The sequence below is a fragment of the Vombatus ursinus genome, unplaced genomic scaffold (genome assembly GCF_900497805.2).
Source record: "Vombatus ursinus unplaced genomic scaffold, bare-nosed wombat genome assembly UNPS02014945.1, whole genome shotgun sequence".
Classification (NCBI taxonomy): Eukaryota; Metazoa; Chordata; class Mammalia; order Diprotodontia; family Vombatidae; genus Vombatus; species Vombatus ursinus.
Window position 1 is genome coordinate 28,961,416 of NW_020954723.1, and position 72,089 is coordinate 29,033,504.

The 72,089-nt window shown below is 38.4% G+C and overlaps 3 protein-coding genes across 4 annotated transcripts in view; all 3 read left to right on the plus strand.

Moving 5' to 3' along the window:
- The first annotated feature begins 21,526 nt into the window (after positions 1 to 21,526).
- LOC114029986 (mediator of RNA polymerase II transcription subunit 6-like) lies at positions 21,527 to 41,230 on the plus strand. 2 transcript variants are annotated; one of them, XM_027844642.1, is made up of 8 exons: positions 21,527 to 21,586; positions 27,159 to 27,318; positions 29,147 to 29,238; positions 33,780 to 33,862; positions 34,184 to 34,292; positions 36,392 to 36,507; positions 40,017 to 40,044; positions 40,818 to 41,230. In XM_027844642.1, the coding sequence occupies exons 1-8, from the start codon at positions 21,565 to 21,567 to the stop codon at positions 40,946 to 40,948; spliced, it is 741 nt and encodes a 246-aa protein (XP_027700443.1). In that variant the 5' UTR covers positions 21,527 to 21,564; the 3' UTR covers positions 40,949 to 41,230. The 2 variants fall into 2 exon arrangements, 1 of the variants encoding a protein (XP_027700443.1); XR_003567544.1 differs by lacking the exons at positions 40,017 to 40,044; positions 40,818 to 41,230 and adding an exon at positions 34,709 to 34,928 and having other exon boundaries at positions 36,392 to 36,477.
- Positions 41,231 to 59,383: 18,153 nt separating this feature from the next.
- LOC114030084 (disintegrin and metalloproteinase domain-containing protein 30-like) lies at positions 59,384 to 61,582 on the plus strand. The gene has a single exon (XM_027844752.1). The coding sequence runs from the start codon at positions 59,384 to 59,386 to the stop codon at positions 61,580 to 61,582; it is 2,199 nt and encodes a 732-aa protein (XP_027700553.1).
- A 10,370-nt stretch (positions 61,583 to 71,952) lies between these two features.
- LOC114030094 (disintegrin and metalloproteinase domain-containing protein 20-like) overlaps positions 71,953 to 72,089 on the plus strand; it is a 2,136-nt gene continuing 1,999 nt past the window's right edge. The window contains exon 1 of the mRNA XM_027844777.1: positions 71,953 to 72,089. This exon is cut by the window's right edge and continues 1,999 nt beyond it. Within this exon, the coding sequence (XP_027700578.1) occupies positions 71,953 to 72,089 (137 nt within the window).

Consider the following 72,089-nt stretch of genomic DNA (forward strand, 5'->3'; position numbering starts at 1 on the left):
ATCTCTCCCTGCTTTCTGCAAATTACAATAATGCCCATCTCAGCTCAAATGAATCCAAGAATCAGAATTGTAGAGCTAAAAGGGACCTCAGGCCATCAAATCCAACTCCTCTCATTTTACACATAAGGAAACTGAGGCCCAGGGAAGTTAAGGGACTTCTTTGAGGTCAGAAAACTAGTAAATGTCAGAGGTAGAATTTGAACCTTGGTCCTTCAACTCTTGGAGTAGTTTCTTATAGCACACTAGTCCCTATAAATAAGAGTTTTCTCCATAGTAAGCTAAAACAGACAAACATTTTAATTCTATGCTAATCATCTCATCTAACCATGAGTGCTGTCATCCCATCTGGAGTGCTGCCACCCTCTTCTACCCATCAGTGGTACTAATACTTTATCCAGTGCTAACACTCAATCTTTGGTGCTGAAATCTTCAGGAGCCATCAGGAACTTGTTTCCCTCTGCAAGCCTGCAAAGTACCAGAAATACATTTGGGAAAAAGGAGGAGGGAACAAAAACACCATTCCATGTCCTTAAATTGTGCCTTTAAAACTTGGCAGAAGTGTAATTCTTACTAAATAAAAGCAGGAAAAAATCTTAAGAAGTATGTGGTTTCAAGTGAATAATTATACTACTCTTTATTCATTCTTTAAAGCTTCCCTTTTTTCCAAATTCTAGCTATTTCTTATAGACATATATCTTTATCTTTGTAGTGGAAGGTGCATTCCATAGAGCATGTGCTGGTTCATCTGGTGACTTCTGGGACATGTGTCAGTGCTGGATTACTTAAGCTTTGAGAGGATGAAGCAATCCCTTTATTGGTCACCAAGCAGGGAGAGCCACTGAGTCAGTTCATCATAAACAGAGAATGGCTCCACTTTCTGTCTCTGTCTCTCTTCCTTCTAACTCACTGTGTACAAAATATCTTTCACTCCCTGGGCTTCTAGTGAGGGGAAGAGAAGGTTTGCCCATCCCCATCCCAACAGCACATATCAGCTAAAGAACACTTATTGATGAAAGCAAGCCTAAGTCTGGGTCCCTGGTTTCCTCTTCTGTTTTGAAATCTTTGTTTAAATATAGGTGACTAAGCAGCAGTCCTCTGGTGGACATTTAAGGCCTTGGGAGCAATTCTGTGAGTTAGAGAGTCTAGAGATTTATAAGCTCCTCCATCAGAGGGCTTGATGGGTATCAAGAGAACTTTTTGCACTGTAGAAGATAACCACCAACAGGATAAAGAGTGCCATCTCTGGCCTGATTTATCAGGACACATAGAATTGTAGGGAATTGTTTAGACAATTTAGAGCTGAGGTAAAATGTGAAATTTCTGCTTAGCAGTACCACAATCTGCTTCATGTTTTGATATTTTAACTTCCAGTCTCCTAGGAGAGTATAATCATAGTTATTGGTTGTTACTGCTACTTTTAAAAGTCTTTGTAAATGTGTTCCTGTGAATCTTGTGTAGAGGAAATAAACAGCTGTTTCATACCTGATTTACACTGTACACAGAGTATCTCAGGAAATCTTAGATATTGAACCAAAACCCAGATTTTAAATAATTTCTCTGGTGATTAATCTCCCTGCCTCAAGGGGGTTTAGGGTCAGGTATGAGAAAAAGAGTCTTACCCCTTGATTAGGGGCCAGGTTACCCCAGGACTGAACCTACTCCACAAGTACCTGGATCCAGGGCCCATTAGTAGAGAAAAGGGGCCAAGTGCTTTAGCTTCTCTGCACCAAGTAGCAGTTATCAGTCAAATTAAATCAATAAGCATTTATTAAGCACCTATTAAGTGCCAGGAATTGTACTAAGCACTGAAGAGGCAAAGAAAGGCAAAAGATAGTCCTGCACTCCAAAAGCTCATATTCCAATGAGAGAGACAACATGTAGATAACTATGTACAAACAAATATATACAGGATAAATTGGAGATAATTAACATAAAGAAGGCACTAGCATTAAGGGGGGTTGGGAAAGGGTTCTTGTAGAAGGTGGAGTTTTAGTTGGGACATGAAGGAAGACAGGGAATCCAGGAGGGAGAGAATTTTGATCATGGAAATGCCTGGAGTCAGGAGATGGAGTATCTTGCGTGAGAAACATCAAGGAGGCCAGTGTCAGTTCATCAATGAGTACATGGATATATGGCTGGGGTTAGACGGAGGGGAAGAAACTGTATTAAGACTGGAAAGATAGGAGGGGGCCAGATAATAAAGGGCTTTGAATACAAAACACAAGATTTTAAAATTTGATTCTGGAGGTGATAGGGAATCTTTGGAGTTTATTGAATGGGGCAGGGAGTAACACTCATATCTATGCTTTAGGAAGATCAACTTGACAGCTGAGTGGAAGATGGACTAGAGTGGAGAGAGATGCAGAGAAACCAACCACTAGGCTATTGCCGTAGTCCAAGCATGAGATGATGAGATCCTCTATCAGAAGAGAGAAGGGGACAGATAGGCAGTAAGGAAGCAGCCAGGAGACAGGGAAAGAAGGAAGACAAGAGAAAAAAAAAGGAGATGATAGTGCTAGAGAAGACAGGATGGCAAGAGATGACTTTGTGCATGTAGAGGAAGTGACCTTGGCAAGAAGAACCTTCCCTTCATATGATATAATTGTGAGAAAGGAGAGAGTGGCAGAAGGCTTCTGAGTGATAGATGAAGAGGAAGGGAGAAGTTGGAGCTCTTGGCAAATGACCTCAATTTTTACAGCAAAATATGAGGCAGGGACGGGGTGTGTGGAGAGTCAGACAAGGACTGAGGGGGGTTGAAAAGGTTTGGAAAAGGCACTGTAGTGAGTGGGATAGTGAGTCAATTAAGGAGATGTGAAAAGATTTATTGCCTTGTCACAGTGAGGGCCCAGTTATGATTATGTAATATAAATTTGTAGTTGACCAAGTCAACATAGTTTGAATTTTTCCTTCAGTTTTGTTAAGAGCACATGAATAGGAGCAAAGGCAGAGGATGGTGGGAGTAATCCAAGGCTGAGTCATGACACAGCAAGATGAACAATAGGATAAGGGAGCAAGGGACTTGAAAGAAGAGTACAAGCATACAGCTGAATTGGGTCACCAAGGGGTCCAGGTAGGATGAGAACATAGTCATTTCATGGCTGATGGCCTGGTAAAGAACTGACAGGTGGAGGGTCTGGAGGTTGTGGTGCGAATGAAGAACATGGTGTGGGATTTCAAGGCAGAAGGAAAAGTTGTTATTGTTAAATATATATCATCTGTTACTTATTATTTAGGATTTCTCACTTGTACGTGTAAATTTTATTCTATAATTACTCCTTACAAATGCTAACATGCTCAGTACCTTGCATTAGTTCTTACTTTTAAGAAGGAAAAAAACCAGAATAAATTGGCAGAATGAGAAACAGAATTCATCACAGATTCCTAACAGATTGCTTTGGCTACTTGTTCATTCTATTTTCTGATGAAGTTTTTGCTGTGGTCTGGTGACCCACAGTAGTAAGCATATTTTTAGATCAGAGCCTTGCCTTCTGATGTAATCTACTACTGTCCGCAAAGGCAGTTTCTGAATTTGCATCTAACTGAAGCAAATTCTGAGCCAATCAGAATTTTTGTAATGAGAATCAACAAGAGAGTTCAAGGGCAATATTTCAGTAAAACTCAGAAACACAGTTTGTCACAAATAAAAATCTCCCAAAGTTGCACAAAAAACTAACAATTTGCTACATTTTGAGTGAATCTGGAAGAACCCTAAAAGGTGGGAGGATTACCTACTGAAGAGGATGAACTAGATGATCCAAACATGTGTAAGTGAATTGTCCTAACCTGATCTGTCTACTTTTTAAAAGCAGCATCTTTTAAATCTGATATAGTGGGTCTTCTTTCTTATTTGCAGGTCTACAAAAGGAGATAAGTGCAAGAGCTCTAAGCATAGTTTTAAAGCCCCTATTGTATCATGGGTGATGTCTACCCCAAGCATGTGAAGACTTCCCCTCCCCCACCCCCAACATGGAATGAGCAGATGAAAACAATTTGTTCCAACTACTGAAACTTAGAAGTGCTTAGGGTTTGGTCAGACATCAAAGATGCCAAGGTTATCCACCGCATCCTGGGCTATCACCAGTTGTCCTGACTTTTGTCTTGCTGCTGGATTTTGATGACTCTAGAAGAGAGGCTGACAGCTTTGTGCAACCTTGCCTCACTTAAATCCAAGTCAAGCCATCACTCCATGATGTCACTGGTTCTCTTTGAAAATGAAGGACAAACAACAATTGCATCCTAGGGAGAGAATTTTGAAGGCTCACATTACAGTGATTAGAGGGGATTCATTTTCCAGCATAAGATGAGCCTCAAATATAAACCATCCATTGTGCTGGGATTAGTCTGAATTCAAGAGCTACAGGACTGACATTTCCTAGTAGAATGTAAACTCCTGGGGTTAGGGACTGGTTTCTTTTTGCCACCTCTTCTTATGACAAGGGCAAAGTTTTACCTTAGTAGGCTAAGGAACTAGGTGGTGCAGTGGGTAAAACTGCAAGATGTGAAGTCACGAAGACCTGAATTCAAATCCCTCCTCAGACTCTTACAAGCTGTGACCGCAAACAAGTTACTTAAACCCATTCAGCCTCAATTTCCTCATTTGGAAAATGGGGATAAGAATAGCATCTACTTCATAATGTTGTTGTGAGGATCAAATGAGATAAAATATGTATATTGCTTTGCAAACTTCAAAGCACTATGTAAATGCTAGCTATTAATAAGTGCTTAATAAATGTTTCTGGAATTAAACTAAAGTATATCACAATCTAGCCCCAACCTACCTTTCCAGCTTTATACATTAATCTCCTTTACATAGCCTTTGGTCAGCTAAGCTAGTGTTCTCTTGTATCTGTGACTCTGCACCAACTATTTGGCATGCCTGGAGTTCACTCCCTCCTCAGCTTTGCCTCTTACTATCCCTAGTTTTCCTCTGCAGCAAGTACTTTCTTGGCTCACTATCCAGAACCAAGCTGGCTACACCTTTACCTCAGGGTTCTGGGGCTATCCCTGAGGAGTTGCCATTGACGTAAGCCTTGTTCTGGTGTATTCCTGTTAGGCACCAGTCTCTGGTCCATCTGGTCTCCTGGGTCCATCTAACCAAGTGACATTTGCTTTGAAGATGTAGCTAGAGCTATACAAGGGAGTGTGTGCCCCCAACATATTCCCTAAGTTCAAACTTAACATAGTTTCTATACAGCATTGGTCTCACCAAGTTCATAGCCAAATTTGGCATCACTACCATATGAGTCTCCTCTTAGTTATTACTGAGCTGGGTCCTAAAAGTTGCTCCTTCAATAGTGAGCTGGCTGCAAAACCCAAAATGGATATAACTCCCAGAATGGACTCAAAGGGGTATGGGGGAGGCAGGACGGCCTTGTTCTCCTGTCCTTTTGAAACTTACAAGGTCATTGCCTCTAATCTCTCACCTAAAACAATAGAACAGACTTCCAGCTCATATGACCAATGAGATGGAAGACTAGACATATTCTCAGATCCTCAAATTCTCTCAAACCCCTCCAAAACTGAAATTATGTACAAGAGATAAAGTCATTTCACCTGTCTCCATGTCTCTGTGCTCTAAGATACCTACAACCCATATCATGCAAAAATCTGATGTGCTAACAGTTGAGAAGGCTATGGACACTGAGGCAAATAATGGAGGTCTGTCATCATGGGCCACATGTTGTCCTAGTATGGAGAAAGCCCAATGTCACTCTCTTTGGAGGTATTGCCTTTCTTCTCTCACTGGCACTCTGACGCAGGAAGAAGTCAGCTGAAAGAAAAGGCTAATGCTCTGGTAGCCAGCCTAGTTCTTTTAGGTGTACTCCCAGTCCTAGCTACACAGACAATCAAAAAGACCTCTACATCATTTGTAAGCAAACTGGAATGAGTTGCAGAACGTCTGTGTATGTTCCAAAGTCTTTCCAAGGCACTCCCACTACACAACATTACGACTCTTCAGAAATAGGCTCTGCAGCCCCTTCCCTGTGGGGAATTGCATCAGCATGTATCCTGTGAATAATCACAAGGACTGGACTCAGTGTCCAGTACTGCATTAGACTTCAAAGCTCTACTAATGCTCTACCTCCTACATAATTCCTTTCCTGATAACCCTAAGTGCTAGTGCCTTCCCCTCAAATTTAGCTTGCCATTTATTTTGTAAATGCTTATATTTATACAGGTCTCTTCTTTCCCAATAGAATATGAATTCCTTGAGGGCAAAGACTTTTATTAATTGGCTCAGAAGTTTGTACTGAATTGAATTGGCAATGGAAAATAATTTTGGGTGGTGGGAAGGTTTTTTTAAATATGAGTGGAGAGGCTTTAGGAAAATTTTTCCAGTGACGACAGCAAGGTATAAGAATAGATTGGAAGGGAAAAGACTGGAGGCTGTTAGAAAACTCTTGCTTATACTTCACTGTTCTGTGATTTTGTCAACATGAGTAGGAGATTTAATCCATTGATGCAGATTATAATTCCTCTACACTTGATCAGATGAGATAATTATTGTGAGTGATTATTGTCAAAAAATGTGTCATCCATACTAGGCATGTACTTAAAGCAATATACTTATAGGACTAGCTTGGCATTTTGGAAAGTAGGCTGAGTGCAAATCCTGTCTCAAATCATTCACTACTTGTGCAACCTTGAGGAAATCAACAGGCCTCAGTTTCCTTATCTGTAAAGTATGAACGTTGGACTAGATGATTTCTCAGATCCTTCTAAACTCTAAATCTATGATACCCACCCATCCTCATTAACTTCCAGAGCTTCTTCTCTATTGGCATAATCTTCAAGAACCCAGTCAATTCCATGTTATAATGAGGCATCAGAGTTTTAGTGGAAGGCCCTGCAATATAAAAAGTACTATTCTTAATTTTTTTGTTTGTTTTTTAGGCAATTGGGGCTAAGTGACTTGCTCAGGGTCACACAGCTGGTAAGTATCAAGTGTTTGGTCTGAGTTCAGAGTTGAACTCAGGTCCTCCTGACTTCAGGGCCGGTGCTCTATCCCCTGTGCCACCTAGCTGCCCCCTATTCTTAATTTTTACAGGTGATACTCTTACCACATTGTCAGTGGGCCAAGCATAGATTATAATCTTGCTGAATAACAGTTAGCATGCTGAAATTGTCCTTGAGTTTAGTTCAGGACTCCTGACTTCTTGATTTTATATAATACTACATATTTGAAGTAAAAAAATATCCACATATAAAACAGTGGTAGTGACAAAGAACCTATTTATTCTCAGAGATGTTTAAAGGCTTTAAAATGGAATCCTTGCCCAAATTCTTTGAGGGCCTTAGAGAAAAGGTGTTAGAGAAGTGCTAAGCTGAAGTATTTTTAGACCATGGTAGGAATAGTCTCACAAGAAAAATTTACTAAATATATATATACATTTTAAATATGCCAAAGACTGATAGTATATTATGGGCAAAATGTCATGAATTTGGACACCTTTCATATTTGAAAGATAATAGTACAATTCTAGTGTAGAGAGACCACTCAACTGAGCTCACAGGTACTTTAGTCCTCAAACCTTCCCTGTTCTACCAGCAACCATTACAGTTTGTGGGCCTGATGTTGGGAATTAGGGAAATTAAGCTTCCCTTTCTCACACTCATTGGCTCATTAAAAAAAAACACCCAGGGAATGATTTTACTTATGGATCATATCTAGTATCATCTCCAAAACAGGAGAGTAAAAGAGATATTTAATGACAATATGAATCACGTAGAGGATAAGCAATTTATTCCTACTCACAAAAAAAGAAGTAAACATAAAAGAATCCCAGTGTATTATAACAAAATGATTGGAGCAGAATTCAGTAACTTAACTTATGATTGTATTTAATATCAGCTAGAAGGATAATATTTAAACTCCATCAGGAAATAAAACAGTTTGCAGGACTGCCAATTAGCCATTTTGTCAGGGTTGGGCTGATCATTTTGTCAGTAGCAACTATCATCTTTATTGCAGAAGCTGGCCACCAGCCAGATCCTCACTGGACTCTAGGGTCTTAAGCACATAAAAGCTCATATAGTATCTGCCATGGTATACTCATTTTCCCAAGATTAGATAACAGAAAAGAGTCAAAGACAGCCATGTGTTCATGGTAATTGCGCCTTCCCCCACCTCTCTCTTGGTGGAACACAAAACAATTCTACTTAGAAGCAGAAAAGCAAGACAGAAATACCAATAGCTACATTTGTACAAACATTGAGTAATCAGCCCTTTCTCTTCATCATCTCCCACTGCAAATTCCTGCATCATGCATGGCTGGAAGCAAGCCTCCAATGTTCCCATATAGTCAACCAGAAGCAGGGAAAAAATATCTACTCATACTCTTTATGGTCAATGTTGTATAGTTTTTATTCAATTTGCTAGTTCTATAGTTGGCCAAAAGCATTTATAAAATTCTGTATCCAGAGATCTCTTGGATTCTTACTGAACCTTTAACTGTTTCCTGGGATAGGCATATTTTTCCTTTCTTCCTTTACCAGTAACAAGCACACATAGCATCTGGGGACTGAAAAATTCATGGGGCCAGAGCTGGTATGAAGTACCTAAGTTCCTAGTCCTCAGTTTAAATTCATTTGGTTTGAAAGTATTGGAAAAGTTATTTGAAAAGTAGCTGCTACTCTCTACTCCATACGAGGTAGGTATGGGTTTTGAGTTCAATCCCAAAGAAGATAGGAAGCTATTGTACATATCAGAGTTTCATTTATACACTTAAGAAATGGGAAACATTGCTTAGCTTAAGGACTTTTCAATTGGTATATAGTTATATACTTAGAAAAAAAAGTTAATAAATCCAAAGTGTTAGCACTGAAGTGTGGACAAGGCAGCACAAATTAGGCTAGCATTTGGATTAAGTCAGTTAAGGTTTAGTAAGTGACATTAAAAAGTAAAAATGTAAAATGTAAAAGCATTGTTATGTATAGTATTCTTTATCTGTAACTTTTTATGTTTAGGCTTAATATTTCTTAAAATTAATATGTCCTATATTCATAGAATATTCTTAGGTTGTCATCCAGACATCATTCCATTTTTTTTTGTTTTGCCTTATCAGCCTGCACTTAGAATTGAACAAGCAAGATTCCTACGGAATGGTTTCTTAGCTATAACATATTTATAGTGACTCTTAGTTTCTATTGTTATCTCATGGATGCTAAGTGCATGACTTTACACCTGTGGCATTCTATCACCTAAATACAAAGGCCAGGCATGAAGCCAAGTTGTCCTCATATTTTTAAATGTTCTTTATTTTTAGAGCTATTAAAGACTGTATTGCCCTCTGCCTAAAGTGGCATCTCAAATCCATTCTAAACAAGTTCTCTGCCAGTCAAATTTTTAAATCAGTTTGACAAACATGTATTAAGTCTGTATTGATTCTGGGGAAGATCTAAAGTTCAGATAGTTCCTGCCCTCGTGGAAAAAAAATTAATATGTTCCTACATGTATATTGTATCAATTGAGACATAAAGGTAAATTTTAAATTTAATTGTAAACCAATGATATAAGAAGTCACTAGGATAAATGGGGGAAATGATCTGTATATGGATTTAGATTCTGAAAAAAAATTGATACCTACTGCCTTGAAAATTGGTAGCTACCAATTAAGGTAAATTTCTACCCCCTACAAGAAGCCATTTCCTGTCCTCTTTAATCCTGGTGCTTGTTTCCAAGATTACCTCCAAGTTATACTGTATATATATTGTTTATACATATTTCTTTGCATGTTGTCTCCCCTAGTAGAATATGATCTCCTTAAGGATAGGGGTTGTTTTTACCTTTCTTTGTATCCCCAGCACTTAGCATTGTGCCTGGCACATAGTAAGGGTTTAATAAATGCTTGTTTATTATTATAGTGGCCTACATAGTAAGTGTTCAGTGTCAGCTCTGAAAAATAAATTACCAAAAAGTCCATAGAAGTTATAGCCAAAAAGCCTTCTTTATTCCATTGGAGGAGGGAAATTGTGCCGGGGCCTGATCTAGGACTGAGGAGACCCAAGGCAGTGAGAGCCTTGATACATACAGAGGTGGCAAAGAATCAAGCAATGAGGTATAATAGCTGCAGTGAGGTGTAACAGCAACAATGTGGCAAGTTTGCTTAGTGATTAAAAAGTCAACTCAGAGCAGGGGTTCGTGACTGGAATGTGGTTCCTGCAGGTGCTTGCTCAAGCTCAGGGACCACCTGGGGCTGGTTTGAGCCAATTCTGTGATTTAGCTGCAGCAGAGTTCATCCAGAGGGTGAGCACAAAGGAGTTTTGTTATGGCAAGCTCAGGGCACATTTTGCTCGCTGGGTCTTAGCTCTGGAAAACAAGGTGTCTCCTAATAATAAGAAAAGACAGGAGCGTTCTTGGCGTAGGGGTCCTGCCATCAGTAAGTTTTGAACGAATGGATGAAAATCAAGAGGTCCAGTAACTATGTGACTGGGAGAGAGCATAGTATAGTGGAAATAACGATACCATTACTTCCAGAAGTAACCTATTGTACACTGTGGATTTGGATATAGTTTGCTGATGAGATAAATGTTCTTTCCACTCTCTATCCCCAGCTTAGTAATCAGAAAACAAGCAGCTGAAATGTAATCACTGAAAGATAATTAGAGATTGTGTCATGCTTTGAAAGTAAAAGTGTACTGTAATGAAAATGGGGATGTAATTACAAAAAGAGCAAAAAACAAAAACTCAAACCCAAATCAGTAGAGTGGTCTGCATAGGGTGTTGGGGGAAAAATAAATGGAGAACAAGACTTGGTTGATGTTTTTCCAGTATCATGTGGTATGTCCACATGGTAGAACACCCCTATTGAACTTTATGGCCAAAAGTTCAACCCTGCTTCCCAAAGTAGAATGGTCATATGGAAAGTAGGTCTCTGAGCCATCAGGGGCTGCTTCTATCACTGGAGCAACTTGTCAATTAGGAAACTGTTTATCTACCAGTTAGAGCTTTTTTTATAACCCTCTCATGAGCAGGTGAGGAAGCAGTATCAGCTTTAATCAAGATGACATACTATAAGTGATTTTTCTAACACCTAAGTCATATGAGTATGGCTGAAATTTTAATTGATTTTTTAAAAAAGAAAAAAATAAGAAAGGATAAGTTTAGCCCCTACCTGCCTCCTTTAAATTATAGTTTTCCTGCGTGGCCAGCTGTGAGAGAAAAACCATCTCCGAGCAGCACCAGCCAAATGAAAGCAAAAGAAGTTGAGATAAAAACTATAAGAGACCAGCTCCTTCCCTCACTAGGAAATTACAACTACATATAATTTTATCCAGAGTTCAGAGGGATATATAAATTGAGAAAGTATATGGTCCTGAAAGGAAAAAAATAGGCTCACGATCCTGTATCATGGCATTATTTATAATGACAAGTCAATTACACATACAAATAGAACTGGATACACACAGTCTAATTATGTAGTTCTTTTAGTGAATGTGCAGAATACCCTCAATGATAAAGTCACACTGAGCATCTGGTCAGCTCTAGCTCTCTACCTCGCTTCCAAAGGGAGCTCAAAACTACCCTCAACTTCCTCTAAGTACCCATAATCTGTTTAAATTACAGTACTGAACATATGTAATTACTGTCCCTGATGTACCTATTCTTTTTCGCTCTTACTTAAAACAGTATTGGACAAAAGAACTTGTGAAATTTAAAAGGTCAAAGGAATCACCAGGGACCCAGTGACAGGAGTCACTACTATGGCCACCACAGCCACGTCAGATTAAGGATCAGTTTACCCCAATGAACAAACTGTAGTATCCAGCCTAGCAGTGAACAGACCCAGTAAGCTGAGATACTGTGTCCTGCAAGCAAGAGAGTGACTCTGTCCATCAGTGATTCCGCATTCAGAAGGGAACAGGATTGGGCAAAAAGTGTGTAGCAACCATTTTAGTTTGAATTCAATCTTACAGAGGGTAGTGAATGCCCTCAGTGTTGGGGGATATTTTTGTACTTTGATTCTTGCTATATCTTTTCCATAAATGCCCCTTTGTAAAGGCTAAATGGTATTGGTTAGGTGATAGTAAAGTACTAATTATTGGTACTGATGATATTGATTGCTAACTCTGGAAGTTAACTACCATAGCTATAGCTATTGAGGGGAACACACACCAGAATGTGCCAACAGCAAAAGGAAAAGTCCTCCAACCTCTCAAAGATACTCCCAGGAACCCTGATGGGGAAATATAGGCTGGTGAGCTCTGGGAATCCAATCTGCTAGTGCACATGTGAGTTGGAAGAGTAAATTCAGAATCTTGCTATACCAAATACTGCTTTTTCTTTACCATTCATATTAAAATCTATTGATCTTTGTGATAAGATACCTCCTGAACACCAAAACTAAAGACCTTGGACCTGTTATTTTGTTCTTCATCAAATGAGCTGAAACATTGTCAAGTCCATATTTTGGGACTCCTGATTAATCACTTATGGCTCCATGAGATCTAATCTATTAATCTAATCTAATCTATTAGTAAGATAGTGTAAATTTATCATGGTCTTTTAAAAACAAAACTTATCTGAAGCAATGTGTACCATTTAGAATGGTACTGTAATCAGACGAACCTTCCAAATATGTCTATGTTAAAGGAAAAGATAGAATCATTAATTAAGTCTTTCTTATCTCAGGCCAGGCATCACAGGCTTCAGACCTCTAAATAACCTTAGATATCATATACTTCAATTCCCTCATTTTACCTGTGAAGTCCACAGAAGCAAAAATGATTTGTCCAGGGGTTCACAGATAGGAAGTCAAAAAGTTGGTATTTGAATCCAGGTTCTCTGACTCTGTGGCCAGCGTTTCTTTCACCACACCCATGCTCCTAGTCAGAACCTTGGGTTTGTACCAGTCAATCTCTAACTTGGTTGTTGCTTCTATATTCCCTTCACCAGTTTGCTGGGCTCCCACGAATAGTGAAAAACTCTACTTTTTTATTGTGTTAACTGCCAGAACCTCCCCCAGGAAAGGAAGCATTAACAGAAAACCTGAATTCAAATACTGACTCAGACATATTAGCTGTGTGAATCTGAGAAAATCGATTAACCTCTCTCAGCCTCAGTTTCCTCATCCATAAAATGGGGATAATAATAGTACCTACTTCCCAAGGTTGTTGTGAGAATAAAATGAGCTATTTGCAAAGCACTTTGCAAACCTTAAAATATTATATAAACGCTAGCTATGATGATGATGATGATGATGATGATGGTAGTGGTAATGATTGAGTGGGGTTCTTAACCTTTTTTGTGTCATGTAGACCACTTTAGCAGTTTGGCAAATGAAGCCTATGGATTCCTTCTCAGAAAGATGGACTCAAATGAATAAAATAAAATACATAAGATTACAAAGGAAAATAATTGCACAGAAATAAAAATAGAATGTTTTCCCATCCAACTTCACAGACCCAATGAAATCCATTTATATAGCTGGTGTCTGTGGACCCCAGGTTAAGAACCTTTGGTGCAAAGGGAGGGGAAAATCAGTGATCTCAAATAGTTTCTCCTCACAAAAATTTTGGATACCTCTTGTTCATGGTATTTGTCTTTTCTTATGCAAAATCATGGAGTTTTCTTTTTTACCTATCTTTATAAACTTCTTGATAGGACACTGGCTACCAGAATGTCAACATAAGGGAAGATTTTTTTGTTGATTGATTTTGTAATTGTTAACACACATGTTCTAGTTGCTCTGGAATTCTCACGTATTACTGGGTTAACTGAAGGAGTAATAATATATGGCTCAAGTCCTGCCTACTCTGTTATTAGATAGGCACAATATTATTAATCAGGAAACATAAATCAAAAAGGAAAGTAATTAATTGGGACAGAATAGCAAAGTAAACAATGAAAAAATTAAATTATTTCCAGCCCCTTATGCACAAATGAGTACAGCTGCCCATAGACTCATACCTAGTTGGGAAGGGTTTATGACCTTTTCCTAGAGCAAATCCTCTGAAAACTCATGGTTTGAGGCAAGCCAGGGTTTGAGGTTTAGCGCCATCTGTGACTAGAAGACTTCTCTTGCTTATGTCCTCTTGGCTCTCATTCCTGGCAGCGTTGTTGTTTCTTGGCTCCTGCCTCCCACAGTTCCCCGGAATGGCCCAGGAACTCCCTTGCAACTGCTATTCTGATAAGCCTCAGAAAGGCTAGAAACACAGGAAAGATGAAGGGCAAAAGGTTATAACTTCTGCCAGCATTCATGCCATCATTGCAAAGCTCAAGTCTAAAACTGAGACACATTTCAAGAAATAACTTTGTGGAAATAGTTGTTAAATAATAATTATCCTATATTTCATCAGTAATTGAAACCCAGAAGTTTAGCATTAGTTATGAAGCCTGACCCTTATCTTGCTTTCTTTTTAGAGGAAATAGGTATATTGATGGATCTAATGAGTACGACATGTGTATGAATCAACATGATTATTTTTATGAAGTTAGGAAATATTTGACATGATTTATATGTATACTTAGAATATAGAAGAAAGAATGTTAGGATAAGGGGAGAATAAGAATGAGGAATGGGGTGTTAAGTATATAAATTTAAACAACATATGCTTGTGTTAGGAGAAATTATGTAGCTGGAGGTTGATTTTGTGAAGGAAGGTGAATATAGCACAGTATAAATCATCCACATGGATCATTTCCTGTAAACAGTTAAATGTCACCCTCCCATACAGAATAGCTTGTTTTTCACACAGTACTTGCTCTCTCACACATGCATACAGAATTATGTGACTCCTCAAATTCCCGAAAGTTGTAGGAAGGCTGCAATGGTAGATAGCGCAGGCATAAAGTCGACTGGTACAAATGTAGTTCAGTGTTATGTAAAAGAAAGGAAAAAGATTTAATTTTAAAGAGAATATGGATACAGAGCCCTAAAGAGATCCAAAACAACATTCATTCCTGCCATCTTTGTTGTCCATTTCATGTACTTCATTTTTTGTCTTCTTTTAGGACTGAAAGTTTTGGTGACCAAGGTCAGAAACACAAGGTGAATCTTGAGTTCACAGGGTCAGAATGGGGCCACCAATAAATGTCATGTAGAAGAATATGTTAAGGTACATATTTGTGACCAACTGATAACAATTATTTGTATATGAATGTTGATTACATTTGAACTGTACACAAGAAAGAAGCAGTTTAAAATAACTTCAGAAATAGCTTAGAAAAACATATTCTCATGCCTTTTTCAGGGAGAAAGTGAAGTATTTTGAAAACTGTCACCAAAAAAAGGAGTAGCATAAATAAACTTGAGTCCTCCTGACCTCCAGGATTAAACTCTCTCCACAGGTTTACTACTTATATAATTGCCCAAAGTTTAGAAACAAGCAAGAGGATCTAGAGGTTCTAATGTAAGGAGATTAATTTGACCTCACAAATATCACTGAGAATTGAGATGAAACTCTAGACTAGAATATGGCTATGAATGGGTGTACTTTATTCAAAAGAAAATGACATTTCCCAATTGGTACAATAATTAATGTGTAAAGCAATTTGGAACTATGCAAATAAACTGTCTAAATAGCTATATATTTTGGCCTAGAGATTCTACTGCTAGGCATATATCACAAAGTTATTGTTAAAAAACAATGACCCACAAATATACCAAAATATGTATAGCAGCACTTTTTTTGTGGGAGCAAAATATCAGGCAAAAAAGGAGATACCCATTGATTGGGGAATGGCTATACAAAATGAAGTTCACGAATGCATTGGAATGTTACTGTGCTCTGTGGAATGATAAATATGATGAATACAAAAAAGCTTGGAAAAATTTACATGAATATTGACAGAAAAGAAAGAAGAGCCAAGAACCAAGTTACATACACAATAGCTACAACAATGTAAATGGAACGAACACCAACCACAAAACAATTGAAAATGAATGTTGTAAAATTACAAAGAATAAGCCTGGCCCTAAAGGAGAGATATGAGAAGACAATATTCTTCAGCTCCTTTGCAGAGGTGGGTGGTCTACAGGTGTGGCACATGATATATACGGTTAGATTTTTTTTCAATATAGTGGTCAATTTTACTAACTTTTTTCTTTTCTCTTTAAAAATAATTCTTTGTTATGAAGGATAGCTTTCTGGAAAAGGGTAAAGGAAGGGTAAAGGGAAATTTAGGTAACATAAAAACAAAAGATATCAATAAAAATTTATTTTTAAAAAATATGTGAATTGTGGAAAGGGAGGCACAGTAATATACTGTCGGTAAAGTTGTGAATTGGCCTAATCATTCTGGAAAGCAATTTGGATTTATACTGAAAAGTATTAAAGTATCCTACCCTTTGACCCAGAGATCCTCCTGTTAGCCATATGCCTCAAAGGGAGGTGGAGTCAAGATGACAGAGTAAGGGTAGGGACTGGACTGAGTTCTCCCCCAAACCTCTCCAAATACCTTTAAAAATGACTCTAAACAAATTTTGGAGCAGGAGAACCCATAAAAAGACCAAGTGAAACAAATTTCCAGCCCAAGATAGCTTGGAAGGTCAGTAGGAAAGGTCCATTGCACCAGTGAGACGATTGCAGTCCGTGCGGGCTGCACCAACACAGACGTGGCCCCAGCAAGCCAGGAGCAGGCCTTGGGGTGACTGAATCAGTAGCAGTCGTGGTGGTTTCCAGACCTCTCATCCCACAGATGCCAAAGACAACCTAGAAGGTCAGCAGGACAGACCTGTAGTACTTGGGTCAGAGTGGAGTGTAGTCTAGCAGAGGCCATGCCAGCACAGCCCTGGCCCCAGCAAACCAGAAGCAGAGGTTGGGAGCCTCTGAATCAGCAACAGCAGCAGCTGCTTCTGGAGTTCTCAGCCCTCCAATGTAAGGGGGTCAAATAATTGGTCAGAAGGAGATTACAGGGGTCTTTTTATTAGCCTCAAGGCAGGACTCTGTTGCTTTGCTCATACTCAGATCTGGGGCACAGTTCTAGGTGGCAGTCCCAGGGTGAGGAGGAGCACTTCCATAGCAGAACTTGCAGCCACAGTGGAGGGGTGACCCTCACAGTTCCAGGGCAGAAAAGAGTGCTTGTGGTCACTCACAAACCAGAGCACAGGCCAGGAGAGTAGTAAACATCTCTCCTTAGATCATACCACCTTGGAAGAACTGAAAACTTACAGGTCCCTAGAAGAATCTCTGAAAATAGCTGCACAAAACCCTTGAAGCTTGGAACAGTGCACCCTCCACTCTGGAAGTAGAGCCCTACTTTAACAAAGGGTTAAAAGTCATAACGGGCTGGGAAAATGAGCAAACAATGGAAAAAAACTGTGACTATAGAAAGTTACTGTGGTGACAAGGAAGATCAAAACACACTCAGAAGAAGACAATAAAGTCAGAGCTCCTACAACCAAAGCTTCCAAGAAAAATATGAATTGGTCTCAGGCCATGGAAGAACTCTAAAGGGATTTTGAAAATGAAGTAAGAGAGGTAGAGGAAAAATTGGGAAAAGAAATGAGAATGATGCAAGCAAATCATGAAAAAAAAGAGTCAATAGCTTGGCTAAAGGAGAAACAAAAAATACTGAAGAAAACCACACCTTAAAAAAACAGACCTGGGGCAGCTAGGTGTGGGTAGAGCACTGGCTCTGGAGTCAGGAGGACCTGAGTTCGAATTCGGCCTCAGGCACATAACACTAACTAGCTGAGTGACTCTGGGCAAGTCATTTAACCCCAATTTCCTCACACACACAAAACAAACAAACAAAACAAAACAGACTAGGCCAAATGGTAAAAGAGGTCCAAAAAGCCAGTGAGGAGAGAAATACCTTAAAACGCAGAATTGGCCAAATGGAAAAGGAGATCCAAAAACTCACTGAAGACAGTAATTCCTTAAAAATTGAAATGGAGCAAATGGAAGCTAATGACTTTATGAGAAATCAAGACACTCTAAAAGAAAACCAAAAGAATGAAAAAATAGAAGACAATGTGAAATATCTCATCAGGAAAATAACTGCCCTGGAAAATAGAGCCAGGAGAGAGAATTTAAAAATTATTGGACTACCTGAAAGCTACAATCAAAAAAAGAACCTGGACAGCATCTTTCAAGAAATTATCAAGGAAAAGTGCCCTGATATTCTAGAACCAGAGGGTAAAATAGGAATTGAAAGAATCCACCAATCACCTCTTGAAATAGATCCCAAAATGAATACTATCAGGAATATTGTAGCCAAATTTCAGAGTTCCTAGGTCAAGGAGAAAATGTTGCCAGCAGTCAGAAAGAAACAATTCAAGTATCATGGAGCCATAGTCAGGGTAACACAAGATTTAGCAGCTTCTACATTAAAGGTTTGATGGGCTTGGAATATGATATTCTGGAAGGCAAAGGAGTTAGGATTACAATCAAGAATCACCTACCCAGCAAAACTGAGTATAATCCTTCAGGGGAAAAAGTGGACATTCAATGAGACAGAGGACTTTCAAGTGTTCTTGATGAAAAGACCAGAGCTGAATAGAAAATTTGACTTTCAAATACAAGACTCAAGAGAAGGGGAAATCATAAGGGACTTAATAAGTTTAAACTGTTTATATTCCTACATGGGAAGATGATATTTGTAACTCACAAGACCTTTCTCATTATTAGGGTAGTTAGAAGGAGCATATAGACACAGGGCACAGGTGTGAGTTGAATATGAAGGGATGATATCTGAAAAAATTAAGAGGCAAGAGAGTAATATACTGTGAGAAAGAGAAAGGGAGCGGTAGAATGGGTAAATTTCTCACATAAAACTGGCAAGAAAAAACTTTTACAATCCAGGGGAAGAGGTAGGAGGTGAGGGGATTTGAATCAACCTTACTCTCATCAGAATTAGCTCAAAGAGGGAATAACACACAATTGGGTATAGAAATTTATCTTATCCTACAGGTAAGTAGGAGGGGAAGGAGATAAGAAAAGATGAGGGGTGATAGAAGGGAGGACAGATTGGGAGAGGGGGTAGTCAGAAGCAAAATATTTTTGAGGAGAGGCAGGGTGAAAGGAGAGAGAGAATAGAATAAATGGGGGGATAGGATGGAGGGAAATACAGTTAGCAGTAGTAACTGTGGAAAAAATTTTGAAGCAAGTTTCTCTGATAAAGGCCTCATTTCTCAAATATGTAGAGAACTGAGATAAATATATAAAAACAAGAGCCATTCCCCAATTGATAAATGATTAAAAGATATGATCAGTTTTCAAATGAAGTAATCAAAGGTATCTATAGCCATATGAAAAAATACTCTAACTCACTATTGATTGGAGAAATGCAAATTAAAACAATTCTGAGGTAGTATTTCACACCTATTAGATTGGCTAATAGGACAGAAATGGTGGAGGGGATGTGGGAAAAATGAGACATTATTGCACTGTTAGAGTAGTTGTGAACTGACTCAACTATTTTGTAGAGCAATTTTGGAACTATGAACTAACTTTTTAATTACTATTGAGGGTACCATCATTTTTCTAGTCACCCAAGTTTACAACTTAGGTGTCATCCTTTACTCCTCACTTTGTCTCCCTCACATACTTAATCTATTACTAAGTTCTGCCAATTCTACATTCATAAAATATCTCATATACTCCCTGTTCTCTCCTCTGACATTTCTACCACCTTGGCATGGCTCTCATCACATTATGCCTGGATGATTGCAATAGCCTTCTGGGTGGTCTCCCTGCCTCAAATCCTTCCCTATTCCCATTCATCCTCCAATCAGTTGTCAAAGTAATCTTTTTTTTAAAATTTGCCCCAAAATTACATGCAAAAACAATTTTTAATATTCCTTTTTTTAAAGTTTTGAGTTACAAATTCTATCCCCAACTCTCTCCCCTCCCCCCCAAGCAATCTGATATAGATTATACATGTGCAATCATGTAAAACCTTTCCATATTAGTTATTTTGTGCAGTAAGATTAGAACAAAAAAAAAGAAAGTGAAAATAGTATGCTTCAGTGTGTATTCAGACAACATCAGCTCTTTCTCTGAAAGTGGATAGCATTCTTCCTCTTGAGTCCTATGGAATTATCTTGGATTGTTGTATTGCCAAGTCATTCACAGTTCTTCATCCACAATATTGCTATTACTGTATACAATATTGTCCTGGTTCTGCTCCCTTCCAAAGTAATCTTTAAAAAAGCACCAGCCATTGTTACCCTCCTCCTCTGTCCCACCCCTTTCCCTCCCCCATTCAAAAAACTCCAGTGGATCCCTATCATCTCCAGGATCAAATATAAAATACACTCTTTAGCTTTTAAAGTTCTTCATAACCTGGCTCCTTCCTACCTTTCCAATTTTCTTCTACCTTTATCCCTTCCATGTATTCAATGACCCAATGACACTGTTCTCCTTGGAATTTGTTGAACAAGACTTACCTACATCCTGACTCTGGCTATTTCCCCTGGCTGTCCCACATGCCCTGGCTTCTCTTAAGTCTCAGTTGAAATTTCACCTTCTACAGGAAGCCACTCCCAATTCTCCTTAACACTAGTATTTTCCCACTGGGATTATCTCTATTTTATCCTCTATATAACTTCTATGTACATAGTTCTTTTCATGTTAACTCCCCTTGAGAACAGGGTCTGTTTTTGCCTTTCTTTGTATCCCTAAAGTTTCTGACAAGCTTTGGCAAACAGTAGGCATTTAAATACTTGTTGTCTAGACTTGCCGATCAATTTAAACATCAAAATATGAAGTAGTTTTCAAGACTGCTGAATTGGTATTTCACATTTCCATTCAGCCCAGCCCTGTTTCCAAAACAACTTCCACTGATTTTGGCAAGCCAAGCCAAGCCAAGGCTTAAGGCACATCCTGCTGTCTTTGGTCATCTTATTCTCCAAAAGGGGTAGAAGAAAGTGATGGAGAAAATGTCAGTAATGCAGATAAAACTTTTAAAAAGCGTGCTTGGCGTTTGTTAAACCCTCCTGAGTAGTCTCCTCTCTGACATTAATGCCCGACTCTGGGCAAGTGACTTGAATTCTCTAGGCCTTAACTTTTTCCTTCGTAAAATGGGAACAAAACTTGCGTCTAAATCTCCCCAGGCTCTTGTCAAGTCAGAGCTACTAAGTGCGAATAATCATAATAATATTTCCTACTACAGGGTACAAGATTGGTGAATGCTTTTTTGGTGGAAGGAGAGGGGAAGATAATTAGGATGTAGAGCCGTCTGAGGCAAACACATTTCCAGCAAACGCGTTTTCACTTTTCTCCTCCCCCTTTCTGGCCAGTCCTTCCCCCTCACTTGGCCTTTTATTCTTCCCTGTCTCTCTTTCCCGCCTATCTCCTCTACTTCCCCATTATTCCCTTTTCCCCTTTCCTCTCAAGCCAACCCACCCCACTCCACTCCCAGGCGGCCTTTTGTTTTTCCCTGCCTCCCTCTCTCTTCCTTTCCCCGTTTCTTTCCCTTCCCTTCCTCCTCCTCCTCTTCTCCCATCCCCCCCAAGGCCCCGCCTCCCTCCCGCCCCTTCCTCTCTGGCCTGGCCCCGACCCCCCCTCCCCGCTTCGCCCAGGGCCTCTTCCGGCGCGGAACGTCGTTGTGGGGGGTTTTTTCCTCTGACGTATTATTCCGCGCCGGAAGTGGGAGGAGGCTGCGGAGAGTCTGGCGCCATGGCGGCGGTAGATATTCGAGGTAACCGAAGCTGTCTTGCGTTACTCGTCTCAGTCGTTTTGGTTGGATTTGTCATTTTTCCCGCTCTCCTCTCCCTTCTTTCCTCGCATTTCTGTTGCGTTTCTCTCGGGGACCCTTCTGGTTCCAGGAGAGGCGGGGCTCATCTCCCGTCTCCCGAAGCGGCTCATGAACCTCTGGAGGACTAGAGCGAGAGGGGAAACCGAGGTGGTGGGCCTTCCCCGTACCCCAGCTAGTCTGTCAGCAAGCATTCATTAAGCGCCTATTATGTGCCTGGAGGGGCAGCCAGGTTGTGCCGTGGGAGTCAGATCTGAGTTCAGATCCAGCTTCAGACACACTTAGCTGTGTGACCCTGCTTAAGTCACCTAACCCTGTTTCCTCTTTTGTAAATGAGCTGGAGAAGGAAATGGCAAACCACTCCAATATAAGAAAATCCCAAAAGGAGTCACGGAAAGTCAGACACGACTAAACAACAACAAATATGCTAAGTGCTGGGAATACAAGGAAATACAGAAAACAGCCTCTGCCCTCAAGGATCTCACAGTCTAATGGGGGAGACAACATGCAAACAAGATAATGTATTGCTGAGAACTTGTTAGGGATCAAGAAATAGTCTTTGAGGATGGTTGGTAAAGGGGCAGATGAAAAAGAGATTCATTCAGACCCGGGAGGCAGTATCATTTCCTGGAATTATGACGACCTCTGCCCCCTTTCTTGATCTAGCCTCAGCAGTGCTCATGAGGATGGCTTTCTCTCTCTGCTGTAAAGGGTGAATATTTGTGGTACTTCTCACCTTCAGCTCAGAGATGTTTCACACTTTTATCATCTAGGACCCTCATCCTTGTCCTCTTGTAAAAGAAGACTGGGAGGAGAGGTACCCGATGTACTATAGGCTTTCCTCTGGATCTTTTAAAATTATGTGAGTAGGGATTCAGCACTCTGGTTATCCACCTATTATCCTTTGCTCTTTATTTTCCAATCTTCAGTGTCCTGGATGATGTCTCTTATACCATGTATGGGCATATTATCTTTGGTAATGTACTATAGCCTATTTATATATACTATGAATAATTAAGACCCACGAGAAATGAGGTATGTGCTTTGAAGTATTTTTCCAGTGATTATGGTTTATGTTATTTTCTCCATTCCCACCTTACCTTCCTTGTTACCAAGAGAGCATGCATTGGCAACATGGTTGGCTATTTAGGGATGTATTCTGTGTTTATGGAACAAGCAAAGTTAATTTGCCCCCCTGGGGAGCAAACCCAGAACTTGGGCCTCTAAGTGGCTTAGCTGAGTAGCTCCATGACTACCTTATTTGATGATTTTTACACTTGACATTTGTTGAAAATAGGATCTGTATCTATATATTAACTTGTTACCATTTTTCCAGCCCTTGCCTAGATCTAGAACCATAAAATTTTAGGAGAACTGGGTGGTGAAGTGGTTAGAACACTGGATGTGCTATCAGGAAGACCTGCTTTCAACTCTTGCCTTTAACCTTTACCAGCTGTGATTGTAGATATGACTCTATGCCTTGCTTTTTATTCCCTTATGAAGGAGAATGCAAATACCTATGTTACTTACATCCCAGGGTTGTTGTGAAACTCAAATGAGATACTGTGTGTAAAGCTCTTAGCAAACCTTAAAATGCTGTATAATTGTCAGCTGTCTTTTAAATTATAGTATTATTCTCATAATCAACAGTTGGTTCTGATCTTCTTACTTAAGTGAGTTTGAAGGGTCTATGTCCACTTTTTATCAAAAAAAATTTTTAATTGATATTGAGATAAGATGATATATCCACATGCTTTTGAGTTGAGTTGCTTTCAGAGGCTATCTAATCCAATCCATAAGCAAAAGACATACCTATAATAAAATGTCGAACAAGAGGCTGGTCAACCAGTCTGTGCTTGAATACTTCTAATGAGAGGGAAGACTCTGTTTCCCAAGGCTGTTCATTCCTATTTTGGATGGCTCTAATTTTTAATTAGTTTTTCCTTACCTCAAGCCTAAATTTTGGAGCTTCTGTCCATTGCTCCTGATTTTGTTATCTTGGGCCACATAGAATAAATCTAATCTGCCATCCTTCCAGTTACCCAGGCTCACATGTTATGTTCAACTCCTCATTCTCTCTCATTCCATATTCAGTCATTTGTCAGACCCTGCCAATTTCTACCTTCATTATATCTCTCATATACACTCCCTTCTTTTCTTTGACACTGTCACCACCCTAGTGTAGGCCCTCATCACCTCATGCCTGAACTGTTGCAATAGGCTGCTGGTTGGTCTACCTGCCTCAAAGCTTCACTTCATCCAACTTCTGTTTAGCTGTCACACTGATCGCCTGAAGGACAAGTCTGTCCCCTCCTAACTTTCTAGTCTTCTTTCACCTTACTATCCTCCATCTACATGATCCAGTGACACTGGCCTCCTTGCTGTTCCTCAAACAATAAACTCCATCTCCTAACTCCTGTCATTTCACTGGCTCCACCTTCTGCCTGGAACCCTTCTTCCTGATCTCTGCTTCCCTCTAGCTTTTCTCCCAAGTCTGGGCTAAAATCCTACATCTAAGAAGCCATTCCCTGTTCCCCTTAATAATAGTGCCTTGCCTCTGAGACTGGCCCCAATTAATCCTGTATAGTATATCTTGTTTGTACATAGTTGTTTGCTTATTGTTTACTTTATTAGACTATGAGACTATGAGCAAGGATTGCCTTTTGCCTTTCATTGTATCCCAGCCTTTAGCACAGTGCTTGGCACATAGAAGGTGCTTAATGACTGACTGATTTCTCATAACAACTCTTCAGATATTTGAAGACAGCTATCATGTCCCCATTTAGTCTTCTTTTCTTGAAGCTAAGCAGCCCCAATTCCTTCAGCTGATCCTCATGTGATTGTAGACTCAAGGCCCTTTACCATCCTATTTGTACTCTTCTAGATGCTTTCAAGTTTATCAGCCTCCTTCCTAAATTGAGAGATCCAAATACAAACTCCAGATGTATAGAATATAAGAAATAGTCATCTTTTCTTTTCATCTAGATCAGAGCTCTAGAAATTTGCTTTAATTCTAAGAGTTAGTCCAAGAATTTCGGAGCACGGTAAAATTTCAGCTTTTAAAGAAACACAATAGAATGGTAGAGGAGGGGTTAGCGTGTTTGTTGCTGTTGATTTGCATCCTTTCCAGACAAATTGAACAGAACTCTGTAGTGGAGTACCCCAGGGATATGAGTTTGACCCAGTTCTTTCTCCACATTCTTATTTGTGCCTTGGATGAAAGCATAGATAGCATTAAGTTTGCAGATGCTGTGAAGCTGAAAGGATTAGCTAATCTTGATTGATTTAAAAAATGGGCCAAATCTCATTTAATGAAATTTAATAGGGATAAATGTAAAGTCCTACAGTTGGATTAAAAAAAAAAATCATGTTATATGTACAAGACAGTGTGTTAAGGTGAGAAAGACTTGAGGATTTAATAAGATGCAAGCTTATTTAAGTCATCAGTGTGATGTATAACAACCAAAAAAAGCTCATATTGGGTTGCATAGAGACAATAGTGTTCACAATAAAAGAGGTGATAGTTTGTTTTTACCCTTTTCTACTTAAGCTGCATTTAATTTATTGAGTTCAGTTATGGGCATTACATTTTAGGAGGGACATTGACAAACTGGAGTGGGTCCAAAGGAGGGTGATGAGGATGAGGGGAAAGGAGGGAGGCTGCAGACTGTGCCATGCAAGAATCAGAAGCTCCTTGAAGAAAGTGAAGCTGTTTAGCTTGGTTAAAAGAAGGACTGTCATATAGAATAGACGGCTATGGTTTTGTCTCATAGAACAGTACCAGAGTAGGAAAGCAAATTGTAGTTTAATATGGGGTAAAACCTCAGCATATTGAAAGATGATAAAATATGCGATAGTCATATATTTTCTTATTGTGACTTTAATATTAAAGATCATACTATAAAAAATTAGAATAGAAGCAGAATATACACCTCACAACTATGGGTAGGAGATATATTCTTAACTAAATGAGAGAGATAAGATAAAATAGATAACTTTTATGTGAAACTGGAAAGTAAATGCACAGACAAAATTAATACACCTAGGATAAAAAAGGGAAGTAATTGAATGCGGGAAAATCCTATTGGATTTCTTTGAAAAGGGTTTCGTATCCAAATTATATAAACAATTAGCAAAGATATATATAAAACCAGTAGCCAGTCCTTAGTAGATAAATAGTCAAAGGATATGAAAAAAAACAAACAGTTCTCAAAAGAATTTCAAAATATTTATCGTACAGGAAAGAATGTGCCAAATCACTAACAAGAGAAATGCAAATAAAACCAACTCTGACATTTCACCTTATATCCTTACAAAGTGGCAGAGATGACAAAAGATAACAATAGTCAATGTTGGAGGGGTTGTGACAAGATAAACACAATGATGAGTTTCTGTTGGAGCTGTTAATTGGTATAATTATTTTAGAAAGCAATTTGAAATTATTTCTGGAACAATTTCCCTGCTCTGACTTCTAAACTCCCTGGCTTCCTTTAACTCCCAACTAAAATCCCACCTTTTACTGGAACTTTTCCCTAACCCCTGTTAATTCCAGTGCCTTCCCTCTGTTAATTATTTCCTGTTTATCCTGTATGTAGCTTGCTTTGTATATGTTTGTTTGCATGTTGTCTCCTTCATTAGTAAATCCCTTAAGGAGAGAGACTGGATTCTTAGCACAGTGCCTGGCACATAGTAGGTGCTTAATGTTTATGGATTTCTTGAATTAAGCAAATAAAATTACTAAACTGTATATGCCTTTTGACTCAGAGATTCTGTTACTGGGCTTCTCCAAGGAAGCTATTGATTAAGTCTGCGTTTATACCAAAATTTTTATGGCAGCACTTTTTGTGGTATTAAAGATTTGGAAGCAAAATTTTTGCCTCTCAGTTCAGAAATAGCCAAATAGCAGTACCTGAATGTAATGAGATATTACTGTGCTGTAAGAAATGATGAATATTTTGAATACAGAGAAGCATGGAAAGATCTATATGACCTGATTGAAGCTGAGTGAAGTAAACAGAGCGAAGAAAAAAACAAACATGATGATTGCAACAATGTAAATGGAAAGAATAAACATATGCACACACATCAGAAGTAAATTTTGCAATATTATAAAGAACAAGTATGGCTCAAAAGAAATGTTACGAGATTAATTTTTGGAGGTGGAAGGTCCACAGGTGAGAAATATTACACCTGTTTTTGAATTTTTCACTGTATTGACCAGTTGTGCTGATTTTTATCCTTTTTTTCTGTCTTTAAAAAAGTGCTTTTTTTTATATGGGAGGGCTCCCTTGCAGGGAAGGTCTGCTTGGGAAAAATGATGATTTTTAAAAAGACATTAATAAAAACTTTAAAAAAACATATCCTTTTTTTAACTGGTCCATTTTTTTGAGGTGAGAGGACGAGTGTGACTTGATGGGAAGAGGAGAGAAGGAAAGTTGATCATTATACGTAATTAAATTAAATTAAATATTTTTCTTTCTTTTTCTCTTATTGTCCTTTCTCTGTTTCTCTTCCGTAGACAACTTGTTGGGAATTTCGTGGGTTGACAGTTCCTGGATCCCTATATTGAACAGTGGTAGTGTCTTGGACTATTTCTCTGAACGAAGCAATCCTTTTTATGATCGGACATGTAATAATGAAGTGGTCAAAATGCAGAGACTCACACTGGAGCATTTAAAGTAAGTTGCTTTAAGAACATTGCACTGTTGCCAGTTAGTAGATTACTCAGATCTGCTGTTCCATAGCTGTAGCTCATATACAAAATAAAAGTCAGGAAGGATATGAGTCTTACATCTTACTAGGACATGGATAAATTAGCTATAAAAGACAATTCCCAGTATATTTCCCTGTAGAAATCTACCCTATATGATATGACTGTTTGTTTCCATGGAAACATAACATTAAGTGAAAACAATATAGGATTTAGTTCCATGCAAACAGTATTAGAAATAGTATCTTCAATCCTGGGTGGTTAAAATTTGGACTATAAAACCTAAAATAGGAACTGAGAGATCAGTCTTTATCTGCCTGGAAACTGTTCTCTCATTGAAGTGAATAATAAAAACTCTTCCTGACCCTCCCAGCAACTGTTTTCTGATTGGCTACTCACCATTCTCCACTAAAACAAGGGTGGAAGTTGGGGAGGGAAGCATCAACTATTGGGAAATTGGGACGGTGTGTTTATGATACATTAATGTGTTGTTTGGGAAGCTACATTATGCAGGGTATGCCTATAAAACGAATTTGTTGCCATCAGTTAAAATGAGTTACTTAACATCCTCATTTGTAAATTAAGGTGGTTGGACTAGATCCCTAAGGTCCTGTCCAGCTCTAAAGCCTATAATCTGGTAGGCAGCAGGTTTGGTTAATTTGATACAAGGGAGTGTTTTAACAGTGAAACGAATATAGTATATACCAGTTGTACCTTTGCTAGTTTGAGGTCTTAAATGTGCTCATCCAAGTACTTAATGTGCAGGACAAGATTTCATTTCATTTGAGAGAAAAGACGTACATTTTAGCCTATTGAAAAAAGAGATAGGCAAGCTTTATTAGAATTCTTTTTTGAGCAGTTGGGCAGGATTGAGATGGGGAGCCAAACCTGTGATTTTTTTGGTGTAGGAAACTTCCTTTACCAATGCAGATTGGTACCAGCTCTGCACCTCATAGTCTTAGTTGCCTAGTTGTCTGGGGCACTGAAAGCTAAAGTGATTTGCCTAGTATTTCTTTATTTGCTATGCCATGCCTCCTTTCATTAGTCAATGAACAAGCATTTATTTATTGTTTACTGTATGTCAGGAGCTGGAGATAGAAATAAAACCTGTCAGGGAACTTATCATTTTGTTACTGGTCCATAAGATTTTCCTAAATCTTAAAAGATATAACATAATAATGTGTTGTTTCTTTCATTTGCCAGGTAAATATGAGAGCTATTCAAAAAGTACATTTATTTTGGTATTTTTTTTAAAACTGATTTTATAAGGTAAATAATTGTTACTTGTAATAAACAACTTACTAGTAATTTTCGACATCCATCATAATCAAACATTTGTTATAGTCTTTGGGCAAATTTTTCAGTTCCAGGTGAACAAAATATAGAATCCCTGGTTTGCATTTGTTTATATTCTACTGCTTACAGCATCTCTGATGCATTGCTTTCCTGCCTAAAACTTTGCACACCATTTTGCTGTGCTGTTTTGATTGATGCTGTTTTCCGCATAAACTTCAGTGAGGTGAAAATGAATTTCTGTAGCAGAAACTTTTTTTTCATTTTAAAGTGTTAGGATGACTTCATCAGGAAATATCATCTAGGACTGCAACCCTAGTTTTAACTATGATAGGTCCACCAAGTCACAGAAGTGTTTCCCTTTGTGCTGGTTGCCTTTCATATCTCATAAATAATGTCCTATCATTGAAATTATTGTACTCTACAATACACTGATAACCTTATGAAGTTATTTTTGAAACAACTTTTATAGATTTCTTGATTTCCAGTATTTTGTTTTTCAGTCAGATGGTTGGAGTAGAGTATATCCTTTTGCATGCCCAAGAGCCCATTCTTTTTATCATTCGGAAACAACAGAGGCAGTCCTCTACACAAGGTAAGTTATATATACTTCAGACCATTTTTTCTTTTCAAAGACCTACGTGTTCTTTATGCTCTGACTTCCAGGTTCTTTTTTTAAGCATTGTAATCTCTTTTAGATTCCTGGGAAGTTTCATCAATAATATTTTTTATTTTCCTAAAATTATATCCCATACATGTGCTTTCTTCAGAAAGAACAGAGGTTGCCCTCTAGTGGCAAAATGCTAACTGTGCAAGGAAAAAGTATTTGCTTATAGGCGCAAATGATGTTTATGTTGTGTGACATATGTCTTTCTTGTAGTGAAGGACATTATTTTTTTAAGTATTAGTTTAGTTGATAAAAAATTCTAACTTATTGTCAGATTTTGTGTTCTCAGTTTAAGAACAAACTCCAGTAAACCTAATTAGTTAGCTTGTGATATTGAGAACTACCATTATCTGCTAAATATTAGAAAAAAATTCTAATATTGCCTATAAGATATTAATTATTCTCAGAGGAATAGTTCAGCATGATTTTAGTGTTGATTGGTATTAGAAGTGTCATCTTCCATGTTGTAATAGTAGCTTTTGCAGGCTCTTTCATTATTAACATAAACATGGGAATGTGATGTTCCAGCCACTCTGAACATGCTTTATTGGATTTTATATCTGCCTTTACCCTTACTGTAATTTTTTAAAAATAAATTTTTGTTGCTATATTTTGTTATTACATTATATACATTCCTGGTGATTTCCCTCCCAGAAAATCATCCCTTATAACAAAGACTAAAAAGGAGGGAGTAAAAAAACAGTTCAGCAAAACTAACCAGTACAACAACGAAGTCTGCCATCGTATGTAGTAGTCTATACCAGTGGTGGTAGATCTTTGCAGGTGGCATATTGACTTAGAAAATCTCAAATTAACATTCTCTATGATGTATTTTTATTTATTTTGTTAAACATTTCATAATTACATTTTAATCTGGTTTGGACAGCATTCAGGAGTTTTGTCTCCTCTGATCCACACTCATAATCCTATATTTCTGCAAAGATGGAAGGATGGTAATTTCTTACATTTTGCCTTTGGGATCAGGCTTGGTTATTAGAATTTCACAACATTCAATTTTGGTTACCCTGTTCTCTTCATTTTCATTTTTGTAGTTATTGTGTATGTTGTTTTTCTGGTTCTTCTTACTTTACGTTGCATATATATTTCCCATGAATCTCTGTATTGATTATGTTCATAATTTTTTATATCACAGTACTGTTTCATTACTGTCATATACCACAACTTGTTTAGCCATTCCCTATTCAATAGGCACCTGTGTTGTTTCCAGTTCTTTGCTGCTTAGAAAAAGTACCATTTTATTTTGGTGTAGATGGAGCCTTTCTTTTTGTCATTGACCTCCTTCATGTACATGCCTGGTAAATACTGAGCTTGTCATAAGGAATTTCTGCCAAATCTCAGAAATTGATAGGTCATCTTGATACTTCTATGATTTGATTTTGTTTCCTTTTTGATTACTAATATCTTATCTCCCCATTAAGATCTTATTCTCTTCTCATTTTCTGTTAAATGAGAGTATTGTTCTAGATAATCTCTGAAGTCTCTTTCAAGCTCACAGATTCTATCTTCTTATTGAATGCCCACTTCTTATTTGAATACTAGATGATGGAGTCACCGAAATGATTATAACATCTGGCCAAATAGGGGTGGGTGGTGGAGTGAGAGACTTTATATACAAACAACTCTTAAGTGAACAGTGACATCAGTGAAAAGAGAAGATCCAGTCAGAGAGCTATGAGAAATCTGAAGAGACCAGATGACTTTCCCTGGAGAAATATGATAGGAGGCTTCCTGTAGGGGGTGGCACTTAGGTTGAGCTTTAAATATTTCAGCAGGTGGGGACCCAGATGTGCAAATCTGTTCCTGACATTCCTTGTTTCATGAACACGAGCTTAGAGAGGAATAGGTGCTTGAGCAGAGGGCAGGCCCAGTTTGTTTTCTGGAAGTGTGTGTATGTGAAAGGGGCAGTAGCAGGAGATTGGGGAGAGGGCGTGAAATACCCACATCTGGAGGCTGTGGTTGTTTGAATGAAGAGTCCCCAGCATCTGGGAGGGATCAGACTTCAAGTGTAATGTCCCCTGCAGCCTGTCTGCCAGTTTGTATTTGCCCTTGCTTAGCATGGGAGTCACTTGGAATTGTTGAAGGGCTAATTCAGAACTCATAAATCATTCTTTTGGACTTCATTAAACTTACAAATATTACTGATGCATTACACTTGTTATATGTGCTTATTGATCATAGCACCTGATTAACTGATATTAGATATTGTAGGTAGAGCATTTATTAAGTGCTTACTGTGTGCCACCAAGTGTGCTCTGTGTTGGGGATAAATATACAAGCAAATGAGAAACTCCCTGCCTTCAAGGAGCTTACATTTTAACAGGCAAAAACTATACATAAAAAGGAGCTGAAGAAGGGTGGAAGGTGCTGCTATCTAGGAGGTGTAGATGGTTATGGCTCAGTATGATAGTGGTGATGGCTAATGGGCCATCCCCTGGGTGGGAGGACTGCTGTGACGAAATGTAAAAGGTAGTGAAGAGAAGATCTAATGAGGGAAACAGTTTGCTGCAGGGAAAGGACTAGAGAAAAATAAGAATAACTGTTTACTGAGCATCAACCGGCTATGCAGTGTCTCAAAAGAGTTACAACTGCACGAAGACTTTTATACTATATTTTTCTTTATATAGCAAGATGCTCTAGCCCACTGTCACAGAAAATGATCTCTTAGAAGTACATTCTGTAAGAGCCATTCCTCAATTGATAAGTGGTCAGAAGATATGAATATGCAGTTTTCAGTCAAAGTAATCAAAGTTTTCTATAGTCATATGAAAAAAATGTTCTAAATCACTATTGATGAGAGAAATACAAATTGAAGAAATTCTGAGCTACTACCTCACACCTGTCAGATAGGCTAATATGACAGAAAAGGAAAATGACAAATGTTGGAAGGGATATGGGAAAATTAAAACACTAATGTACTATTGGAGACGTTGTATACTGATTCATCCATTCTGGAGAGCACTTGGAACTATTTCCAAACTATAAAATCATGTATATCCCTTGACCAAGCAATACCACTAGGTCTGTATCCCAAAAGAGATAAAAAACAAATTGGAAAATGACCTATGTGTACAAAAATATTGATAGCAGCTCTTTTAGTGATGGCAAAGAATTGGAAATTGAGGGGATATCCATCATTTAGGGAGTGGCCGAACAAGTTGTTGCATGTAATTGTGGTGGAATACTATTGTGCTTTAGGAAATGATGAGCAGGATGCTCTCAGAAAAACATGGAAACACTTGCATGAACAGATGCAAAGTGAAATGAGCAGAACCAGGAGAGCATTGTACAGAGTAACAGCAATATTGTAAGATGATCTAACATGAATCACTTAGCTATTCTGAGCAATACAATGATCCAAGACAATTCTGTAGGACTTATGATGAAAAGTGTTGTCCATCTCCAGAGAAAGAACTGGTCATCTCCAGAGAAAGAACTGGTCGAGCCTGAATGCAGATCAAAGATACTTTTTCTTTACTTTCTTTATTTTTCTTGTTCTTTTGGTCTGTGTTTTCTTTCACAGAATGACTTACATGAAAATGTGTTTTGCATCACTCCACATGTATAACCTATGCCAATTTTCTTGCCTTTTCCATGGGCGAGGGGAGGGGGAAGGGTGGGAGAGAATTTGGAACTCAAAATTGGGGGCGGAGGGGAGAATGTTAAAATTGGGAAAAAATAAAATATTAAATAAGATTTTTTTAAAGGTACATTCTAGCTCCTCTAAAGGGATGCCAAGTCTGACCATTTGATTCTTAATTTCTCTTTTTTTAAATTCATTTTTAGTTTTCAACAGTCTCTTCGCTTTTGAGTTTTAAATTTTTCTCCCCAGTACGGTGTGCACTGTGATGTAGGCTCTACATATACATTCCTATTAAACATATTTTCACATTAGTTATGTTGCAAGGAAGAATTAGAACTAATAGGAGGAACCACCAGAAAGAGGAAACAAAACACAACAGAAGAAAAAAATAGCAAATACTATGTTTCGATCTGCATTCAAACTCCATAGTTCTTTCTTCTTTGTGGATAGCATTTTCCATCATGAGGCCTTTGGAGATGTGTTAGAGTCTTGTATTGCTGAGAAGGATTAAGTCTATCAATGTTAGTCATCGCCCAGCGTGACTGTTACTGTGTACAGCATTCTCCTGGTTCTGCTCACTTCATTCAGCATCAGTCCATACAAGTCTTTCCAGGTTTTCCTGAAGTCTGTCTGCTCATCATTTCTTATAGCACAATAGTATTCCATTACATTCATATACCACAACTTGATTCTTAATTTCCATGTTACTGACTTGGGCAACTCCCCACATTTCATTTCTGTCAAACCAGCTATTTCTACTGTTCTAAAATTTTCTTCTCCGTTGATGAACACTGAGCCATTTGTATTTATTTCTAATGTCACACATTTACTGACTTGAAATTTCAAAAATGCTTTTTTATTGTTTCAGTCATCCCATTAGCTGATTATTATATCATTGCTGGAGTAATTTATCAGGCACCCGACTTGGGATCTGTCATAAACTCCAGAGTGGTAAGTGTCTTTTTGTAAGGGTTTGGGGTGGGGGGGTGAGTGGTCAGAAAAGGGAACCAATGAGTTGAACACTCTTTAAGTGTTAAATTAGGATTTTCCCTCTCTGACAAACTTGTCTAAGAATATTTGCTTTTGAAATCTGAACTCCATGTTGACCAGGGATAGCTATGTTCTGAGTTACTTCTAAACTTGTATACTACAAACATAGCCACATGTGAGCCACAGAAAATATTGTACTTGCAAGAAAAGCATTATTTTTTGGTTCTTTATTCTTGTAATTTTTCACCCAGTGAAAAACTCACAATTTCCTTATTTTGCAAGCTCACAGCTGTGCATGGAATTCAGTCAGCTTTTGATGAAGCTATGTCATATTGTCGTTACCACCCTTCCAAGGGCTACTGGTGGCACTTCAAAGATCAGGAAGAACAAGGTAGGACATCCAAGGCTTTTTAAGGAGAGTTTGTGCAAATGATGCAAATGCTGTGTCTTTGAGAATAATGGAGAATAAGGGATACTTTCTAACATGTCTTTCCCATCCTATGGAGAAGTATTTACAGAGTTAAAAAAAAGTAATTTCAGCTGAAACTAATGAAAGAACTAGTTTAATCCATGGGAATAGTAGTTTCTGTCATTTCAAATGTGGTTCGATTCACTCTATGAAAGGAAATCTTAAAGATACGTTTTGGAGACCTGAGCTTGTGCTTATTAGGTCCAAAGACTGGGAATGAAAGGCAAAGCGGTAGGCTATAGAGGGGTCAAGAGAAAAGCACAGAAAAAAAAAAATCAAGGAAACAAATAGGGGATCTACCCACAAACAGAATTTTTATCTCACATTTCCTCTTTCAGCCCAGAAAAAATGAGGCGGGTGAAAGATGAAATGACTGAGAAAACAAAGGTTTGATCTTCTGAGCATATTGATTTATTGAGCAGTGCATGCCAGTTGCCCACCAAACTGGGACCAGTCCTCCTCAGCCTAGGGCTGGACTCCAAATATAGGAGGAGACAGACTTTTATACATTAAAAACAATCAAATAAGGCCGGTTAATTACAAGGAAACCATATAACAGTAAGTAATCTTATTTCTAATTGGAGGGAAGATTAGGGACTTTCCAAGTTGGGAGGGGGAGAGCGAATAGGTACAATTCCCTGAATTCAGGTGTTCCATTCCCCCCAAGTGTCTGAACGGTCAAAGGAACATGGCAACAATAATGATCGGTATGGGACTAGTTTTCAGATTAAGACATATGGGTCACTTGACATGTACAATTGTGCAAAAACTCCTTGCATCAATCTTTGGATTTGACTGGGTTTCTGGTCAGCATAACTTAGGTCGGGTGGGGAACCTGTGACTTCAAAGCCACGTGTGGCTCTCTAGGTCCTTAAGTGTGGCCCTTTGACTGAATCCAAACTTCACAGAACAAATCCCCTTAATAAAAGTATTTGTTCTGTAAAACATGGACTCAGTCAAAAGGCTGTGCACCCAAGGACCTAGAAGGCCACATGTGGCCTCAAGGCCACAGGTTCCCCACCCCTGCCCTAGGTCATTGGTTAAGGATTTCCAAGCAGCAGGGAGAGGTGGTCCAGTTTCCCAGCCATGCAGGGATAGGTTAAACAATCCAATAAGGTTTTCTCCCAGTTCCCACAATTGAATAAACTTTTCTCATAAGACAGAATTTGAATTAGGCCCATAATTGAATAGAAATGGAACTGAGCTAGCTCCAAAATTGAGTCACAAGGAATCAGATGTTGTTCACTCAATTCCCACAATTAACCACTTGCTGTCCTAATCCCTTCAATTCTCTCACATACATATCATTTAATGACAGGTCCTGGTATAAACCATATTAAGAACACTTTTCACCTTTGGATGCATCCACAGAAGGGACTTGGAGTGAGTGTGTTGTGTGTGAGAAAATTGACTCAAAATTAACATTAGTGTCTTTGTTGTTAGGGGAAATTTTTTAAAAGTGAGCCCACTCTTAAAATTAAGAGAAAGGAATATGAAACTTTGTTGTAAATTCAAGAAAAAAAATATATTTCAATTCTGTGTTATGGCCAGTTAAGAGAGAGAAAGAAAAGATGGAGATTTGGGTTGGAGATAGGCAGAGAGGGGAAGAAAGATAGAGAGTTTTGAGGGGGAAGATGAATAGTAGAGGGAAGGAAAGACCATTCTTTGACAGTCTTCTCCCCCAGTTTTTTGTTCTGCCATCCACGTCCATCCTTTTCAATAGGTTAGAGTTGGTATTGAGTCTCAGATATCATTGAGTACTTCAAACTTTGCACATTAAGAGCTACTTCACTAAGCTTTTGAATTGTGTTTCGGATAATTGATGTCTATTTTTGCCTTTCCATATAGATTGATTTAAATACTGTTGCTATTAGAACTCCTTATTGTAAGAAGAAAGCTTAGAACTATGTTTGGCGTTAGACTGAGCAGCCACAAAATGGTATTTAGTTGATAAATGAAAAATACAAAGTACTGTGTCTTTTTTGATTATGGTGATGTATCTTGGACTTTTTATGTTACAGATAAAGCCAAACCTAAAGCCAAGAGAAAAGAAGAACCAAGTTCAATTTTTCAGAGGCAGCGTGTGGATGCTTTACTCCTAGATCTACGACAGAAATTTCCACCCAAATTTGTTCAGGTAATAACTTGTGCTGATAGTTAGTATTTTAAAAATGAAATCTGCAAGACCTCAGCCTCCATTGTGTCTGGTTGGTGAGCTTATTTTTAAAAATGTATGTTATATTTGTTTCACGTGATTTGTTTAGAGGAAAGGACTGAAAACAATATGCATGGTGGATCCACAAAAGAAATCCAAAGTTGATGGGAAGATTGAAAGTTTTATGGAGGAAATGGCATTTCCTATTCTCTTAGAATTATGGAAAGGATGGAGATTTTGAAATTTAGGAAGAGAACGATCCAGGTATAGGTTATTTGTAGGGAAATAGGAGTCAGGAAGTAGATGATTGTGTGATAGGAATGGTGAGCAGGTTGTCAGAGCAACAGAGTTGACAGGGAGAAGAGTAAGGGTATAGAATTCAGGGCCGCATTTGAGAACCTCAAGGGCCACGTGTGGCCTCAGGGCCAGAGGTTCCCCATCCCTAGAGATGGATATATAGTATAGAAAAGACTCTTAAAGAGGAATAATGGAATTGATAGGAATTCTGTGTTCCACTAAGAAACATTTATGAATCATATATTTTGTGCTAAGCATTATGCTAGGCATGGAAGATACAAAGTCAGAGGCAAAATAATGTCTGCCCTCAGAGAGCTTACAGTCTTCACAGTGTGCCAAATGTACTATATAAGCATATACAAGTTAAATACAATGTAATTGGATAAGGGGTGAGGTCTGGTACCAATATCAGTGTGTAGGGAAGAGGGATCAAGAAAGGTTTATGTAGACTTCATGTGTTCACCAGCCCAGTGCCAGGAAGGCACAGATAGGTTTTCAAGAAAGATAATAAGATGTGGTTGGCCCAGAACTTTTCTTCACCTCCATCATTATACTTTTTGTCTTCAGAAATACAGTTATCAGAAGCCTCCTAGTTCTTCATTTTCTGCTGCAGCTTTGAGAGTTGTAGAGAGTTCTCCTCAAGAGCTGCTCCACTTTGGAGTGGTGTACTTGAGGATCATTCCAACTTCTTCTCAAGAGTTCAATTCAAGAAACATTTATTAAGTACCTACTATGTGCATGGTACCTGGCTATGATTTAAGAATACAAAGATGAATGAGACACCATTTCTACCCTAATTTAGAACTACTTAGAAAATTAGTACATAAGTGAGGTACAGAGTTCTATGAGATCCAGTGAGGGAAAGCTTACTTCTTTCTTTTTTTCTTTTTTTTTTGGCTAGGCAGTGGGGTTAAGTGACTTGCCCAGGGTCACACAGCTAGTAAGTGTTATGTGTCTGAGGCCAGATTTGAACTCAGGTCCTCCTTAATTCAGGGCCAGTGCTCTATCCATTGTGCCACCTAGCTGCCCCTAGGGAAGACTTCCTTAACCTGGGAGAGGATCAGGGAAGACTTTGAGGAGAAGGTGGCATCTGAATGGGAATGTTTGCAACTAAGAGAGGTGGGAGACACATTCCAGGCATTAGTAGAATTGGAGGTAGAAGGAGGTGGCAAAGAGGGGAGGGAGATAGAAAACAGAACACGCCAAACGAGGGCAGGACAAATTCAGGGAGCAAGGAGTACAGTTTGGCTGGAAGAGAATTAGTATGAGGTAAGTTTGAAAAGAAAAGCTGAAATTAAATTATGGAGGGCCTTGAATGCCAAGCTGAAGACTTGGAACTTTTGTTTGGTAGGTAAAAGGAGATGGGGACCTGCATGAGCAAATTTGGGAAAGCATGAGTCATGTTCAGGGGTCTAGGAATAATCCAGTTTGACTGGAGTCTAGAGTATGTGGAGACCGATAGTGTGAGATAAGGCTGGAGAAGAGTAGGTTGGTGCCCACATGTCAGCTGAAATATTTGAATTTTATAAAATCATGAGGCCTCTTCACTGTCTTTTATTCTGTTCTCTCCTTTCCACTCCCACTGCTTAGGTCAGGCCCTCAGGACTATTGTATTGACCTCTTGTCTTTCACTCCTCCCATGTCCCTCTTACTCATACTATCCTTCATACAGCTATCAGATTGATTTTCACCAGTGCACAAGTGTAGTCGAGTTATTTCACAACCCAAACAATTTCAGTGGCTTTTTTATGTTTACCAAAGAAAACTCAAACTCTTTAATTTGTTATTCAAGGTCCACTACCTCCTTGATGTCTTCCCTAAGCTCCACCTCCAACCTCTGTCTGTCTGCCTCTCTCTCTCTCACACACACATATACACCCATATACACACAAAGTGATTTCTAATTAAGCTGATTAAATAACACTTTATGATCTTCATATGCATCCACTATCTCCTAATTTGCTTTATACTCACCAGTGCATTTTATCTTCTACTGAGTTATTAGATCTTTGGACCCAGGGACTGTTTCTTATTTATCTATGTGTCGTCTTCATAGTCTCGCACCATGTATTCTACATAGTCCTTACTAAATGTGTACTCAATGAGGGATGTCCTCAGATAGTTGTAGATGAGAGTAGACTCTCGTCTGCTTCATCACTTCTGATCAGGAATACCTTGAGGACCTTTTTGGTCTCCACTGTTCCGTTCCACTTTATTTCCTCTACTGCTTTGACAGTCTTACGACTGTTGTCAGTAGAATGAGGCTTTTATTAGGTATATTCAGGTTGGGTTGGGAGTATTTTTGGTGCAGTGAATTTGATGTTTGAAAATTCCGCTCTAATTTACCTTTTAAGTTTTTTGTCAGATATGAGAGGATGGGAAGATTTAGTATTAATGAAGAAAAGTGTGTTAGAGGAAGATGAAAATTTTGCTTTTTAGGATGAGGCATTCCAACAGTGTTCGATGAATATCATTGAGACCATTATAGCTTATTTAAATTTTGTTATAATTTGTTAAAGTTTTATAAAAGCAAAAACAAGAAGAAAAAAATAGCGTTGTATAGTAGATAGAGTACTGGACTGGGACCAGGATACATGTTCAAATCCCTGCTTTGACTCTTTCTAGCTCTGTGATTAGCTCACTTAACCTCTTTGATGCTTTATTTACTTATCTGTAAAATAAGGATAATAATATTTGTACTCTGCACCTCCTAGGATGGCTGTGAGAATCAATCAGTTTATTGTGCACCTATTCTGTGTCAGTCACTGTGCCTTACAAGCACTGGGGTTACAAAAAGAGTTAAAGACAGTCCCTGCCCTCAAAGAACTTAGAATCTAATGGGAGAAACAACAGGCAAATAAATCTATACAAACAACATATATATGCAGGATAAACAGGAAATAATTAACAGAGGGAAAGCACTAGAATTAAGAGGGGTTGAAAAAGAGTTCCTGAAAAAAGAAGTCTGATTGCCCTCTCTCCCTCTGTGTGTGTGAGGGTGGGGGGGTTGGAGGGGTGGGGGGGGGGGTGTATTTCCTTTCTGTAGTCTTGTTCGATATTTCCCACCTGGTCCAAAAAAAAAAAGCCTGAACCCTTTCCTTAGCAAAATAAAAAAAAAAAAGAGGTCTGGGTAAATCTTAAAGTGCAATGTAAATGAGTTGTTATTAATAAGCTGCCTCTTTTTCTTGCTGCAGCAAAAGCCTGGAGAAAAGCCTGTGCCAGGTATGGACATCTAACATTCTTAGAAAATTGGAAATAAAAATAATAACCTTGTTTAGGGCAAAAGTAACCACACACATTAATAGATTTTTTGATGGTAGACATGGCAGTCTGTAGGCTATATGAATAGAGTGAACTAGTTACTTTGTCCTTCTAGACTTACTGCATTTTTTTTTTTTTTTGTTTCCTACCTCTAAAGCCTTCTAAATTGTCAAGAAAGTGACACTGAAGCATTTCAAACAGTTCTTTCATGGTAGAGATATTGGTGCCTGCAAAGTGAATTATAGATATTTTGTATAAGAGATTTTTATTTGTGTGTGCATGTGTACTCACACATACACACACGTAAGAACATACACATATATAAAAATGCATTTTATATATAATGTATTATATGTGCAACACATAATGTAATGCATACATGTGCATTTGAAAGTGTCCTATTTTTCATTGAACTCTACAGGATTTATTGAAAGATCTGAGTGAAAGAATAGAACTTGAAGTCAGAAAAAAATGATACATCTTTTTGTCTTTAAAGGACATTTGGTCTCAGAAGAACATTCAAAGAATTCTTTCTTTCTGACTGTGTCATACTTAGCTTTAGATCATAAGTGCTAAAAAGTAGGAGGGCAGGATCTCAGTATTTTGGGAATTTAAATGGATCCTAAAATACCATTCCCCCCCCAAAAAAAGAATTATGTTATTTGTGATTGATATTTTTAGAAGGAATTTTAAAAAATTTAACTTCACCCTCAGCATGGTGTTTTTGTTATTAGTGGATCAGACCAAGAAGGAGCCAGAACCTACACCTGAAGCGATAAAAACAGAGGAAAAAGAGACCCCCAAAAACATACAGCAGACAACTAGCACTAAATGCCCTCCTGAGAAACGAATGAGACTGCAGTGAATGTTGGGCTGTTGTTTCCTCAGCACCAAAGAGAAACATACAAAATTCCCCTTCTCTGGATGACATCAGACTTCTGCAACAAAGACTTTATATCATTACAGGATTTAAAATTCCTTGTTACAGCTTTCTCTTTTTTATAAGAAGCTCTGGTTCTCTAGAAAAGGATTTATTTCATCTCCCTTCTTTGTATGTTAGAGTTTTTTTTCATTAATCTTTTATATGCTTCCCCACATCAGTTTTATGTGTATATATGTGTTTATCAAATAAAATAACTTTATAGAATATTGGATTTGGGATGTTTTTTGTTTGTTTGCTTTGTTCCTTCACTGGTAAATTGTGGTACTTTCTAAGTGTCTGGATCTTCATCTAGATAGCTTTCACTGCCCATCTTATGGTACATCACCTGGTAACTTTTGTACTTTGCAACCTCAAAATTCTGTACATGTCATTATCACTTTTACCCTAAAGGAAGAGATACTGTATTTCACCACATTTATGCCGAGTTTTTTGCCAAAAAGTGGAGTGCAATCATTATGTGAAGCTTTTAAAAAATTGTGCCAGTATCATTTATTACTAAACTGTCTTTGGTGCAAGATTAGGATGGATGGAATACTTGTGAATATGCATTAAAATTGAATATTAACAATTTGTGTGGGCTGAAATTCTAGGCTTGTGACTTGCAATACGTGAGAGATAAATGTGTATCCATATGCCACTGGTGAATACGTTGCTGCTCTGTTTATCTTTTAAGTGGTATGACGAACAGAATTACACCATGCGACGACTATGCGATGAAAGGTTACAAACCAATTTTTGGACTGAAAAAACAGGGTTCGATAATTATGTGATGAGATACGGTATTTGTTGTCGACTTTAGGGGTGACCTGTGTCAGGTTATATGATTCTGATAAGTTGGTGTTTGTTTTTTTCCACTCCATCTCCCACTTTGGGCAGAGAAAGGGGAAGTTAATCAGTTAAGTGATTATGTAGTAATACGAGATATAACACCAAAATATCTGCATTAAATCAGGTGTAGGATGAGCCTGGGATTTGAAGATAAATCCTGAGTGCTCAGATGAGTGAATCTAAAAATACAGAGTTCTGGGAAATTTAGACATCAGCTCATCTGGGTCCTTAACTTGTTGCAATGTAGGATTTGTGAGTATAGAGAAGGATATCAGTCAGGTGAGACATGAAGAACTTCTCCCTCCCCTTTTTTTCTTTCCTTTTTATTATAAACTTAACAAATATGAATATTTTCATGTACAAACATTAAAACATGTAAAACATTTTCATGTATAAACGTTAAAAGAGGACTGCATGTGAAGCCATGAATCTCTACTGGGTACAGCATGAATTTTTAAAATATATTTCCAATTTAATACCATAGTTCTAACTTTTACTTATCTATATCTCCTTCTGAACTTACCTGTGATCTCTCCTATTTGTTTTTTGGAGATTCACTGATGCTCTTTTATTTCTTTTTCATTTCTTTTTTAGTATCACTACCACAACCCCCACACTTCCCTTCTAACTTCTGTCTTCCTCAAACTAAAAGTCCTATCTTTGTAATAAGTGTAATGAAAAAAAAAAGATCATACATTGGTCATGTCTGAAAATGAATGTCTTGTTTTGCACCTATAGTCCACCAATTTGATGAAAGACATGATTCTTTATTAGTTTAATGGCATCATCATTGGCCATTGCATTGACCAAGTCTTGTACAGTTGATTTCCTTTACAATGTTAAAGCCATCATATTGTTCTGGTTCTGTTCATTTCATTCGGCACCCATTCATATAATTCCTAGGTTTCTGTGACTCCATCTCTTCATTTTTTATAGTATAATATTCCACTGCTTTCATATACCTTAATTTGTTGAGCCATTTACTTCAATAAATGAGCACCCAATTTGTTTCCAACTATTTACTACAACAAAAATTGCTGCAATTAATATTTTTGGGCATATGGATACTTTCCCTCTGTATTTGATAGGTGGTATAAGCCTAGTAGCAATATTGCTAAGTCAAAGGTTACACAGGTTTTCCCAGTATAGTTTCAAATTGCTTTCAAAAATTATTGGACCATTTAGTTCTATCAATAGTGTATACTAGTACATCTGTCCTCCCAGAGCCCCTTCAACAATTGTCATTTTCCTTTTTTGTCATCTTTGCCGATCCAGTGAGTGTGAGGTGAAACATAAGAGATGTTTTACTTTGCATAGCTCAGTGATTTGTAATTTTTTTCATATTATTAATAACTTTTTTCCCTTGAAAATTATCTGTTCATATTCACTGCCCATGTTTTTCATGCAAAGTAGCTCTTATTTATTTGTATCAATTTCTTAGATATCTTGGATATCATACCTTTATTATAGAAGTTTGCAGCAAAGATTTTTCCCTCAGTTAACTGTTTCCCTTCTAATGTCATTAATCTTGTTTGTAAAAAAAAAATTCAATTTTATGTAATCAGGATTGTCTACTTCAGCTTCTCTGTTCTTAACCAAACCCTTGTTTGGTTGGGAATTGTTTCCCTAATCAGTTTTGAGAATATCTCACTCCTACCCCCTCCAATTTGTTTATGATACAGCTTTTTATATTTAAGTCGTGTTTATTTGGAGTTTATTGGGTTATACGGTAAGAGATGTTAGTCTAAACTTCATTTCTGACACGCTACTATCCAGTTTTTTTACCATTTTTTGTCTGGTAGTGAGTCCTTACTGTCGAAGTTGGATCCTTGGGCTTACCAGCTTTATACTGTTCATACTCGTGTGCTTCTGGGTCTCATGTAGTTAAATTCTTCGACTGATGAACTTTTCTATTTTTTTTTTAACCAGTACAAAAGAGTAGTGATGATTATTGCTTTGTAGTATAGTTTGAGAACTGGTACTGGTGGGTCCCCATTCTCCCACCTTTTTTTCCTACTGTTTCCCTTGATATTCTCAACATTTTATTCTTTCAGATTAATGTTGTTAATAAAATTTCTAGTTCTATATAGTAACTCTTTAGTAATTTGGTATGGCACTAAATCTATAAATTAATTTAGATAACTTGCTTTTACTGTATTGACATTGTCCGATATTTCTCCAGTCATTTAGTTCTGTCTTTATTTCTGTAGAGTTTTTGTAGCTGTAATCATTAATTCCTGTTTTGATGGATGAACTTCCAGATAATTCATACATGTAACTTTTAAATTAAATTTCTTTTTCTATCTCTGCTGGATTTTGTAATGTACAGAAAGGATGATAATTCTTGTGGGTTTATTTTATATCCTACTTTGCTGAAGTTGTTGTTTCAATTAGTTTTTAATTGACTCTCTGAGGTTCTGTGAGTAAACCATTATACCATCTGCAAAAACTGATACTTTTGTTTCCTCTTTGCCTATCCTTATTCCTTCAATTTTTTTTCTTATTAATTCTAGCATTTCTATCACTCTTATCAAATAATAATGATGAAATGAACATCCTTACTTTATCCCTGATCTTACTTAAAAGACATCTAGTTTTCCTCTATTACAAATAATGCTAGCTCTTGGTTTTAGATAGGTGTTTTTTTTGCCATATTAAGGAAAGGTCCATTCATTCCTATGCTGCTTAATATTTTTAACACAAAGGAATGCTGTATTTTGTCAAAAACTTTTTCTTGCATCAATTGAAAGAGTCATGATTTTTATTGTTCTTGTTATTAATATGTGGTCTTAAGTTTATAGTTTTCATAATAGTGAATTAACCCTGTATCCCTGGCATAAATCTAATCTGGCCTAATCTTTTTAATATGTTGTAACATTTTTGCTAATATTTTCACATCAATATTCTTTAAAGATATTGATCTATAATTTTCTTTGCCTCTCCCTAGTTTAGGTATTAGGACTATTTTTGTCTTACAGAAAGAGTCTGGTACAATTCCTGCTTTTCCTTTTTTTGCAATAAGTTTGTCTAAGGGTTAATAAATTCTTCTCAAGCCTTTTGTTTTAACTCTGTGTAAATCTTTGTTTCCATCTCTCCTACTTCTCCTCTCCTTTCTCCCCTCTCCCCTTCCCCCCAAAACCCTGTCATAACCTATGTGGCTCCCTGCCTTATCAGCACAGTAGAATGGCTGTCTGCCACACCAACCCTACTTTAGCTCTGACCCCCTAATCCAGGATATTGTTACTCGAAGGTGACACTTTGCGCTTTGCTGCTAAGCTGAAAGTGAAAAAAAAAAAAAATTCCTGAGGTTCCAGAGGCTTGTGTTTGTCCAGTCAATCCCAACCCCAGTTAAACAATCCCCCAAGGATAATTGGGAAAAACCTTTGCCATAGCTCTAGGACTTCCTCTGCAATTAGCTAACTTCCTTCTTGTGGTTGATTGCTGCCTCTAACAGCAGGCTGAGTAACTGGGTCACTTATGCTGAAAGGACAGAATCAGGATAACAAATCTAGAACTTGAAGACATCTTAAAGGCAATTTATCAACCTTTCTCATTTTACAGATGAGAAAAATAAGGCCTACAGAGATGAAGTGACTTGCTCAGGGTTACTTAGGTGACAGAGCTGAGACCTGAAACTATCACCTGACTCCAAACCCAACACCCTTACCTCCAGACCGTGCTCCCTCCCAGAAGAACCCAATTTAGCCATCCACTGGTCTTTACTTAGTCTCTTTTTGATTAGTCTTCAGGGTACCAGTGATAATGAAACAAACAGCCTTCCTCAGGTAGAGATGTTGGACTGTGAGTGGGGGATTTGGCAGTGGCAGTTGCTTTATGAGTTGGTCTTTATTTTGATTATTTTTCTTTGTTAAAGTTGAGGGTTCTAGCAGTAGGAGGGTAAAATTGAAAAGTAACTGCTATTTAGGAAAAGGAAGCATCAATAAAAGTTAAAGGATGCCTTTCCTCGCTAAAGTCTGCTGCTACCCTCCAAGGTCAAGCCCAGCCCTTCTTGTCTTCCATTCGGTCGCCTAATTTCATAATGCATGTCAATCAACACTGCCAGATCTTTAAGGGAAAGTGAACTATTGAAGAGTCCTTTAAAAAAAAACAAAACAAAAACAAAAACAACACTTAGACCAGGAGTTCTTAACTGGTTTTTTTTTTTTTTTTTTGGTATCCTGGATCCCCACCTTAGAATAATTTTTTTTTTTTTAATAATTGAAGGAAATACAAAATTCCAATTTAGAAGTTAGTGAAAAATGAAGATGTACTTTCTCCCCTGACCAAGTCCATAGACCTCCTGAAATTTATCCGTGGACCTGTTGGGAAGCCGTGGACCTCAAATTAAGACTTAGACCCTTCCAAGATAGTTTTATTCGAAATAGTCAAAAGGCCAACTCCTTCCAGCTTACAATGGCTCTCTATTTGTCAAAACTTGTTTGTGTATATATCCCCCACCGAAGGCTCAGTATGGCATTCCATCTTTAAAACTACAAAATTTAGACTGCTGTCCTGTACAAATTTCTGTATGCCCATGTCCATCCTAGGTTTTAGAACCCATTTCACAGTTGAGGAAACTGAGGCAGACTCGAGATCCTTTTCAAAAGAGTAAATTTATCTAAGTCAAAGCTTTGATGTACCTATGATAAGGATAAGTAAATGTGGGAAGATTCTATACAGCCATAAATCTTCATAGCCTAGGATCAGTATGTACTTGCTATACAAAAAACCAGGCAACAGTAATTTTTTTTTTCTTTCTGGGACTAAGTACTCATTTTGCTTCAAATGGGCTTATACACAGAGAGTCAAGATTAAGAGAACCATTGCTATTACCTGGGGTATTTTGAAAAAGATGGTGGGGGTGGGGGTGGGACTAGAAAAGGAAAGCAGATCAGGACTGCTCTTTACTATTAATCCAGAGACACTTAAGGAAATATGAAAAAACAAAGATTCCACCAACACTCCTTACATTTGAATATGCTGAGCATGGCCTTCAAACTCAGCGGAGGTGCAGCTAGCATTAAACTTTAGAGCTTAAATATTGATGAAGAAAAGGCTATCAGGTGTGACTTTCAGGGAACATGCATTCATTTCCATAATGGAAAGCAAAAATCATTCAGGGTTTCTCTCTCTCTCTCTCTCTTTCTCTCTCTCTTCATACAAAGAAAATCCAATTCACACTGGGGAGAAAAAGACCCAGGAACTACCTGTTTCCAACTTCGTTCTGGACTATGGTAGGAAATGGGGTGGGGGGCGTGGTAAGAAAAGAAACATTCAGTAACTCCACCTGAAGAAAACCAGGCTAATCTCAATACTTTTCCTTGACTGAAAACTTTTTATCTGATGATAAGCACTAATCTCAATATCCTGCTGTAATGATAAACTCTCTTAACCTCTTATTTAAATATTTATTCCAACAGATCCAATACATATAGAACTGGTCTAGCACATATCCCAACTCTGGAATATATAATCAATTCCTCACTGAAAAGCACCATAGAGATATATATTAGGTTCTATTACCTCTGATCGTTGAAGGTTCAGTGATAAATGAGGTTCAGTGAAAACAAAACAAAACTCTGTACCAATACTAGCATCTATTAGAAATTGATCCAAGTCCAAGGCACCATATTGTTGAGGCAAATAAATGGAGTCATTCAGCATTGTATTTAGTAATCATCTATTACAAACAATATTTTTGTTAGTTTGCTGTTTGGGGCTCAATTGCCAGATAAAAAGATCCCTTACTAACCAACTATTTGGTTAAGAAATCTGGATATCATTTACTCTTACAGAGATACTTTCAGAAGATTCTAGAAATTACCTCTTTCTATAAGGTTTGCTTTAAGTTACAAATTAAGAACAGAGTGTTTATCAAATCCAAAGAGAAAACAAATCAAATTTATACTTTGTGATGTTAGATCATAGCAGTCAATATTACACACTTTCAAGGACTTCCAGGACGTCTTGGAAAGGAAGAGAATTTGGAGCTAAAAATAAAATTATATTTTTTAAAAATAGAAAGAGATCCAGGGAGCAAGGAGATTACAGAGAGGAATATTCTAGAAAATATTAAAGGGATTATCTGTGGGCATTTAAATAGGGGAAGCCATAATCACAATGAACCTGTATGGGTTCATCAAGAAAAGTTCATGCCAAGCAAACTTCATTTGCCTTGACAGGCTTACTAGACTCATAAATCAAGGTCATGAGATAGAAATGGTATACTTGAATAAAGGCATTTGACAGCATCTCATAATTTTTTGAACAAAGTATGTGAACTGATAGTAGAGTTTATTGTTTATTTGTGTCAGTCGTGACCAATTCTTTGTGATCCCTTTTGAGTTTTTCTTGGCAAAGATACTGGAGCAGTTTGCCATTTCCTTTTCCAGCTCATTTTCCAGATGGGGAAACTGAGGCAAACAGGGTTAAGTGGCTTGCCCAGAGTCACACTGCTGGTAAGTGTCTGAGGCCAGATTTGAACTCTGGTCTTCCTGGCTCCAGGCCCCACACTCTAGCCACTGTGCCACCTAGCTGCCTAATAGCACAGTTAGGTGCATTTAAAACAGTTTGAACATCTAGACCCAGAGAGTGATGATTAAAGGGGAGGGAGAGCAGCGTGTCAGCCTGGAGAAGAATTTTGAAGAGCTACAGGTTGTTTATAAAATTCACAAGTGTCATGCACTAGGAGAAATGACAAATACATTTGGTTACAAGAATCTGAGTTCAAAAACATTGCAACAGGCCAAAGCCAATAAGATGATTTGGGGGAAAGGAGAGTAGGGACACAAAACCTATGATTTCATGTAGTGAACTCCTGCTGAAGAAATCTCCTCTGCCAATGAAGATCAGCACTGGTTCCGCAGCTATATAGTTGCAGAGAAACTAGACACTTAGGAAAATGCCTGGATCACTGAGGTTAAGTGACTTGTCTAGGGGTCAGGGCGTGTCAGAGGAAAACACTCCAACAAGTCTTCCTCACTCTGAGGCTAGCTCTTTCTCCATTGTGCCAGGCTGCCTCTCAAATGAAATTTGGTAGGGATAAGTCCTATGCTTGAGTTAAATTTTTTTTAAAAAGTGAATGGGTACATAATTGGGGCAACCTGCCTAGATAATCCATGTGAAAAAGATCAGGAAGTTTTTATTGGACTTATAGCTCAATAAGTATGAAATGACAACCAAAAAAAGCTAATGCAATCTTAGGCTGCATTAATAGAATACAGAGGCAGCTAGATGGTGTAGTGGATAGAGCTCTGGGCCTGGAGTTGGGGAAGAACTGCGTTCAAATCTTACCTTAGACACTTACTATCTGTGGGACCCTAAACAAGTCATTTCACCTTGTTCTGCCTCAGTTTCCTCAACTGTGAAATGGGAGTAATAATAGCACTGTGAGTAGTAATTCATTTGGACCGCTACACTATTTCGATCAGTTATTAATCAGTTTAATATTCTATATAAATCATATAGGGATAAATAGGTTCCTATAGTGGGCCTCAAACTTTAATGTAATGTTCACTACTTGTTTACCAAGTTATGAGATTCACTTGTGCAACCATGAAAATGCTGACAAAGATATCTCCACTGTTTTACTCAACTTCCATGTCCAAACCTAGCATGGGTGGGATGTCTTAATGCTTTGGAAAGTCCTCTAATTTATTTTTCTACCTCTGAACCATTCTCTCTTGTCCATCATGAGTAGGTGACCATTTTATGACCATCTTTTGACCATTTAGTCAGTGGTGATGCCCCATGCTTCACTCAGCCTGTGACCCCCCTGCAATGTCATTTTTGGCCCTCACAAACAAGATCTATCAACCAGTGAGATTCTGTATTTCACCATATCTCTTTGTATATTTGAGTATCAAATCCTATAAAAACAAGGTCCTGGAAGGAGGCATCTCAGATCGTGAGGAAGATCTGAGGTCCACTTCATTAGAAGGGACCATGGACCCTTTAATAAGGTGCCATTGGCTCAGAACTCTACCTCAGTGGTTTTTCTTGCAGATTGGACAATTTTAATCCCTACAGCACCTACCTCCCAGAATTGTTGTGAGGATCAAATGAGGCATTAATAATCAATTACTGAATTAGGACCAGGATTTCTTCAGAAGTCCCTGAAGACTGGTGGTTCAGTTCAGTCTCTGAAGGGCATTTTTGAAGGATGAAATTACATATATCCACAGGTGCATACCTTTTGATCCTGGGTGGGAGATCCCATTCCAGCTAGAGAACCTTACAAAGAATTTAATCTAAGGTGAATTCTGGCTCATTGTATTCCACTCAGCCAGTTCTGAGCAGAGGTGGACCCACTTTTGTTTAGATTGCCCTAGGTGGGGATGAACTGGGTAAGAGATAAGTCTCTTTGTAGAAGACCAACTGATCAGAGTCACTGTCCCCAGCCCTTCATTAGAATAGGTCCACCTCTCATTATCATTCTTCTCATTATTAACCCATCAGAGTTGATTGCCGTCTTTAGGAACACCCACTCTTCCAAGGGCTTCCAAGTGATGAGTGGGTTCCATGAGGGGTCTTTGGCATTTGAGAGTGTCACTGACTCCTTTTATTAATTATTGCTATTATGATTAATAAAATGATTAGTTACCCAGAAACTATGTCTCTTGAACTTTTTACACATCACAAGGACAATATTTTAAAATGCTTGGCACATAATAAGCACTTAATAAATGATTGTTTCCTTCCTTCCTACTATCTAGAAAGAGGGAGATTATAGTCTTTCTATACTGTATTCTGCTCCAATGATAGCAGCAATATTATGTTCAGTTCTTGGTGCTACATTTCACGAAGGACATTGACAAATCTGAGCATATCCAGAGGGGATTGACCAGAATGGTGAAGGTACTTGAGCCCATAATTATGAGGAAGGTTTGAAGGAACTAGAAGTTATATTAACCTAGAGAGGAGAAACCTTTGGAGGTAGCTAGATGGCTCAGTAGATAGAGTGCTGGGCCTGGAGTCAGGAACATCTGAGTTCAAATCCAGCCTCAGATACTAGCTGTGTGACCTTGGGCAAGTCAACTAACCTCGTTTGCCTTAATTCACTGGAAAAGGAAATGAAAAACCACTGCAGCAACCTTACCCAAGAAACCCTGTGAACACTATTGATAGCATCCATGGGGTCATGAAGAGTTGAACATGACTGAACAATAACAATGGAAGAGAGATTAACCTTATTTTGCTTGGCCCCAAAGTGAAAAGCTAGAAAAAATAGGTTGAAGCTGCAGAAAGACAACTTTTGACTCATTATATAGAGGAATATCTTGGATGAGATGCTAATGCACTGTTGGCGGGGTGTGAACTGGTCCAACCATTCTGGAAAACAATTTGGAACTTCACCCAAAGGACTATAAAACCATGTATACCCTTTGACCAGCAATATCGCTACTATGTCTATGCCCCAAAGAGATCAAAGAAAAAGGAAAAGGACCTATATGTGCAGAAATATTTATAGCAGCTCTTTTTGTGGTGCCAAAGAACTGGAACTCAATTGGGGAAATGGCTGAACAAGTTGTAGCATATGATTGTGATGGAATACTACTGGGCTATAAGAAATGACAAGCAGGATGCTCTCAGAACAACCTGGGAAGACTTAAGTGAACTGATGCAAAGTGAAGTGAGCAGAACCAGAAGAACATTGTACAGAGTAATAGCAACATAGTACAGTGATCAACTATGGGTGACTTAGCTATTTTCAGCAATACAATGATCCCAGAGAAAGAACAGATAGAGTCTGAATGCAGATGGAAGCATACTTTTTTAAAACTTTATTTTTCTTGGATTTTTTTGTCTGTGTTTTCCTTCACAACATGACTAATATGGAAATGTTTTGCATAAGTGCCTATGTACAATGTATATCAAATTGCTTGCTTTCTCAATGAGGTGGTAGAGAGAAGGAAGGAGAGAATTTGGAACTCAAAATTTTAAAAAATAAATGTTAAAAAATTTTGCACATAATTGGAAAAATATTTTAAAGAATACATATATAGAGGGACATCGTAACAATTATAGTCGTCCAAAGGGGGAATAGGTTGCCCAGCTCTGGAATTCTTTAAGTGGAGGCTGGCTGACAGGAATGTCACAGAATAGATTCCTGCTTAAGTCCAAGTTGGACTCGATGGCATAATTTAAATGCTTTGACTTTTGATAAAGCTCAACTTGACATAGATAGCAACATGTAATACATACATGCAATGTAAAAATGCATGACTTGGTTGTTTGGAACACATAACATTTTCCCATAGAAACAATGTTATTATATATGGTGGTTAGGTTCTCAGACCAGGCCACAAAGATTTACTTAACTCATAATTTGATAGGTTTATATATGGTAAATTAGAATGTCATCCTCTTAGTCAAGGGCACTGTTACTGCATTTAAGTATCACTTTGGTTATGATATGAGAAGCTGTGTGGGGTGGTTCATAAAGTGCTGGCTCTGGCATCAGGAGGACCTGATTCAAGCCCTGCCAGTGAAACCTCCTGGCTGGGTGACCCTAGGCAAGCACTTAGCCACTAAGTACTCTAAGCAACTCTCTCAGATGATAATGCAGAGAAGGTGCTGACCTTCCCTGGTAAGAGTTTCCTCCTCAAGAAGTTTCTTATGGGAATGAAATTACATATCCTTTCCCTGCCACTATCCTCGTTTGGGATGAAATGCAATCTTTTATTGTGTCCAATTAAATTCAACAAGCACTTATTAGGTGCCTATTATGTACAAGCACTGGGGAAAAAATTGAAACAGACGTTGCCTTCAGTGAGCTTACATTCTATTCAAGTTTTGCTAAGTTCCCCAGGATATTCAAGAGTTTTTGTTGGCACCGCTAGGAAATGCACTCAGTATTTGAAGTCAGAGCATCTGTGTCAGAATCCTGGCTCTGCCAACTATTATTTGTTTGACCTTAGGCAAGTCATTTGCCCTCTCTGAGATTGTTTTCTCACTTGTAACATGCATGGGTTTGACAGATGACCTCCAAGGTCATTTCCAGCTCTAAAATCTATAAAGTTGAGAGCTGAGCTCTACTGAATTTGATTTGGTGAGAGTGCTTTTTGTAGGTTGTAGAAAAATTGACAGTGTTGGTGAGATAGGTAAATAGATGATTGATAGCTATCATGAGACAACTGCTTTGTGATCTTAAAACTTCATACAAATGCTGTAATGAAGAAAGGACCGTACTATACCTGAGTGGGCAAAGGCTTTGGAATCGGAAGACCTGAGTTTAAATTTAGACTGTGTCTCTTAACTAGTCTGATGACCTTGGTTGGCCAAGTACTCCTCTTTTCAGAACCTTATGAGGTAATGTAAATCCCTTCATTTGCAAAATGGATGTAATAATATTGTAATCCTTACCCCATGGGGTGGGATACTGGTGAATACATGACGAAATGCTTTAGGAAAGCATGCTGTGAGGGATTCTGGGAAGATGGTGGAATAGGGCAGGAAATTACCTGGCTCTCCCAAATTCTCCCCCCACCCCAAATAATTTAAAATAATGCCTCCAAGTGAACTTTAGAGAAGTAGAAATAATTAACAGTCAAGGTAAAACAGTTGACCAGCCTAAGACAACTTGGAAGGACATTAGGGGTGGTGGTCTGACCTGATTGAAGTGAAGATATCAGAATCAACAAACAACAAAACCACCTAGGGGCAGCTGTGTGGGAGGCAGTCTCAGCTTCAGGAACTTTCACCCCATGGTATGGGGATGAGACGGCTGATCAAGAGAAGATTGCAGGGTCCTCCACTGGCTGGTGCTAGACCCAGAGCCCATGTGTGCTGACCAGACTAGTCTTAGGCTGTGGTTATCAGCAATGAGGAACAAGTACATCCGGGTGGGAGTGGTTGCAAAGGGGTGGAGCCCTGCTGGCTATGGTCAGTCGCAGGAGAATGAGGTCCCTTGTTTCTGATCCAGGGCAGAGGGGTGAGCTGAAGCTTGCAGCCATTTGAGGGTCTGCAGGGAATGAGAGCTTTTGCAGTGACAGCATCGCTGGGGGCCCTGGTCCCAGCTCAGGGGTGGAGAGGAGCACCTGAGGTTACTCATAGACCAAAGTGTGAGCTGGAGGAGCAGTGACCATATCTGGCCTTGGATTATAAAACACTGAAAGAACTAAGAGGTCAAAGGCCCCAGATAAAGCTCAGAAAATAACAGCATGAAAAACTTGAAGCCTGAGACATTATCCCCCACATGTCAGGATTAGAGTCCAACTCTAACGTAAAGTTAATAGCCAAGAAATAGGCAGCTAAAAATGAGTAAGCAAAAGAGAAAGAACCCAACCATAGGTAGCTACTATGGTGACAAAGATCAGGGTTTAAACTCAGAAAAAGACAGTGAAAATCAAAACAACTACTTCTAAAGTTTCAAAGAAAAATGTAAAATAGTCACAAACCCCAAAAGAGTTCTTGGAAGAGCTTAAAAAGGACTTTAAAAATCAAGTAAGAAAGAAAAAATTAGGAAAAAAATTAGAATAATGCAAGAAAATCAAGAAAATTATGAAAAGAAAAAAAGAGAACCAAAAACTTACAGAAGAAAATAGCTCTTTAAAAATGAGAATTGGGCAAGGGGAAGCTAATGACTTTATAAGACACTAAAAAATAATTTAAAAAAAAACCAAAAGAAAAAAAATAGAAGAGGAAATGGAAAACAGATTGAGGAGAGACAAGTAAGAATTGTTGGATTACCTGAAAGTTATGATCAAAAAATGAGTCTAGACATTATACTTCAAGAAATTATTAAGGATAATTGCCCTGAAGTTTTAGGACTACAGGGTAAAATAGAAATTCAAAAAATCTAGTGATCACCTGAAAGAAATTCCAAGATGAAAACTCACAGGAACATTACGGCTAAGTTTCAAAGCTCCCAGGTCAAGGAGAAAATGCTACAGAAACCAGAAGGGAACAATTTAAATATTATGGAACTACAGTCAGGATAACACAAGATTTAGCGGCTTCTACATTAAAAGACCAAAAGGCATGGAACATAATATTCCAAAGGGCAAAGGAGCTGGGTTTGGAACCAAGAGTAACTTATCCAGCAAAGCCAAGTATAATCCTGCAAGAAAAAAAGATATTTAATTAGAATTAAAGGACTTTCAGGCATTCTTGAGGGAAAGACCAGAATTGAACAGGAAATTTGACCTACAAGAATCAGGAGAAAACATAAGAAGGTAAACATGAAAGACCAATTATAGGGGATTTAATAAGGTCAAACTGTTTATTCTTACATGGGAAAATTGTATCTGTAATGCTTAAGAATGTTATCATTACTAGGGTAGTTTGAAAGAGCATATATAGAAGGCTTGGAGTTGAGGTAAGTATGATGGGATGATCAAAATAAAATTGGGTAGGGAGAGGTAAAATGGAGCAATTATACAAATGTGGCATAAATGGAAGAACTGTTACAGTGAAGGGTGAGTGAGAGGGTGGAGGGTTGGTAGTGCTAGAACCTTATTCTCAACATAACTGAGTTAAAGAGGCAATGATTTGCATATCTAGAAGGCTATATAAAAGTTTTCTTGACTTACAGAGAAATAGGAGGGATAGGGGACATGATAAGGGAGGAATTCTTAGAAGGGTATGCAGATTAAGAAATAAGAGGGCCAAAGAAGAGGGCGAGAGGGACTATTAGGAAGGGTATGAATTAGAGAGACAGTTGTCAGAAGTAAATTGAACTTCTGAAGAGGGATAGAGTAAAAATAGAGGGAGAGAATGAATTGGGTATGCAATTAAAAAAAAAACCTAGAAAAAGAACAAATTAAAAATCCCAAATTAAATACCAAATTGGAAATCCTAAAAATTAAAGTTGAGATTACTAAAATTAAATGTAAGAAAACCTTTGAATTAATAAATAAAACTAGGAATTGGTTTTATGAAAAAACAATCAGTAAGACAGATAAACCATTGGCTAATATGATTTAAAAAAGAGAAAGAGGAAAACCAAATACTAGTATCAAAAATGAAAAGGGTGAATATATTACTAATTAAGATGAAATCAAAGTAATTATTAGGAGTTATTTTGCTCAATTATATGCTAATAAATTTAACAATTCAAATGAAATGGAAAAATACTAACAAAATATAAATTGCCTGGATTAACAGAAAAGGGAATAGAATATCTAAATAAACCTATTTTAGAAAAAGAAATTGAACAGACCACAAATGAACTTCCTAAGAAAGAAGCATCAGGACCGGATGGATTTACAAGTCAATTCTGCCAAACATTTAAAGATAAACTAATTCCAATATTAAATATTCAGAATAATAGGCAAAGAAAAAGTCATACCAACTCCTTTTATGAAACAAATATGGTGCTGATACCTAAACCAGAAAGAGTAAAAACAGAGTAAGAAAATTTTAGAACAATTTCACTAATGAATATAGATGCAAAAATCCTAAATAAAATACTAGCTAGGAAATTACAAAAATACATCACAAAGATTTTACATTATGACCAAGTGGGATTTATACCAGGAATTCAGGGATGTTTAACATAAGGAAAACTATTAACAAAATTGATTGTTAAAAACAAAAGTAACAAAAAACACTATGATCATATCAATAGATGCAGAAAAAGCTTTTGACAAAATACAATACTCATTCCTATTAAAAACATTTGAAAGCATAGGTATAAATGAATTTTTCCTTAAAATGATAAGATGCATCTACCTAAAATAATCAACAAGCATAATTTGTAGTGAGAATAAGCTGGAAGTGTTCCCAATAATATCAGGAGTGAAACAAGGATGTCCATTATCACTGTTATTCAACATTGTGTTAGAAATGTTAGTAATAGCAATGAGAAGAGAAAGAAATTGAAGGAATCAGAACGAGCAATGAATGAAGTAATAAAACTACCCCTTTTTGCAGATGATATGATATTATATGAGGAAAATAGTAGAGAATCAATTAAAAAGTTAGTTAAAATAATAATTTTAGCAAAGTAGGACATAAAATAAACTCACATAAATCATCAGCATTTCTATATATTACCAACAAAACTTCCAGATAAGAGATAGTAAGAGATAACTCATTTAAAATAACCATAGACAGCATAAAATACCTGAGACTGCCAATAAAATACACCTCTCAAGACAAACCAAGGAACTGGATAAACATAATTATAAAATACTTTTTATACAAATAAAATCAGATTTAAGTAATTGGAGAAATATTAATTGTTCATGAGTGGGCAGAGCCAATATAATAAAAATGACAATTCTACCTAAACTAATCTATTTATTCAATGCCTTCCCAGTTAAATTACAAAAATATATATATTTTATTGAGCTAAAAAAATAATAAAATTCATTTGGAAAAGCAAAAGGTCAAGAATAGCAAAGGAATTAATGAAAAAAAAAACCATAAAGGAAAGAGTTTTAGCAGTACCAGATCTTAAACTGTATTAAGGCAGTAAGTATCAAACTTATCTGGTACTGGCAAAAAAAAAAAAATAGAAAGGTGGATCAGTGGAACAGAGTAGACAAATGGTACATAGTAAAGTTGAGTTTTACAGATGTAAAATTTTAATTTGGGGGGATAAGAATTCACTATTTGGTGAAAAAAAATGTTGGGAAAACTGGAAAGCAATCTGGCAGAAACTAGGTAGATCAATATCTTACACCATTTACTAAGAAAAGGTTAAAATGTATACATGATTTAGACATAAAGGAAGATATCATACGTAAACTAGAAGAACATGGAACATATTACCTATGGATAGGACTAGAATTTATGAATAAACAATAGAGAGTGTCATGAGATGTAAAAGGGATAATTTTTATTTTGTTAAATTAAAAAGGGTTTGCACAAATACAACCAATGTAGCCAAGATTAAAAGGAAAGCAGAAAATTGGGGAAAATATTTTATTGACAGTTTATTGGATAAAGGTCTCATCTCAAATATGTAGAGAACTTTGTCAAATTTATAAGAATATAAGTCATTTCCCAAATGTTTTTGTTCATCCTTCAACAACAACAACAACAACAACAATCATATGAGTCATTCCCCAAATGATAAATGGTCAAAGAATATGAATAGGCAGTTTCTGGATGAAGAAATCAAAGCTATATATAGTCATATGGAAAAAATGCTCTAAACTTATTGATTAGAGAAATGCAAATTAAAGTAACTTTGAGATAGTAAACCTATCAGATTGGCTTAAATGATAGAAGAGGAAAATGACAAATGTTGGAGGGGATGTGAAAAAATTGGGACACTAATACAATAATTTTGGTGGAACAGTATCAGTTGGAACTGATCCAACCATTTTGGAGAGCAATCTGGAATTATGCCCAAAGAGTTATTAAACTGTATACCCTTTGACCCAACAATACCACTGTTAGGTCTGTTTCCCAAGGTGATCCCAATGTGTTTCCAGGGAAAAAGGAAAATAACCTATTCTAAAATGTTTATAGTAGCTCTCTTTGTGGCAGCAAAGAACTAGAAATTGAGGAGATGTCCATCAATTGGGAAATGACTAAACAAATTGTGGTATAAGATTGTAATGAAATACTACTCTTCTGTAAGAAATGATGAGCCGGTTGATTTTAGAAAAACATGGAAAGACGTGCACAAAATGAGTGAAATGGGAGCCAAGAGAACTGTTGTATATAGTAACAGCAATACTACTTGAAGAATAACTGTGAATGACTAAGCTATTTGAAATATTATAAATATTCATATCAACTACAAAGGACCTATGAAGATACTATCCAATTCCAGAGAAAGACATGATAAAAAGATGTATAGTATGATTTTATATATATGTATGTAAAACTACATATCTAATACATATACATGTAAAACTACATATATATCTATATTATATAGATATATGTATGTCATATCATATATTGTATCATATATTATATTATATTGTATTGTATTATATTATATTATATTATATATTATATTATATTACATTACATTCTGCGTCAAATGGTGGCCGTCTCTAAGTTCAGGGTGGGGAGGGTAGTGCGGGGTGGGGAGGAAAATTTAACAAAAATAAATAAAATTTAATTAAAAAAAAAAGCACGCTGTCCAAATGTGAACTCCCCTTCTTAAAACCTCAGGTCTTTCATCAGCAAAATGGGTAAAATATCTTTAATACTTCATGGGGTGGAATGCTAGTGCACACATGGGAATTACTCTGGTAAAACACTGTCCAAATGTGAACTCCGATTGTTATTATCGCTAGAGTCATCTAGTGACCCTTTCAGGTCATGCACAAGAGAAACTGGAATCCTTGGGGCGAGGGAGGCTGTTGCCCTGTTTTCCCTCCTCTCGCGCTCCGCCAACAACCCCTTGACCAGTATACATAACTGCTTTCATTGCACGGGTTTCACCGCGAGGCCGGAAGAGGCTTCGGAGGCTGCCCGCTGAGCCTCCCCTGCGTTCAAGGATCAGGGCAGAGGGACCGGTCTAGGTGTCTCCCCCTCAGCACTGGTCCTGCTCTCAGTCTTTCGCTCTCTTCCTTAGCTCCTTGACAGCTGCTCTGCGGACCTTCTTGTAGAGGCCCCGTCATGGGGGCAGCTGTAACAGGAGCTGCTCCCTTTCTGGACGGCCCCTTCCTATTGCTAGGGCTAGGTGCGCTGCTGACCCTCGCCAGTTGCCGCGACATGTCCCTCCAACGTCCCCCGGTGTCGGCTGAGCTAGTGATCCCCAAGGAAATAAGCCCTCCGACGTGGGGCTCGAAGACGTCCGGGCACGTCTCTTACAGCCTGCACATCACAGGCAAGAAGCACATCGTGCACCTACTACCCAAGAAAATGCTGCTACCCCGACACCTGCCCGTGTTCACCTACGTAGCCAAGGACGCCCCGCAGGAAGAGGATCCCTTCTTCCGGAATGACTGCTACTACTACGGCTACATGGAAGGGATCCCCAAGTCCTTGGCTGCCCTCAGTACCTGCTTGGGTGGGCTCTGGGGGATGCTTCAGGCAAACGGGAGACACTATCAAATCCAGCCCGTTCCGACTTCCTCCACCTTTGAGCACCATCTCTATCCAATAGCAGACGTGGGCGCTTCTAATCTGACCCGCGCTTTAGCCAGAAAGGAGATAGATGAGGACTTCTTCCAAGCCCAGGAGGCCACATCATCCCCACGCACAGCCACTTTTAATGATGTCCTTTTGCGCAGGCAGAAGGTGGAGATGGGAGTTGTGGTGAGCAAGTTGTGGTATGAATCCCGGAACAGCAATAAAACCGTGTTGCTCCAGGACATGCTGTTCACACTCAACCTGGTGGACACGCTTTTTATGCAGATCAAGGCGCACGCCTCTTTGTCCTCCCTGGAATTCTGGACCAATCCTAGCCCTATGAATATCATCAAAAAGCTGAACGGTGTTCTTCAAAATTCTGCCAAACCGCAAAGTAGGAGCCCTGGGGAGCAGCAACTTTGCGATTTAGTGCATCTCTTTCAGCAGCATAGTTTCTACCCCGTCTTCGGAATAGACTTCAGGACCGCAAAATGCAATCCTTATCCCAGTTTGGCTATTAGGGCTAACCTCGGAGTCCACCTGATTTTTTTCTCTGTTCTTGTTTCCTGCGAAATGGGGCATGACTTAGGAAAGTCCAGTGATGAGGAAAACTTGCAGGGTCAAAGGAAATCCTGCCCCGTGGGCAGTAGGGCCCAAACCTCTGGTTCCTTCAAAAGCAGCTGTACTTTTGATGGTCCTCTGGCTTCAGTGGACAGTAGGGCCAACCCTCTCAGTGGCACCTCTGAGGAGAAGATGGAAAAGCAGCAATGTGGAAACAAAGTCATGGAGGAAGGAGAGGAATGTGACTGTGGCTCCGAGACAGAATGCAGAAAAAATCCCTGTTGCCAGCAAGGCTGTACTCTTTCCAAAGGTGCCAAATGTAGCACTGGACTTTGCTGTAAAGACTGTAAGATTCTCCCAGCTGGCAGGGTCTGTCGAGTACAGGCCAATGAGTGTGACCTCCCAGAGTTCTGCAATGGGACCTCAGAGTTTTGCCCAGATGACATATACAAACAAGATGGTACGCCCTGTAGTGGGAAAGGATACTGTTACAAGAAAAAGTGCGGAAGCCATCTTCAGCAGTGCCAGGCTTTATTTGGGCAACAAGCTGAGAATGCTCCCCCTCAATGTTATAAGGAAGTGAATAGTCGAGGTGACCGTTTTGGTAACTGTGGAGTTGGGCAAATTTCCTTTTTCAAAGGCTGTAAAACCCAGAATATCTTATGTGGAAGACTGCAATGTGTCAAGATTGACATCATTCCTCAGGTACCTCACTATTACACCCTGATTCAGACTTACTTAAAAGAGCCACTTGAAAAGGAAGGTCTCTTGTGCTGGGGAACAGCTTTTAGCAAGACTGCAAAGGAGAAGGGTTTGATTGATCTTGGAGCTGTGGAGGACGGCAGCTCATGTGGGGAAAACATGATGTGTGTTAACAAGACCTGCCTCAACATCTCCAGCATCCGTCAGGAGTGTGTCCCAGAGCAGTGCAACTATCGAGGTGTGTGCAACGACCGAGGGAACTGCCATTGCGATTTTGGATGGGCCCCTCCTTTCTGTCAGGATCCTGGCTATGGAGGAAGCAGTGATAGTGGACGAACAGCAAATCTTGGGAGTGAGACAGACACAAATTTCCTATCCTGGAGGACCTATTTAATTCGCGGTAGCATTTGCTGGAGCTTTGTAATGCTTAAATGGGCTGTGATAATGCTATATAAAAAGAGAAAGTGGAAAAAACCTTAATGATAAAATGATGTAGGCAGTCAAAGCAGCCTAGTTCGAGATCTCCTGAAGGACCCAGTCCAATATATCAGAAGTCTAGCCCCTCAAGTGAAACTTCAAGGCTAGTCTACCATCCATTAGAATTCTAGCAATTCTACTTCCTGAAGGTGATGAAGATTTTAGCATTGTTGTCTTCACTGTCATGCTGGAACACCTTGTTTCTCAAAGGCTCCAAGAATGTTTAGCCATTTAGCCCATGTTGTTTTTTCCTTTTCCTGCTTTCTGCTTGAAAAATAAATGTTCTTTATATGTTGGAATCCAATGGAAATCATGTTTTTTTTTTAATTTGATGTCTTTTGTTGTAAGATTCACTTCCAAATTTATTGCCCCCAACTCAGCAACCAATAAGCCATACTTTGTAATAAAAACAGTGAAGCCTCCTGATATCACTGCTCTGATAAGTGTTAGCAGTCTTGAGTGTGGCCATGGGACACCTGATCCAGGATGCATTCCAAATCTCCAACCAGTGTCTCCGGTTTTTGTTTCAATGCACTTTTTTTTTAAAGTTATTTTTTCCAATTACATGTAAAAATGTTAACATTCATTTTTTAAAATTTTGAATTCCAAATTTTTCTTTCCTGTTTACCTTTTTATGTTTCTCTTGAGTCTTATATTTGAGAGTTAAATTTTCTATTCAGCCCTGATCTTTTCATCAGGCACGCTTGAAAGTCCTCTGTTTTGGGGGCAGCTAGGTGGCATAGTGGATAGAGCACCAGCCCTGAAGTCAGGAGGACCTGAGTTCAAATCCGGCCTCAGACCAAACACTTGACACTTAACTAGCTGTGTGACCCTGGGCCAAGTCACTTAACCCCAAATGCCTAAAAAAAAAAAAAAAGTCCTCTGTTTCATTAAATATCCATTTCCTCCCTGAAGAATTATATTAAGTTTTGCTAGGTGGGTGATTTTTGGTTGTAAACCTAGCTCCTTTGTCCTCTGGAATATCACATTCCAAGCCCTCCAGTCTTTTAATGTAGAAGCTTCCAAATCTTATATTATCCTGACTGTGGCTCCACAATATTTGAATTATTTCTTTTTGACTGCTTGCAGTATTTTCTCAACCTGGGAGCTCAAGAATTTGGTTATAATATTCCTTGGAGTTTTCATTTTTGGATCTCTTTCAGGAGGTGATGGGTGGATTCTTTCAGCTTCTATTTTAATCTCTGGTCCTAGGATATCAGGGAAGTTTTCCTTGATAGTTTCTTGAAAGATGATGTTTAGAGTGCAGGTAGGTGGTGCAGTGGATACAGCACTGGCCCTGAAGTCAGGAGGATCTGAGTTCAAATCTGGCCTCAGATACATAACACTTACTAGCTGTGTGACTCTGGGCAAGTCACTTAATCTCATTGCCTAGCCAAAAAAAAAAGATGACGTTTAAACTCTTCTTTTTTGGATCATGACTTTCAGGTAGTGCAATAATTCTTAAATGATCTCGTCTAGATCTATTTTCCAAATAAGTTATTTTTCCAAGTTGTTTCTAACATTTTCTCCAATTTTTTCATTCTTTGGATTTTGTTTGATTGTTTCTTGATGTCTCATGGAGCCATGAACTTCCACTTCCCAAATTCTAATTTTTAAGGAATGATTTTCTTGAATTAGCTTTTGTACCTCCTTTTTCCATTTGGCCAGTTCTACTTTTTAAGGAGTTGTTTTCTTCAGTGAATTTTTGCGCATCTTTTTTTTCCCTTCCATTTAGCCAGTTCTGCTTTTTAAGAAGTTCTTCTTTTCAGTACATTTTTGTGCCTCTTTTACATTCGGCCTATTCTGTTTTTTAAGGTGTTATTTTCTTCAGTATTTTTTTGTTCTTTCTTTACCAAGCTGTTGACTCTTTTTCATGTTTTTTTTCCCATTACTCTAATTTCTTTTCCCAATTTTTTTTTCTAATTCTCTTATTTGGTTTTTAAAATCCTTTTAAAGCTCTTCCAGGAATTCTTTTTGGGCCTGAGATAAATTAACATTTTTCTTTGAGGCTTTGGACATAGCAGTTTTGACTTTGTTGTCTTCCAAGTTTGTGTTTTGATCTTTCCTGTTACCATAGTAACTTTCCATATTCAGGTTCTTTTTTTTTTTTCTTCTCATTTTTCCCAGTCTATTTCTTGACTTTTAACTTTATGCTAAAATTGGGCTCTCCTCCTGGGTAAGGGGGCATGGTCCCAAGTTTGTGCTTTTTTGTGCTGCTATTTTCAGAGCTAGTTTTGGGGTCTGTAAGTTTTCAGTTCTTCCAAGGTAGTGTGCTCTAAGGAGAGATGTGGTCACTGCTTTGCTGGCCTATGTTCTGGTCTTTGAGTGACCACAAGAAATCTTTTCTACTCTGGAACTGCGACTAGGTCCTTGCTCCTTCTAGTGCTCCTTCTAGTGCTCCTTCTCCCCTTAAGACTGGGACCCAGATCTGCATAGAGGCAATGCAACAGAGTCCTGCACCCAGTGCCAGCAAAAGGTTCCTGACCAGTTATCTGACCCACTTACCATCTGTGGACTGAGAACTCTGGAAGCCTCCACCACTGCTGATTTGGTCTCTTCTCAAGGCCTGATGCTGGCTTTCTGGGGTGCAGCCTGCACTGGACTATGCTCCATTGTCACCTTAGTGAGAAAGACCTTTATTGCTGACCTTCTAAGTTGTCTTGGGCTTGAAAAATTTTCACCCTGTTGTTGGTTCTGCTGTTCCAGAATTTATTCTGAAGCATCTTTTTAATGTTGTTTGCTTTTGACCACTGCCTCCCTCAATCTGCCTTCCCGTCTACCCACCCCCTCCCTTTTCTTTCCCTTTCCCTTCCTACTGCCTATAAGGCAAATTAGATTTCTACACCTAACTGAATATATTATTTCCTCCTTGAGCCAAATCTGATGAGAGTAAGGTTCAAACAATGCTTATCTCCCTTCCTTCATTCCCTCTACTGTAATATGTCTTTGTGCCTCTTTATGTGATGTAATTTACTCTTTTCTGCCTCCTCCTTTCCTCTTCTCCCATTACAATCCCTTTTCACCACTTAATTAGTTTTTTTATCATCACATCAAAGTCAACTTATACTCATACTCTCTATGTATATCCCTTCTAAATGTCATAATAAAGATACAGTTCTCAAGAATTACAAGTATCATCTTCCCATGTAGGGATGTAAACAGTTTGCCCTTATTGAATAACATGTTTGTTTTTTTTTCTTTCCTGTTTACCTTTTTATGCCTCTCTTGAGTCTTGTATTTGAAGATAAAATTTTCTGTTGAGCTCTGGTGTTTTCATCAGGAAAGTCTGGAAGTCCTCTATTTCATTGAATCTCCATTTCCTCCCCTGAAAGATTATGCTCAGTTTTGCTAGGTAGTTGATACTTGGTTGTAATTCAAGTTCCTTTGCCATATGGAATATCATATTCCAAGCCCTCTGATCTTTTAATGTAGAAGCTGCAAGGTCCTGCGTAATCCTGACTGTTGTTCCATGATATTTGAGTTGTTTCTTTCTGGCTGCTTGCAGTATTTTCTCCTTGACCTGATAGTTCTTGAAACTGGCTACAATATTCCTTGATGTTTTCAATTTGGAATCTCTTTCAGGAGGTGATTGGTGGATTCTTTTGATGACTATTTTACCCTCTAGTTCTAGGACCTCAGGGCAGTTTTCTTTGATGATTTCTGGAAAGATGCTGTCCAGGCTCTTTTTTAATCATAGGTTTTAGGTAGACCAATACTGCTTAAATTATCCCTGTTGGGTCTATTTTCAAGGTCAGTTGTTTTTCTAATGAGGTATTTTATGTTTTCTTCTATTTTTCCATTCTTTTGATTTTGTTTGACTGATTCTTGATATCTCATAGTCATTAGTTTCCACTTGCCCAATTTTAATTTTTAATGAATTGTTTTCTTCAGTGAGCTTTTTCTTTTCTTTTCTTTCTTTCTTTTTTTTTTTAGTTTTTAGGCAGTTGGGGTTAAGTGACTTGCCCAGGGTCAGGGTCACACAGCTAGTAAGTGTCAAGTGTCTGGTCTGAGGCCGGACTTGAACTCAGGTCCTCCTGACTTCAGGGTTGATGCTCTATCCACTACGCCACCTACCTGCCCCGTTCAGTGGGCTTTTGTACCTCCTTTTCCACTTGGCCAATTCTATTTTTTAAGGAGTTGTTTTCTTCAGTATACTTTTTTCAATTTTGTCAATTATATTTTTAAACAAATTGTTCAATTTTTCTTCTACTTTTCTTATTTGACTTTTAAAATCCTTCTCGAGCTCTTCCAAGAAGGCTTTTTGGGCTTGAGACCAGTTCATATTCCCCTTTGAAATTTAGGATGTGGGCATATTGTCAATGTTATCCTCTCCTGAATTTGTGTTTTGATCTTCCCTGTCACCATAATACTTCCCTATGGTCATTGTTTTTCTTTGTTGCTTTTTGCTCATGGTGTTTGCCTTTTTAAAGTTGATCTCTGTTTCTGGGGCACAGGGGGGACTGTCCCACACTTCTTGTGCTGAAGGCCAGATGCCTGGTTATTGGTTTTGTGTGCTGGGACCTCAGGTGCTGGCAGCTGGAGGCTGTAGGGTCTTGTAGCTTACCTGGTGCTGAGCTGAAGCTAGTAGTGGTGGCTGGTGTGTGCCTGGTGTTGGTGCTTGCCTACTCCACCACCCTGGGGCTCAGGATCTCCCACTGGTTTGCTGAGCTGGGACTTGCTGTTGGTTTGCTGGGAAGCCTCCTGTCCTTTACTGGTCCCCTTCAGCCACAGCAAGAGGGACCTTTCCTGTTAATTCCCCTGCCCTCCCAAGCTAAAAGACTGCTGCACCTCATCTTTCTGCTGGCTCCACTATTCCAGGATTTTTCCTAGGGCAATATTCTCTGGGTTTTTCAAGGTCAATAAGGGAAGGTGAGAGTGACTTACTGCTTACTTCATCATCTTGGCTCCCAGAAGTTGAAATAGGTGACTTTCAAACATTCCATCTGCGGGCTGATAACTCCAGAAATAACCACTGCCCCTGTCAATTCAATCACTCCCAAGGCCTGCTCGTGGTTTGCAGGGGCCAGAGCTGTATTGGTATGACCTGTGCTGGACTGCGCTTCTCTCTCATCCAGGTCCAACAGACCCATCCTGCCGACCTTCTAAGTTGTCTTTGGTGTCTGTGGGCTGAGAAGTCTGGAAACTGCCACTGCTGCCAGTAATTCAGTCCCTGAGGCCTACTCTGGTTTTGCTGGGGCAGGTCTACCCCAGATTGGCCTGCACTGAACTGGGCTCCTCTCTCAGTCTGGTGCAACAGACCTTTCCTGTTGACCTTCCAGGTTGTCTTGGGCTGGAAATCTGCTTCATTCTGTCTCTTTGTGGGTTCTGCCACTCTAGAATTTGTTCAGAGTCACTTTTAAAAGGTATTTGAAGGGGTTTAGGGGAGAGCTCAATTGAGTCTCTGCTTTCACTCCACTATGTTGGCTCTATCTTTAATATTGTTTGGAGGATAATTTTGGGGAACTCAGGAAAGTCTCTACCTTTACCCTGCTACCTTGATTCAACTCCCTCAACACAGTTTAAAGAATGTCCTAGAGCCAGTGAATTTTGGACTCATTTCTTTCCATGGACTTTAGGACGTGCCCAGAAGGAAAATTTCTTTTGTGAAGCAGCTAGCCAGGGGTGGGGATCCTGTGACCTTGAAGCCACATGTGGCCCGCTAGGTCCTCAAGTGCAGCCCTTTGACTGAATCCAAACTTCACAGAACAAATCCCCTTAATAAAAGAATTTGTTCCATAAAACTTGGACTCAGTCAAAAGGCTGCACCCAAGGACCTATGGCCTTGAGGACACAAGTTCCCCACCCCTGAGCTAGGCAGAGTGAATAAAGAGAACTGAACTTGAAATCAGGAAGAACTGAGGTCAAATCTTGCCTCAGACACTCATGAGCTGTGTGATCCTAGTCAAGCCATGGGGTTGCTACTAAGATTAACCAAGGTAACACACTCAATGCACCTTTAAAGTGCTATTCAAACGTAAGCTATGATTAGAAGCTTTAATCCTAGGGCCTTAGCTCTAGGAAAGTAGTAGGCTTGTCTGTAGCCTAGACTGCAGAATACAGCCTCACCTTGTGGTAGCAATGTAAGGAAGCCTCATCAGTTTTGTCCCCTCTCAAAACACTCAAGGGAACTGACTATACTGTGCAAAATGGGCTTTCACACCATAATTTACTCCCCTTGCCAACCCTCAACCCCTGCTTTTGTCATGCCATAGGGAAAAGCCTGGAAAGGTCCTTTGGCACCACACAACTTATTCTCTGTTTTCCTTTCTCTCTCCAGTTTCTTCCTCCTTTCTATTTCTTTTCTTTTTTTTCATCTGTCTTCTCTAACTCCCCTATTACAGAAGTAAATGTTTATTGAGCATCTTCTGGTGCTATGTTGGAGGAAACCAAACAAATATTTTTGTTGATTTCCCCTTTCAAGTACCACCCAAGTATTCTGCTACTCATATCAATAAAAATACCCTCCCAGAATAATATTCCACAAATTTTTTTTAACAGCATTAACCCCTCCCCCTCCATTGCTTCTCTCTTCTTTTTTCTTCCCTTGAGTTATGGTTCATTGTCAGTCCCACAATCAGGCAAGCAAGTAAGTATTTAGTGATAACTTATTATGGTCCAGGCACCTTGTTAGATACTGGAAATACAATTACAAAAAGAAAAAAAGAAAAAATCCATACTCTCTAGGAATTTACAGTCTAATGGGAGACAAATGTACAAAATAAACCTTTAATACTATAAAGAGATAGAAGTAAGGTGGGGCTACTGCAATTGTCTGGTTTTCTTTGTCTGACCAAGAAATACTGGAATAAAATTTAAAATCTGAAAGGAAAGGAAATGCTAAATGTGAAGACTCTATTTCAGTCACTTTACAAACAATCTCTCCTATCACACCTCTGTCCATCTGTCTGTCTCTCTGGAGTTTTATGTTCCTTTCTGGGAGGGAAAAGATTCAAGAAAAGGAAAACAAGGGTGTCCAAGATGGGGAGGAGATTCAAAATAATTTAATAGGAGAACTGATAGAAGGAAATGGGAAATGAATAATACATAAATGCTAGAGAGCTGATATGTGGAATTGGCCTCTACAGAAGTCCTACTCCAGTGCATCATTTTGGCATGGAAGTGACCTAGACCATGTCTATAAAATGTAAATTCTTGACAGATTCTACCAGAAACTAGAAAGGCGTCAGAGATGGTCCAAAAGACTACTTCTATAGCCTGAACACTAGCCTAGCCAAGCCTGGAGAGGCATATTTCCAGTGTGCTAGTCACTAGGTAATAAATTCTTTGGAAATGACAATCCATCCAGTAGACTGACATGCTTAGCTAGATTTAATAGCACAGACTAAAGAGGCCTATGAAAGTGGCTTTCAAAAGACTAAATGTGTTTCATGACTCATGCTTTGTAACTAAGTCTACCTTGTATTAATGCAGTTTTCTTTCTAGAACTGAATAGACAAACATAAAATAAGTTTGCTCATCAGAAGTTTCATTACAAAAAAATGGACTTTGTTCTCTCTTTATATGGTTGTAGATGATTAGTATGTTATTCTAGTTCTGCCAATCTTCCTGTGCATCACTGCATACAAGTCTTTTTATGTTACTTTGCATTATTTGTATTGTCCATTTCTATAGTGTTATAATATTCCATTAAGAGGCACCACGATGTGTAGATAGAAGGCTGATTTTGAAGTCAGAAACACTTGAGTTGGTCTCTAGTCTTTGTCCTATGCTGATTGTGTAACTCCTCCCCAGTCAGCTCTTGAAGACTATAAGTTAAACCCACGCCCGACAGCCCTGGGCATCATCTCTTAAATCTTAGGTTTTGGCTTATATCTAGGATCTCCCCAAACCAGAAAGAAAAAAGATACTAAAAGTACACTGTAAATCAGGTATTTGTTAGCTATTTATTTATTGGGATATATGAGATTATATGAACACGGAGGAAGATATGTGAAGGAGTGGGCATCAAATGATCTTTAGTGTTATCTGAACCAAAGGTAGACTGAAAAAATACACACAGTTTGGTGTAGAAATCCATCTAACTCAACAGGGAAACATACAGGGATAGGGATGATAGAGTTAAGAAGCAGGATGATACTGGGAAGGAAGTAGTCACAAATAAAACACACATCCTAGTCTGTAAGGGGGGCTGTGTAGAGGGAAAAAAAAGAATTAGAAGGTAAGGAGGTGTCTTAGATTGCTATTTTGACTGGAAATAGCTGAACAGATTGTGGTTTACGAATGCAATGGAACAGTATTGCCCCATAAGGAATAATGAAAAAAATTATTTCCAAGAATCTCAGTTAGTATGAACTGATGCAAAAGGAAGTGAGTAGAACTAGAACCATTTTTTTTTCAAGGATAGCAATATGTAAAGGAAAATAACTTTGAAAGACTTAAGAACTCTGGTGAATTTAAATGACCAATTGTATTTCTATAAGACCTATGATGAAACATGTTACCCACCTCCTGGCAGAGAGGTAATGGACATGAGGTACACACACACACACACACACACACACACACATATATATATATATATATAATGTGGATATATGGACATGGCCATTCATTTTGCTTGATTATGCTTATTTGTTATAAGGGTTTCTTTATTATTTGCTAATGGAAAGAGAGATTAAAATTAATTGGAAACTAATCATATAAAATAAGTGGGTCAAAGAACAAATTATAGAAACAATAGATAATTTCATTAAAGAAAATGACAGGGAGGCAGGCAGGTGGCAAAGTGGATAGAGCTCTGGCCTTGGGTCAGGAGGACCTGAGTTCAAATCCAGCCTCAGACACTTGACACTTACTAGCTGTGTGACCCTGGGTAAGTCACTTAACTCTGATTGCCTCACCAAAAAAAAAAAAGAAAGAAAGAAAATGACAACAATGAGACAACTTACCAAAATTTATGGGATGCAGCCAAAGCAGTATTTAGGGGAAAAAATCTCAAATTGCTTACATCAACAAAACAGAGAAAAAGCAGATCAATGAATTGGGCATGCAACTTAAAAAAAACAAAAACCAACAAACAGAAAAAGAACAAACTAAAAATCCTCAATTAGTCACCAAATTGGAAATCCTGAGATTAATCAAGTGAGAAATTAATAAAACTGAAAGGAAGAAAAATCATTGAACTAACAAAACTAGAAGCTGGTTTCATGAAAAAAAGTAACTATAATTAAAAAAAACCATAAAAACCTTAATAAAACCAAAATAAAATAGACAAACCATTGCTTAATTTTATTAAAAAAAAGGAAAGAAGAAAACCTAATTAATAGTATCTTTATTGGTTTGTTAAAGGGTTTTTAATTCATAAGAGGAGGAAAGAAGAAGGGCTTAGCAAAATGTTGCCAAATTAAAGAGGGCCATTGTAACATTTTTTTAAATCAGACAAAATGGAACAAATGGAACAGAAAGGAAGTTCTGAAAGACAAGCAGGAGGGTTGTGAAGATGTATAGAACTTATTATTTACCTTTATTTTTTAAAGAAAAAAGTTACAGATTAAATGCAGGGTCATGGCTTCATCCAGAATTCTTTTTTTGTGTTCTGCCATTTGTATAGAAATGATCTTTTATGACTTTCACGTTCAGAATTTTAAAAAAATGAATAAGGAAGACTACTCCACACCACCTCACACATACCATGTGTAAGGCAATAGGGATCCAGTGATTAAAATAATAATAATAATAAAGTTCCTGTCTTGAGAGATTTATAATTTCTTATACTGTGACATATAAGTATGATCTGATAAACCCCCCCCACTTTTTCCCCCTTCCTATGTGTCCTAATAGGCCTCTCTCCTTTTTGTAAACTTTATTTTTAAAATTAATTTTAAGGGAATTTCTATTTTCTTTCCCTGAAAAAAAAAACAAGAAAGAAAGAAAGAAAGAAAAGACAGAAAGAAAGAAAGAAAGGAAGAAAGGAAGGAAGGAAGGAAGGAAGGAAAAACAAGACCCTTGTAATAAATAAGCACAGTCAAAGTAAAACAAATTCCCAGGCTGGCCATGCCTCCAAAATAGATGGCTCAAATCTGCACCCCAAGTCCATCCCCTCCCTGCCAGGAGGTGGTGGGGTGCTCTGGAACCGAACCGTGGCCCCAACAGATATTTCCATATGGCTTTCTTCCCCTCCCCCTCCCCCTCCCCCAGATCTTCCTCGCGCCAGGTACAACGGTCCCGGTGCCCAACGTGCTCCAGCCAGTGTTGCAGCCCTAGGTCCAACAGCAGGGAGCCCGCGGCCTCGAAGTGGGTGCAGGATCTCGGAGGCGCCTCCCGGGGCGGGGCAGCCGCAGCAGTGGGACCTTTTCGGTGTCTCGCGCCGCTGACCTCCCCTGTGGCTCCGGCTCTCCCCGGAGGCGTTGCTCATGGGGACTGCCAGAGCGCAGCGCCTCCTGAGCGCCCCGCTCATGGTGCTCGGACTCGGGGTGCTTCTGGCCCCGGTCGGCGGCCAACCCCATCAATCCGGCTGGCGCTTCGCCTCCTCCGAGGTGGTGATTCCCTT

What these genes read in the sequence shown, in the direction of transcription:
- LOC114029986 (XM_027844642.1), top strand. Translation starts at nt 21,565, where the DNA reads ATGGCGGCGGTAGATATTCGAG. An exon ending in TTCCACCCAAATTTGTTCAG is followed by an intron (nt 36,508 to 40,016) that starts GTAATAACTTGT and finishes TTCTTGCTGCAG; the next exon opens with CAAAAGCCTGGAGAAAAGCC. An exon ending in TGGAGAAAAGCCTGTGCCAG is followed by an intron (nt 40,045 to 40,817) that starts GTATGGACATCT and finishes TTTTGTTATTAG; the next exon opens with TGGATCAGACCAAGAAGGAG.
- LOC114030084 (XM_027844752.1), top strand. Translation starts at nt 59,384, where the DNA reads ATGGGGGCAGCTGTAACAGGAGCTGCTCCCTTTCTGGACGGCCCCTTC.